The sequence below is a fragment of the Lolium rigidum genome, chromosome 6 (assembly GCF_022539505.1).
Source record: "Lolium rigidum isolate FL_2022 chromosome 6, APGP_CSIRO_Lrig_0.1, whole genome shotgun sequence".
Classification (NCBI taxonomy): Eukaryota; Viridiplantae; Streptophyta; class Magnoliopsida; order Poales; family Poaceae; genus Lolium; species Lolium rigidum.
The window spans coordinates 340,102,871-340,174,959 of NC_061513.1; the positions used below are offsets into that span (position 1 = coordinate 340,102,871).

General features: G+C 41.8%; 1 protein-coding gene across 1 annotated transcript; it reads right to left on the minus strand.

Moving 5' to 3' along the window:
* Positions 1-33,840: 33,840 nt before the first annotated feature.
* LOC124659864 (protein PHOSPHATE STARVATION RESPONSE 2-like) lies at positions 33,841-41,418 on the minus strand. The gene is made up of 9 exons (XM_047197686.1): positions 41,196-41,418; positions 40,319-40,969; positions 39,704-39,905; positions 39,547-39,623; positions 39,425-39,464; positions 39,282-39,339; positions 38,337-38,406; positions 34,362-34,566; positions 33,841-34,277 (listed from the first exon to the last, which is right to left on the minus strand). Exons 2-9 carry the CDS (start codon positions 40,907-40,909, stop codon positions 34,258-34,260), a joined length of 1,263 nt encoding a protein of 420 aa, XP_047053642.1. The 5' UTR covers positions 40,910-40,969; positions 41,196-41,418; the 3' UTR covers positions 33,841-34,257.
* Positions 41,419-72,089: the final 30,671 nt, after the last annotated feature.

A 72,089-nucleotide genomic window follows, 5' to 3' on the forward strand; every position in this document is an offset into this window, starting at 1 on the left:
AAATTTGTACTAAAAAAGTCAAATTACACTACAAGTGGGATAAAAGTGGGATCCCACTTGACACCCTTATGCAAGAGCAAATTGAGCATTTTGAGGCTATTCAAATTGGTTCAATAAGTCTCAAGTTTTCTCCTTCAGGTAGTTCTTCCTTTGACCCAAATATGAGCAATTTTCCTGCACCATTTATTTCTAATAGTAACTTTGAAAATCTGATAGAAAATGCCAAGTTTTGCACTGATTTTAATGCAGATTGTATGCATGGAGGATCTGCCTCGGGATTGGCCCCAGTCAGACCTCGGGATCAGTGTGCTACTGCCACTGTGCAGGGCAGCATCTCTGCACATGTTCTCTCGTCGGAGCAGCAGAGGCAGTGCGGTGGCAGCCAGTCGCGGCGCGACACATCGGGGTCGCCAGCTGGGCGTTGCACAGAGATGCGGGACCTGCTGACGCTTGGCCAACCGTCATCTTCCGCGTGGCCGTCTGCTGCTGGCGGGAGTGCCCCAAGTGGGCTGCCGCTCCCGACGCCATGTGCCCTGGTCGGCCATGCACACATGGAGGACGGATCTTCTATGCCAAGTAAAGCCACGCCGGGTATGACTGCTGTTGTTCTATCGCCGCAGAAGATCCGCCAGGAGGTTTTGGAGGGGCCCGGTCAGCAAGTTCAGATGCCAGATGCTCATGAACCAATTATTGCCAAGGTTTTGCAATCATTGGAGATTCCAGGGGGATCTTCTGTGGCTGCTGATGCTGTAGCTTTTGGTATGGAGTTGCCCTTACCAAATTTTACACCTCATTATATTGTTTGTCCTGAAATTTCTAATTCAGATTCTGAGTTTTCTGAAGTATCTAATGATGCATATGTATGTGATTTAGGTTTGCCTAAGACTAGTAATGAAGGTAATATGGATATTGCGATGGTGAATGCAACGAATGAACAGGGTGTAGGTATTCATGGATCGATGGGGATTGCCTCATCTTCGCAACCTAATGGTGAGTCATCTACATCTCTACCTCCTTCATGCTCACTGTCTTTGATTGAAGATGACACTGAGACACACTATATTTCTACAGAGGAGGTTATTGCTTTTGGGGGTATTCCAAAGCCTTCGGCTGGGTTGAGGTTAAGTAATAGGTTGGGTGGCCAACCTAATGCGGATATGCCTCTAATGGAGAAGGCCATGAAGAATGCGCAGCTTTATGAAGATTCTTTTAACTCAGGTAAATTAGCAACCTCCAAGTACTCCATTGTTAATTTTGCGGATGTAGACATAGTTAAGAGAGCTGAGAAGGTAGGTGTGTCATTAGGAGCTTCTCAAGCAGAAATTGATCAATCCATTAGAGGGATTAAAATGGTGGAAGAGGAGAGAATTTTAACTATTTTAAAGAAGAATGAGAATGATAGAGAGAATAGAGAGGAAGGGTTGGAGACTCTTGTATTGTCAAAAGTATCCACCTTATGTGAGGATGATGACATCCCCCTGGATTGTGATGATCAATTGGAACATCTCAAACCAGTGGTCAAGGCAAAGAAAAATAGACAGACAAAAGTCTATGATACAAGCAATATTCGTAAAAGTACTAGGAAAAGATTTAAGAAACAATTTTCATGATGCAAAATATAAAAGGAATTAATTGGAATTCAGGGGGTTTTGGTGATACTGCTAAACATTTGTTTGTGAAAGAGGCGATTAGGGAACATAAATTAGACTTCATAGCCTTATTAGAGACTGGAAGATCTAATTTCTCTATTCCTTTTTTTGAACCAAATAGCTGCGGGTTATATTTTCTCCTGGTTTTGCTTACCACCACATGGTCATTCGGGGGTATTCTAGTGGGAATAAATTCTGATACTCTTCAAGTGTTGAAAGTAAGCACATGCGATTTTTGTGTTAAGATGCATATTAAATGTAAGAGAGATGGTTTCGAATGGATTCTGGTGCCGGTTTATGGGGCTGCCCAAGACGTGCACAAAGCAGAATTTTTGTCGGAATTAGTGCGCACCTGTGAATCTGAAACATTACCTATGTTGGTAGGGGGTGATTTCAACATTATTCGCAACAGAGAAGAAAAAAATAATGCTAATTTCAAAGCGCGTTGGCCTTTTGTTTTTAATGCAATTATTGAGCATTTGAACTTAAGGGAAATTGCTCTAACAGGAAGACAATATACTTGGGCAAGTAGGAGAGATATACTGATACGTCTCCAACGTATCCATAATTTCTGATGTTCCATGCTTGTTTTATGACAATACTTACATGTTTTGCTTGCACTTTATAATGTTTTTATGCGTTTTCCGGAACTAACCTATTAACAAGATGCCACGGTGCCGGTTCCGTTTTCTGTTGTTTTTGGTTCCGGAAAGGTCTGTTCGGGCAATATTCTGGGAATTGGACGAAATCAACGCCAAAGATCTTATTTTTCCCGGGAGGCTCCAGAACACCGAAGGGGAGTCGGAGGAGAGCCAGGGGGCCACCACACAGGTGGGCCACGCGGGCCACACCCTGGCCGCACCGGCCTGGTGTGGGGCCACCCTGTCGCCCCTCCTGCGCCGCCTCTTCGCCTATTTAAGCCCTTTCGACCTAAAAACGCAGTACCAATGGACGAAACTCCAGAAAGACTCCAGGGGCGCCGCCACCATCGCGAAACTCCAATTCGGGGGACAGAAGTCTCTGTTCCGGCACTCCGCCGGGACGGGGAAGTGCCCCGGAAGCCATCTCCATCAACGCCATCGCCTCCATCATGCTCCGTGAGTAGTTCCCCCATGGACTACGGGTTCTAGCAGTAGCTAGTTGGTATCATCTCTCCCATGTACTTCAATACAATGATCTCATGAGCTGCCTTACATGATTGAGATTCATCTGATGTAATCGGTGTTGTGTTTGTCGGGATCCGATGGATTGTTACGTTATGATTGTCTATCTACAAAGTTTATGAAGTTATTGTTGCTTGCAATCTTGTTGTGTTTAATGCTTGTCACTAGGGCCCGAGTGGCATGATCTTAGATTTAAGCTCTATACTTATTGCTTAGATTGTATCTACAAGTTGTATGCACATGTCTATGTCCGGAACCAAAGGCCCCAAAGTGACAGAAATTGGGACAAGCTGGAGGGAAAGGCTTAGATATGAGGATCACATGTTTTCACGGAGTGTTAATGCTTTGCTCCGGTGCTCTATTAAAAGGAGTACCTTAATTTCCGAGTAGATTCCCTAGAGGCCCGGCTGCCACCGAGCTGGTAGGACAAAAGATGTTGTACAAGTTTCTCATTGCGAGCACGTATGACTATATATGGAAAACATGCCTACATGATTAATGATCTTGATGTTCTGTCTTAATGCTATTTCAATCCTATCAATTGCCCGACTGTAATTTGTTCACTTAACACTTGTTATTGGAGAGTTACCACTAGTGTAGATAGCTGGGAACCCCGGTCCATCTTTCATCATCATATACTCGTTCTACATGTCATTGGAAGTAGTATCAACTATTTTCACGGTGCCATTGCTCTCATATTACTATTACTCGCTGTCGTGTTACTCGTTACTATTGCTCTCATATCACTGCTACTTTCACATCACCCCCGTTGCTAGTGCTTTTCCAGTGTGCAACTGAATTGACAACTCGGTTGTTAAGGCTTATAAGTATTCTTTACCTCCCCTTGTGTCGAATCAATAAATTTGGGTTTTACTTCCCTCGAAGACTGTCGCGATCCCCTATACTTGTGGGTTATCAAGACTTTTTTGGCGCCGTTGCCGGGGAGGCATAGCTCTACTCATAAGTTCACCTGGGGAGTACACTCTACCTCTCTCTCTTTTTTTATTTTATTTTATTTTGTTTTGCTTAGTTTACTTTTGTCTAGTTTGTTTGTGCTTAGTTTATTTCTGTCTAGTATTATTTTGCTTAGTTTACTTTTGTCTAGTTTCTTTTTGTCTTGTTTTACTTTTCTCATATACCCAAAAATCCATAAAAATTTGAAAAACCTAAAAATTAAAAACTGCTATTATGGGAGAACCCATAACCTACTTGGAGCTTATAGAATATTATAATAATTATAGAGAATCAAGAGCGGGAAAAGTGATGAGTGCTATGATAGAAAAATTGAATACAATTGCTAAAATCTTGCTTAAACGCCATGATATAAACTGTTGCTCTCAACGGGACACTAAACATCTTAAATTTCAATGTGGCTTTAGTGAGGAATTTTTAATTAAGAACTATAATCGGAATAGCTATATTCATTTTGGGTTTGAAGAGGTAGAACAATTTGTCATATTTATGGGAGCCTCTGAGATAGAATCCTTCATGGTTAAAAATTATGAAACTTGTGTTGTTTGTAAGGACCTTAAAGATTATGTCTCTTCTATCCTTAATTTTTGCAATGAAAGTTACACTGATAATCCTTATATCATTGATTATAAAGAGAGACTCATTAATGCACAAGAATGCACTCACAATTTGCAGGGACCTGTGGAAGAAGAAATTGATGAACCTGAAAGCTCATTGGATGAAAAAGAAGAGGAGAGTGATGAACAAAAGGAGGAAGAATGAATTAGCTACCCATGCCAACCTTCTAATGAGAGTAACTCTTTATCTCTTACACTATTTGATTGTCCTCCATGCTTACCGAAAGAGGTTGAATGTTATGTTCCTGTGGATTCTCTTGAAATATTCCCTATGAGTAAAACTTGTGAGAATAATTATGCTACTGTTATTTATGATAATCCATGCTACTTTGATAAATCTTATGATAATGCTTTGTTTGTGCCCGATGTCGAAATGCATGGTACTAAAGAATTTTGCGTAGCAAATGTTTATGATAAAGCTCTTGATGATGGTCCTATGTTACTTGATAATATTAATTGTACTACTAATGAAAATGGGATTGGAGAGATCTTGACATTATCTATGAGTCCCATATCTCTTGAGATTGATCAACCATCTTGTTATATTATTGATAAAAGTGTGTTTGAAAGTTTTAATCGCACCATTTTTGAGCTTGATAAAAATTATGTGTTTGGGAATCATGAAAAGCATGCTGTATGTGATAGTTATATTATTGAGTTTGTTCATGAAGCTACTGAAAATTATTATGAGAGAGGAAAATATGGTTGTAGAAATTTGCATGATACTAAAACACCTCTCTATGTGCTGAAATTTTTGAAGCTACACTTGTTCTATCTTCCTACGCTTGTTACTTTGCTCTTCATGAACTTGTTTATTTACAAGATTCCTTTTCATAGGAAGCATGTTAGACTTAAATGTGTTTTGAATTTGCTTTTTGATGCTCTCTTTTGCTTCAACTCTTGCGAGTGCATTATTAAAACTGCTGAGCCCATCTTAATGGCTATAAAGAAAGAACTTCTTGGGAGATAACCCATGTGTTTATTTTCCTACAGTACTTTTATTTTGTATTTGAGTTTTGGAAGTTGTTACTACTGTAGCAACCTCTCCTTATCTTAGTTTTGTTGCATTGTTGTGCCAAGTAAAGTCTTTGATAGTAAGGTTCATACTAGATTTGGATTATCGCGTGAAACAGATTTCTTGCTGTCACGAATCTGGGCCTAATTCTCTGTAGGTAACTCAGAAAATTATGCCAATTTACGTGAGTGATCCTCATATATGTATGCAACTTTCATTAAATTTTATAATTTTCATTTGAGCAAGTCTGGTGCCTCAATAAAATTCGTCTTTACGGACTGTTCTGTTTTGACAGATTCTGCCTTTTATTTCACATTGCCTCTTTCGCTGTGCTGGATGGATTTCTTTGTTCCATTACCTTCCAGTAGCTTTGGGCAATGTCCAGAAGTGTTAAGAATGATTGTGTCACCTCTGAACATGTGAATTTTTGATTATGCACTAACCCTCTAATGAGTTTGTTTTGAGTTTGGTGTGGAGGAAGTTTTCAAGGGTCAAGAGAGGAGGATGATATATGACCAAGAAGAGTGAAAAGTCTAAGCTTGGGGATGCCCCCGTGGTTCATCCCTGCATATTTCAAGAAGACTCAAGCGTCTAAGCTTGGGGATGCCCAAGGCATCCCCTTCTTCATCAACTTATCAGGTTTCTTCTATTGAAACTATATTTTTATTCGGTCACATCTTATGTGCTTTACTTGGAGCGTCTGTGTGTTTATTTTTGTTTATGTTTGAATAAATTCGGATGCTAGCAATCCTTGTTTGGGAGAGATACACGCTCCGCTTTTTCATATGAACACTTGTGTTCTTCGTTCTACTTTTAATGTTCAATGATAAAAGTTGGAAGCTACATCAATTATGGTTATTTGGTTGGAAACAGAAAATGCCTCATATTGTCGTGAATAATTTGACACTTGGCAATTGTTTTGAGCTCTCAAGTAGATCATGATTAAGTTTTTTCATGTAGTTTAAACCTATTAGTGGAGAACTACTGTAGAGCTTGTCGAAATTGGTTTGCATGATTGGTCTCTCTTAAGGTCTAGATATTTTCTGGTAAAAGTGTTTGAGCAACAAGGAAGACAGTGTAGAGTATTATAATGCTTGCAATATGTTCTTATGTAAGTTTTGTTGTACCGGTTCATACTTGTGTTTGCTTCAAATAACCTTGCTAGCCCAAAGCCTTGTACTGAGAGGAAATGCTTCTCGTGCATCCAAAACCTTGAGCCAACCACTATGCCATTTGTGTCCACCATACCTACCTACTACATGGTATTTCCTGCCATTCCAAGTAAATACTTCATGTGCTACCTTTAAACGTTCAAAATGCTTCTCAATTTGTGTTAATGTTTTATAGCTCATGAGGAAGTATGTGGTGTTTTATCTTTCAACCTTGTCATTTACTCTTGACAGACTTTCATATGGACTAGTGGCACATCCGCTTATCCAATAATTTTGCAAAAAGAGCTGGCAACGGGGTTCCCAGCCCCAATTAATTAACTTTCATTAATAATTCTCTTCACATGTTTTGCTCTGATTCATCAGTAAGCAACTTAATTTTGGAAATAGACACTCCTTCATGGTATGTGAATGTTGGAAGGCACCCGAGGATTCGGTTAGCCATGGCTTGTGTAAGCAAAAGGTTGGGAGGAGTGTCAACCATAAAACTAAAACTAAAGTACATGTGTAAACAAAAGAGAAGAGGGATGATCTACCTTGTTCGGTAGAGATAACGTCCTTCATGGGAGCCGCTCTTTGAAAGTCTGTTTGGCAAGGGGGTTAGAGTGCCCACTACCATTCGTTGACAACAACAAACACCTCTCAAAACTTTACTTTTATGCTCTCTATATGATTTTAAAACTTAAAAAGCTCTAGCACATGATTTAATCCCTGCTTCCCTCTGCGAAGGGCCTTTCTTTTACTTTATGTTGAGTCAGTTTACCTACTTCCTTCCATCTTAGAAGCAAACACTTGTGTCAACTGTGCATTGATTCTTACATACTTGCTTATTCGCATTCATTATATTACTTTGTGTTGACAATTATCCATGAGGTATGTATGTTGGAAGTTAAAAGCAACTGCTGAAACTTAAATCTTCCTCTGTGTTGCTTCGATGCCTTTACTTTGAATTTATTGCTTTATGAGTTAACTCTTGTGTGAGACTTTTGATGCTTGTCTTGAAAGTACTATTCATGAAAAGTTTTGCTATATGTTATCTATTTGTTAGCAACTATAAATCATTGCCTTGAGTCACTTCATTCATTTCATATGCTTTGTAATAGTATGATCAAGGTTATGTAAGTAGCATGTCACTACAGAAATTATTCTTTTTATCGTTTACCTACTCGAGGACGAGTAGGAACTAAGCTTGGGGATGCCGATACGTCTCCAACGTATCCATAATTTCCGATGTTCCATGCTTGTTTTATGACAATACTTACATGTTTTGCTTGCACTTTATAATGTTTTTATGCGTTTTCCGGAACTAACCTATTAACAAGATGCCACGGTGCCGGTTCCTGTTTTCTCGTTGTTTTTGGTTCCGTAAAGGCTGTTCGGGCAATATTCTCGGAATTGGACGAAATCAACGCCAAAGATCTTATTTTTCCCGGGAGGCTCCAGAACACCGAAGGGGAGTCGGAGGAGAGCCAGGGGGCCACCACACAGGTGGGCCGCGCGGGCCACACCCTGGCCGCGCCGGCCTGGTGTGGGGTGATGCGTGTAGTTGACACGTCCGTTGGGAACCCCAAGAGGAAGGTGTGATGCGCACAGTAGCAAGTTTCCATCAGTAAGAAACCAAGGTTTAATCGAACCAGTAGGAGTCAAGAAGCACGTTGAAGGTTGATGGCGGCGGGATGTAGTGCGGCGCAACACCGGGATTCCGGCGCCAACGTGGAACCTGCACAACACAACCAAAGTACTTTGCCCCAACGAAACAGTGAGTTTGTCAATCTCACCGGCTTGCTGTAACAAAGGATTAGATGTATAGTGTGGATGATGATTGTTTGCAGAAAATAGTAGAACAAGTATTGCAGTAGATTATATTTCAGATGTAAAGGAATGGACCGGGGTCCACAGTTCACTAGAGGTGTCTCTCCCATAAGATAAATAGCATGTTGGGTGAACAAATAACAGTCGGGCAATTGACAAATAGAGAGGGCATAACAATGCACATACATGATATGATGAATATTGTGAGATTTAATTGGGCATTACGACAAAGTACATAGACCGCTATCCAGCATGCATCTATGCCTAAAAAGTCCACCTTCGAGTTATCATCCGAACCCCTTCCAGTATTAAGTTGCAAACAACGGACAATTGCATTAAGTATGGTGCGTAATGTAATCAATAACTACATCCTCGGACATAGCATCAATGTTTTATCCCTAGTGGCAACAAGCACATCCACAACCTTAGAACTTTCCGTCACTCGTCCCGGATTTAATGGAGGCATGAACCCACTATCGAGCATAAATACTCCCTCTTGGAGTTAAGAGCAAAAACTTGGCCAGAGCCTCTACTAATAACGGAGAGCATGCAAGATCATAAACAACACATAGGTAATAGATTGATAATCAACATAACATAGTATTCTCTATCCATCGGATCCCGACAAACACAACATATAGAATTACACATAGATGATCTTGATCATGTTAGGCAGCTCACAAGATCCGACAATGAAGCACATGAGGAGAAGACAACCATCTAGCTACTGCTATGGACCCATAGTCCAGGGGTGAACTACTCACTCATCACTCCGGAGGCGACCATGGCGGTGAAGAGTCCTCCGGGAGATGAATCCCCTCTCCGGCAGGGTGCCGGAGGTGATCTCCGAATCCCCCGAGATGGGATTGGCGGCGGCGTCTCGGGAAGGTTTTCCGTATCGTGGCTCTCGGTACTCGGGGGTTTCGCGACGAAGGCTTTAAGTAGGCGGAAGGGCAACGCGGGGGCCACACGAGGGCCCCACACGCCGAGGCCGCGCGGCCAAGACCCGGGCCGCGCCGCCTGTTGTGTCGGCGCCTCGTGGCCCCACTTCCTTTCCCCTCGGTCTTCCGGAAGCTTCGTGCAAAAATAGGACCACGGGCGTTGATTTCGTCCAATTCCGAGAATATTTCCTTTGTAGGATTTCGAAACCAAAAACAGTAGAAAACAACAAGCGGCTCTTCGGCATCTCGTTAATAGGTTAGTGCCGGAAAATGCATAAATACGACATATAATGTGTATAAAACATGTAGATATCATCAATAATGTGGCATGGAACATAAGAAATTATCAATACGTCGGAGACGTATCAGCATCCCCAAGCTTAGTCCTGCTCGTCCCGAGCGAGTAAACGATAACAAAGATAATTTACGGAGTGACATGCCATCATAACCTTGATCATACTATTGTAAACATATGTAATGAATGCAGCGATCAAAACAATGGTAATGACATGAGTAAACAAGCTGAATCATAAAGCAAAGACTTTTCATGAATAGTACTTAAAGACAAGCATCAATAAGTCTTGCATAAGAGTTAACTCATAAAGCAATAAATCAAAGTAAAGGTATTGAAGCAACATAAAGGAAGATTAAGTTTCAGCGGTTGCCTTCAACTTATAACATGTATATCTCATGGATAATTGTCAACATAGAGTAATATAACAAGTGCAATATGCAAGTATGTAGGAATCAATGCACAGTTCACACAAGTGTTTGCTTCTTGAGGTGGAGAGAAATAGGTGAACTGACTCAATATTAAAAGTAAAAGAAAGGTCCTTCGCAGAGGAAAGCATCGATTGCTATATTTGTGCTAGATCTTTTATTTTGAAAACAAGAAACAATTTTGTCAACGGTAGTAATAAAGCACATGTATCATGTAAATTATATCTTACAAGTTGCAAGCCTCATGCATAGTATACTAATACTGCCCGCACCTTGTCCTAATTAGCTTGGACTACCGGGATCATCGCAATACACATGTTTTAATCAAGTGTCACAAAGGGGTACCTCCATGCCGCCTGTACAAAGGTCTAAGGAGAAAGCTCGCATTTTGGATTTCTCGCTTTTGATTATTCTCAACTTAGACATCCATACCGGGACAACATAGACAACAGATAGTGGACTCCTCTTTAATGCATAAGCATGTAGCAACAATTAGTGTTCTCATATGAGATTGAGGATATATGTCCAAAACTGAAACTTCCACCATGATTCATGGCTTTAGTTAGCGGCCCAATGTTCTTCTCTAACAATATGCATGCTCTAACCATTAAAGTGGTAGATCTCTCTTACTTCAGACAAGACGGACATGCATAGCAACTCACATGATATTCAACAAAGAGTAGTTGATGGCGTCCCCAGAAACATGGTTATCGCACAACAAGCAACTTAATAAGAGATAAAGTGCATAAGTACATATTCAATACCACAATAGTTTTTAAGCTATTTGTCCCATGAGCTATATATTGCAAAGGTAAAGAATGGAAATTTTAAAGGTAGCACTCAAGCAATTTACTTTGGAATGGCGGAGAAATACCATGTAGTAGGTAGGTATGGTGGACACAAATGGCATAGTGGTTGGCTCAAGGATTTTGGATGCATGAGAAGTATTCCCTCTCGATACAAGGTTTAGGCTAGCAAGGTTATTTGAAACAAACACAAGGATGAACCGGTGCGGAAAAACTCACATAAAAGACATATTGTAAACATTATAAGACTCTACACCGTCTTCCTTGTTGTTCAAACTCTTTACTAGAAATTATCTAGACTTTAGAGAGACCAAATATGCAAACCAAATTTAGCAAGCTCTAGGTGTTTCTTCATTAATGGGTGCAAAGTATATGATGCAAGAGCTTAAACATGAGCACAACAATTGCCAAGTATCAAATTATTCAAGACATTGTAGAATTACTACATGTAGCATTTCCCAATTCCAACCATATAACAATTTAACGAAGAAGATTCAACCTTCGCCATGAATACTATGAGTAAAGCCTAAGGACATATTTGTCCATATGCAACGAGAGGAGCGTGTCTCTCTCCCACACAATGAATGCTAGGATCCATTTTATTCAAACAAAACAAAAACAAAAACAAACCGACGCTCCAAGCAAAGCACATAAGATGTGATGGAATAAAAATATAGTTTCGGGGGAGGAACTCGATAATGTTGTCGATGAAGAAGGGGATGCCTTGGGCATCCCCAAGCTTAGACGCTTGAGTCTTCTTAAAATATGCAGGGGTGAACCACCGGGGCATCCCCAAGCTTAGAGCTTTCACTCTCCTTGATCATATTGTATGATCCTCCTCTCTTGATCCTTGAAAACTTCCTCCACACCAAACTCGAAACAACTCATTAGAGGGTTAGTGACAAGGGATTAACTTGTCAATGCCTATGGATTATAGGCTAGGGTTTAGTTAGAAGTAGAGGGCAAGTAGATCTCGAAGGTTTCAGCCGAAAAGTACTCGACGAATATGAAAACTAGGGTTTGCGAGACAATGATTCGATGATCCTCTCGTCCCTCGACCCCCCTTTATATAGGTGGAGCCGAGGGATTCGTGCTATACAAGGATTACATAGTCCGGGACGGTTTCTAACTCATCCCGCCGGATTACAAATAACACTTCCTATTACAACTCTATCTTTTCCTTAAATACATCTTGGGCTCTCGAGTCTTCTTATTCTTCGGGTAGTGGGCCTTCAATAAACCCCGGGTACTATATTAGGCAGGCCCATTTGGGATGCCTATGTCAGTAGCCCCCGAGATTTTGCTTGAATCATAGAGTCAGGGAAAATCTCTACTGTTTATTTTTACTCGAAAGCTCTAACTTTCATACTTTTTCTCACAAAATTCTATATTGTACGGGGATATTGGTAGTTGGGGCTAGTTCATCCGACGGATCGGGTACTAGTTAACCTGCTCTAGTGGCAATCCGCAAAAACCTACTTCAAAATCACGTCCCCGGACATGATTTCGGGATACTGGTGTAAACTTCGACGAGCGCCGCTTAAGGTCTTACCATTCTGTCGAGTCCCGGTTAAATTTATCGAGTACCTAACGCGTCCGTCGGGATTTTTCTTCGTATCCGTTGATACGGATAAAAGTAGCGGAGCGCAGTCTTCGGCGATGCCACGCCCGCGAGAATAGGTCCGGGGTCTTACCTTCGCAATTTTGCGGCATTCGAAATTGATCGCAACTTCGGCGTTACGAGAATATATTGTCGAGTGCTTTTCCGGCTGTTGGAATGGCACATTTTATTGAGTCAAATATGACTTATATTGCTTTCCCGATGGGAGTATATGGAGAGTTAATGATAACTCGAAATATATTCTCTTGCTTGTTCTATTTTTCCTTTGTCAATTTCATCGGGCACGCGAACAGGCGTTCCCGATGGGAGTAGCTCCCGAGGCTACGACCAAGAACTTGTGCTTGGTTGTAGGCTCAACATTTTAGTCCACCCTGTCACTATATTGCCATTATCTCTTGATATTCTTTCCTCCTTCTTCTCTCTTTCTTTTTTGTTTTTCCTTTTTTTATCGGATGCGCGAACAGCGCTCCTGATGGGAGTAGCCCCCGAGGCTACAGCCAAGAACTTGTGCTTGACTGTAGACTCAACATTTTCTATTTTTGCCATTGTCGAAATTTTTCTTTTTTCAAAGTAGCCCCCGAGCATTTGGGCAAAAACTTGTTTCTGACCAAAAGCTCCCGATGCATTCAAATAACTTATCCTGTCGCCATTCTCCTTTAACTTGTCGACATACTTTCCCTTGTCAAATTTTCTTCAACTCTATCACCGGTCGATATTTTCCTCGCTTTGTGGGTCCGTCGTTCCCACCATGTTGACACGTCGTGCAAGTGGGGGACACACGTCCTCCGCTTTTCCGGTGCTCGTGCGGTAACGCTTGTCCCGATAAAAATACTTTTTTGCCTTTGTAACCGTAAGATCAATTCTCACCACACGATTTCCTCATCCAACGGTACACTCGCTTCACCCAATTCTTATATAAACCTCGTCTTCAACCTCCGTTCATCCCTCGCTTGCGCCGCTCACCTGTTCCTCTTTGCAAATCTTCCTCTCGCGCCCAATCTTCGCCGATTTCCCGCTCTCGCATACATTGCTCAACCCGCTTCCGTGGATGCCGCCGCGTGCGCGTTTGACCCGCCACAGAGACTCCGCAGTCCGCGATGGCCGCCGAAGATTTTGAGTGGGAGAGATCCAAGATCTCCAACCAAGACTCCAACTCTGATGAAAAGGCTTGGCCCGATGAAGAAGGAAGGCGCCATCCGCTTTCCCGGTGAAGAAAGCTATCCCAAGCCTCCAATGGAGTATCGGGTTAGTTTCGTTGATCATCTTATCCGCGGCCTCTCTACCCCAATCCATGATTTCCTCCGCGGTCTTCTCTTTGTCTATGGGATTCAACTGCATCATCTCGACCCCCAATTCCATCCTTCACATTTCTATTTTTATCACCCTTTGCGAATGCTTTCTTGGAGTTGCTCCTAATTGGGCTCTTTGGAAACGCATCTTCTGCCTCCGCCGCAATGGCTCCCACAACGTCACTTATAACATAGGTGGCGTTGTTATCCGTATTCGTACTGATGTCGATTATTTCGACGTCAAGTTTCCTGATTCCGTCCAAGGATGGCGCAAGAAGTGGCTTTACATTCACGAAGAAAGCGCCAACTCCGTTGAGCACAACATAATTCCCTTCGACGGGAGTGCCAAAATTCAGCGCCGTTGCTCCTGGGATGCCGAAGCTTCTGAGGAAGAGAAAAAGGCGACAGAGGCGCTCATGTCTCGCATTCGCCAGCTTCAAAATACTCGAGGCGAGGAGCTATCTGGTGTTCAAATCACTGCTTACTTCCTTAGGATTAGAGTGCAGCCTCTTCAGGCTCGCAAAAATCCCCTGTGGACGTACTCTGGTGAAAATGACGCCAACCGAATCTCCGGTGACCTTTCCACCAAGGACTTGGAGAAGTTGGTTCGAAGGCTTTCTCGCCCGGGCAAAGATCCAGCTTCCTTCTTCTTGTCGTGTGGAACCATACAGCTCCACCAATCCACTCCCCAAGGTATTTTGTCTTTCCGCGTTTTTATCTTGTTGCACCTTTTTTCTTGCATCTCATTGTACTCGTCATGTCTTTACTTTTTCTTTGGTTTCTATTTTTTCAGGATCATCCTAGTATAACTTCCCTTCCTCCTCTTCCTGAGGGTGGAGAGGTCGAAGAAATGACCATCGTTGCCGACGATACTCAAGCTTCTTCTGTTCCTGAAAGTGAAGTTGCGGGTTCTCACAAATCTGCGGCTTCTCATGAGAGAGAGGCTGAGTCTGAGGCCAGTGAGTCGACTGAATCCCTTCCTCCTGCTGTTTCTCCGAAGAACAAAAGGAAAAGGACTGAAGTCGAGGATTTCTTCTTCCTCTTGCTCTTCTTCTTCTTCCTCTTGCTTCTCCTTGATAGCCCCCGAGGGTTTCTTCTCCTTCTTTTTTGATTTTGTCGTCTCAGTGGATCTCTCTGTTATCTCCTCCCAAAATACACCTGGTGGGACTGCAAGGCACCGCGACCCGATGTTTGCAAGAACGTCGGCTTCGTCGTTGCTCAATCCGCTAATATGTTTTACTTCGCATCCATCGAACAATTTCTCGAGCTCATTGTACACCTCCTTGTATGCCATCATGCTATCATTGATCGCGTCACATTGGTTCATAACTTGCTGAGCTACCAACCGTGAGTCGCCAAAGATTTTTAGTCGAAGTTGCTCCGCAGTGCTTTCGCCATCTTCATCCCGTGTATGAGAGCCTCATATTCCGCTTCATTGTTAGATGCGTTAGGGAACGTCATCCGAAGGATGTACTTCAACTTGTCGCCTTCAGGTGATATGAGTACTACTCCCGCGCCAGCCCCTCAAGCCTCTTGGACCCATCGAAGTTCATAGTCCAGGTTCTCGATAAATCCGGGGGTCCCGTACTTTGTAACTCCATCCACTCGCGATGAAGTCTCGGTAGTATTTGCGACTTTATTGCTTTTCTTTTTTCATACGTGATGTCCCGAGGGGAAAGTTCTATTCCCCAAAGGGAGACACGACCCGTAGCTTCCGGGTTGTTCAAGTATATTTGACAAAGGAGCTTCATTGACCACTATGATCGGGTGTGCCGAAAAATAGTGGCGCAATTTTCGTGCCGTCGTGAACACTCCATATGCTAGCTTTTGGTACCGAGGGTACCTTTGTTTTGAGGGAGACAAGACTTCGCTCACGAAGTATACCGGTCGCCGTACTCCATGGATTTTCCCTTCTTCTTCTCTTTCGACAACTAACACCGAGCTAACCACTTGGGGTGTGGCTGCAATATACAGCAGGAGAGGTTCCTTTTCCTTTGGAGCCACCAGGATTGGTGGTGTCGATATTTTTCGCTTCAAATCCTCGAAAGCTCTATCGGCTTCTTCGTTCCATTGGAATTTATCTCCTTGTTTGATCAGCGCATAAAATGGTAACGCTTTTTCTCCTAACCTCGGCGACGAATCTGCTCAAAGCCGCGACTCGCCCGGCTAGTTGCTCGTATTTCTTTCAACTTTGTTGGCTTCCTCATTGTTACTATGGCTTGTATTTTGTCGGGATTTGCTTCAATCCCTCTTGCTGAAACTAGAAACCCCGTAGTTCTCCCGCTGGGACGCCAAAAGAACACTTCGTCGGGTTCAGCTTAAGGCAGAATTTGTCGAGGTTGTCAAAAGTTTCTTTGAGATCCTCGATCAGCGTTGTCCCCTTTTTTGATGTGATGACGACATCATCGATGTATACTTGCACGTTTTTCCCGATCTGTGTTGCTAAACATTTCTGCATCATCCTCTCGATATGTTGCTCCCGCGTTTTTTAGACCGAAGGGCATTGTCTTGTAGCAAAACACGCCGTACGGTGTAATAAACGCTGTCTTGGCTTCATCATCTTCTTTTAATCTGATCTGGTTATAACCAGAGTATGCATCCAAAAAGGAAAGACGTTCACAGCCTGCCGTGGAGTCGATGATTTGATCGATCCTTGGGAGGGGAAAGTGATCCTTAGGGCAATGCTTGTTTAGACACGTGAAGTCGACGCACATGCGAAGGACCTGTCGTGTTTTTCTTCGGCACCATCACCGGGTTAGCTACCCATGTGGCTTCGTAGATATCTCTCTCGATAAAACCAGCTTCCTCTAGTCGATTTATTTCTGATAGCATGGATTTGCGGTTTGGTTCCGAAAAACGCCGCAAAGGTTGTCTGATTGGTTTCGCTGTTGGATCCAAATTTAGGTGGTGCTCGGCAAGTTCCCCGGGTACTCCCGGCATGTCAGCTGGACACCATGCGAAGATTTTCCAGCTTCTCACGGAGGAACTCGACGAGCGCGCTTTCCTATGCGATATCCATGTTGTTTGCAATGGATGTCGTCTTTTTGGATCCGTCGGGTGAATCCGCACCTCCTTGGAATTTTTCTCTCGTGTTGAAAGTTGATTCCTTGTTTGGCCTTCCGACGTCCGGCGTACGTCGTAATCAGTCATGCTCTTCGACGCCAAGTATTCCGCTTGCATCCCGAAGGTTTCGACAATCGATGGAAATCCTTGTCGCACTTATCGCCTAAAGCGAAACTCCCTTTGACCGTGATTGGTCCCTTGGGTCCAGTGCAATCTCCATAACAGGTATGTATAGTGTGGTACTGCCATAAATCTAGCGTATGCTGGTCGTCCCAACAAAGCGTGGTACCGTGATGGGAAATCCACGACTTCAAACTCCAGCCTTCTCGATTCTATAATTTTCTCGGGTTCCAAACCGAACGTCGAGGTTGATCTTCCCCAATGGGTAACTTGGTTTTTCCGGTGTGATGCCGTGGAACCTTGTGTCTCGTTGGCTTCAGGTTTGCTAAGGATATGTTCATCTTCCTCAATGTATCTCGCGTACATGAGGTTTAGGCTGCTGCCGCCATCTATGAATACTCGAGAAACGTCAAATCCTCGCGATAACCGCCGGCGTAATGAGTGCCGACCGCCCCGGTCGAGGAACCCGCCGCGGGTGGTCCGCTATGGTGAAGCCGATGTCTTGTCCCGACCAATTGAGGTACTCAACTCGTTGGTGGAGGCATTTTCTCCGCCATGAACACCTGTCGCGATATTACTTTTTGAGCTCTATTGGATGGCCTTCCCTTCGAATCATCGACACCGCTCCGTTGGAGTTAGGATCAACATAGGGTGGTGGTGCTGGTGCTGCCGCTATTCCGAGCCGGTGTTGATTGCCTTCCGTAATCGCGGGAGGTGGCGGTAGATGAATTTCGCTCCTAGGCTCCCGAGGGTTTCTCTCGTGCTGCTCGTGCGTGAGCGTTTTCGCACATCCGAACATTGCTTGGAAATTTCGACAATCTTTCCGCAGGTGTCCCGACTGTCTTTTCCCATTGCTATCGAGGAAAAAATGCATCCGGCACGGTCCGTTCAAGCATTTCTTCGGGAGACATAAAAGGTCGTGGAAACCTTGGCCCACTATTTTGCCTCGTTACGGGAGTCGTCCCTATTATCGCCTCGCTGCTCATTGCTTCTCCGATAATCATCTCTGTTGCTTGCTCCCGTATTTGACCGAAATCCTGCCGAAATTTGCCCCGGGGCGTCGTAATTCCGATATCGTCGAGGAAATCGTCGCCTCGTCCGATAATTTCGACTACGGTCCTCCTCTCGGCGACCTGTGTCGCTTATTGTGGGCAGCGTCTTCTCCGTCTGCCCATCTATTTGCTATCTCCATCAACGCGGATACTGTTTTTGGATTGGTCCTTCCCAAGTCCTCGACAAAATCTCCGCGCCTCGATTCCTCGCGACAAACGCATCTATTGCTCTCTCGTCGATATATTTTCTCGCCGAGTTTTTTATGATGTTCCACCTTTGGATGTATTTTCTCATTGACTCATCTGGCTTTTGTCGACACGCCCTCAACTCTTCCAACGATGCAGGCTTCTTGCATGTGGATCTAAAGTTCTTGACGAAAACGTCCTCGAAACTTTCCCAGCTGTCGATAGATCCAGGCGGAAGTTTTTTGATCCAAGATCGAGCGGCTCCACTTAAGTGCACCTGAATACTTTGCATCGCCGTTGCTCTAGTTCCTCCAGCTAGCTTCACCGTCTCGAGGTAATCAATTAACCGGTCCTCCGGGTCTTGCAAGCCGTCGAACTTTTTGAAGTGATCGGGTAACTTGAATCCCGAGGGGACTCGAGTTTTTCGGACTCTTCTCGTGAAGCACGGTAGACCACACATATCCTCGTCATTAAGCTCCGGGACCGCCGATGATCTCTTCTGCTTTGCCTTGCTCTATCGACCCTCGCTTGTGCTCCTATGTCTCTTGCTCCACTTGGTCCTTCCGGAGCTGCCGCCGTTGCCGCCGCAGGTCGTGGACTATTTTGCCTTGCTCGCTCCTTCGGGAGGCGTTGCTACGAACGCCGTCCCCATAGCTCCAACTCCCGCTAATGCCATATTGTATAGTGTTTCCCTTGGATCTCCCGGGGGCGGCTTGGATGCGAGGATGTAAGCTTGTGTCGCCATATATCCAGCTTCTGGTGTCTTAGGGATAATATTTCCTCTTGTATCTATCGTCATAAAGGACATGTCGAGGTTTTGAACCAAGTACTCTCTTTCTCGCTTCGGGTATGTGTTGTAGCCTTGATCTTCCTCTCGTTCCGAGCCTCCCCGTGGCTATCACCCGAAATTCTAGATTGTCCACTTAGATCTGCCCTTCTCCCGCCGGATGCGTAGCTGCCTCCTTTCTCCCGTTTAGCTCAGCTGTCTCGTTTTTCTATTTCTCGGGCAGTTCGTGCGAGCATATATTGATAAGCTTGCAGCTTCTTGAGCTGTAGCTGTTGTCGTCATTGGTTCCGAACCATCTATGGCTTTTGCCGCTCTATCCCAGTGCTGCCCGTGGAAGTTGAACTCGACGCGTGGTGTGGGCCCGACGTATTTAGTGCCCATACCTCTCCTTAGATCTGAGGGATCGACAAAAGGATTTCCCAATTGATCGAAAGCCTCCGATGTTTCCTCTTGATCTTCGATAGCATAAATCTGATGATATTTTGTATTCAGATCTATGTTGGGTTCGGTGACATCATTGTTGAGATTGATGAAGACCTTGCCCACCGTGAGAGATTTGTCGATGAAGTTGTAACTCGTCGACATCGCTTGAGCCATCGCTTATATATGAGTCCGCGGATGACCCAGACGATGCGTTGCTGAAGATTTTGGCGAGTTTCTCTCTCGCTCTGGTGCTGACGTAGCGTGTTGCCGAAGTTTCTTCTTCTGACTCAGTTGATGATGCATAGCTTGAAAATTCAGAATCGACCGCCGACGATCCCGACGAAATCGGAATTTCGACACGATACGATCCTTCTTTCTTGACGCGAAAGTGGAACCTTCCGAACGTCATCTCCAAGGGCTCCGCCAGATACGCATATGCATCCAAACGGGAGGGTGGGTGAGGAACAAAATCAACGGGACCCGTAGCGATCCGTTTACCTCGATCCATAGTGTTGCTCCCGGTTGACGATGTCGAAGATCTTGAACGTGCCATCGAGATCAGATCCTTACGCCTCTAATCCCCACAGACGGCGCCAATTGACAAGGGATTAACTTGTCAATGCCTATGGATTATAGGCTAGGGTTTAGTTAGAAGTAGAGGGCAAGTAGATCTCGAAGGTTTCAGCCGAAAAGTACTCGACGAATATGAAAACTAGGGTTTGCAGACAATGATTCGATGATCCTCTCGTCCCTCGACCCCCCCTTTATATAGGTGGAGCCGAGGGATTCGTGCTATACAAGGATTACATAGTCCGGGACGGTTTCTAACTCATCCCGCCAGATTACAAATAACACTTCCTATTACAACTCTATCTTTTCCTTAAATACATCTTGGGCTCTCGAGTCTTCTTATTCTTCGGGTAGTGGGCCTTCAATAAACCCCGGGTACTATATTAGGCAGGCCCATTTGGGATGCCTATGTCAGTTAGTGTACAATAAAAATTAACATGTTCAGAGGTGACACAATCATTCTTAACACTTCTGGACATTGCATAAAGCTACTGGACATTAATGGATCAAAGAAATTCATCCGACATAGCAAAAGAGGCAATGCGAAATAAAAAGGCAGAATCTGTCAAAACAGAACAGTCCGTAAAGATGGATTTTATTGAGGCACCAGACTTGCTCAAATGAAAATGCCCAAATTGAATGAAAGTTGCGTACATATCTGAGGATCACGCACGTAAATTGGCATATTTTTCTGAGCTACCTACAGAGGGGCAGGTCGAAATTCGTGACGAGCAAAGAAATCTGTTTCTGCGCAGTAATCCAAATCTAGTATGAACCTTACTATCAACGACTTTACTTGGCACAACAATGCATAAAACTAAGATAAGGAGAGGTTTCTACAGTAGTAAACAACTTCCAAGACTCAAATATAAAACAAAAATACTGTAGTAAAAACATGGGTTGTCTCCCATAAGCGGTTTTCTTTAACGCCTTTCAGCTAGGCGCAGAAAGTGTGTATCAAGTATTATCGAGAGATGAAGCATCAACATCATAATTTGTTCTAATAATAGAATCAAAAGGTAACTTCATTCTCTTTCTAGGGAAGTGTTCCATACCTTTCTTGAGAGGAAATTGATATTTAATATTACCTTCCTTCATATCAATGGTAGCACCAACAGTTCGAAGAAAAGGTCTTCCCAATATAATGGGACAAGATGCATTGCATTCAATATCCAAGACAACAAAATCAACGGGGACAAGGTTATTGTTAACGGTAATGTGAACATTATCAACTCTCCCCAAAGGTTTCTTTATAGCATTATCAACAATATTAACATCCAAATAACAATTCTTCAATGGTGGCAAGTCAAGCATATTATATTATAGATTTTCTTAGGCATAACGGAAATACTTGCACCAAGATCACATAAAGCATTACAATCAAAGTTATTGACCTTCATCTTAATGATGGGCTCCCAACCATCCTCTAGCTTTCTAGGAATAGAAGTTTCAAGTTTTAGTTTCTCTTCTCTAGCTTTTATGAGAGCATTTGTAATATGTTTCGTGAAAGCCAAGTTTATAGCACTAGCATTGGGACTCTTAGCAAGTTTTTGTAAGAACTTTATAACTTCAGAGATGTGGCAATCATCAAAATCCAAACCATTACAATCTAAAGCAATGGGATCATCATCCACAATGTTGGAAAAAATTTCAGCAGTTTTATCACAGGCAGTTTCAGCAGTTTTAGCAGTTTTTGGCAGTTTTGCGGGCTTTGCATTAGAAGTGGAAACATTGCCAACACCAATTATTTTACCATTAATAGTAGGAGGTGCAGCAACATGTGAATCATTAACATTACTAGTGGTGGTAATAGTCCAAACTTTAGCTACATTACTCTCTTTAGCAAGTTTTTCATTTTCTTCTCTTTCCCACCTAGCATGCAATTCGGCCATCAATCTTATATTCTCATTAATTCTAACTTGGATGGCATTTGCTGTAGTAACAATTTTATTTTCAATATCCTTATTAGGCATAACTTTCGATTTCAAAAGATCAACATCAGAGGCAAGACTATCAACCTTAGAAGCGAGAATATCAATTTTATTGAACTTTTCCTCAACAGATTTGTTAAAAGCAGTTTGTGTACTAATAAATTCTTTAAGCATAGCTTCAAGTCCAGGGGGTGTGTTCCTATTATTGTTGTAAGAATTACCATAAGAATTAGCATAACCGTTACCATTATTATAAGGATATGGCTTATAGTTATTACTAGAATTGTTCCGATAAGCATTGTTGTTGAAATTATTATTTTTAATGAAGTTTACATCAACATGTTCTTCTTGGGCAACCAATGAAGCTAACGGAACATTATTAGGATCAACATTAGTCCTATCATTCACAAGAATAGACATAATAGCATCAATCTTATCACTCAAGGAAGGGGTTTCTTCGACAGAATTTACCTTCTTACCTTGTGGAGCTCTTTCCGTGTGCCATTCAGAGTAATTAATCATCATATTATCAAGGAGCTTTGTTGCTTCACCAAGAGTGATGGACATAAAGGTACCTCCAGCAGCTGAATCCAATAGGTTCCGCGAAGAAAAGTTCGATCCTGCATAAAAGGTTTGGATGATCATCCAAGTAGTCGATCCATGGGTTGGGCAATTTTTAACCAAAGATTTCATTCTTTCCCAAGCTTGAGCAACATGTTCATTACCTAATTGTTTAAAATTCATTATGCTACTTCTCAAAGATATAATTTTAGCAGGGGGATAATATCTACCAATAAAAGCATCCTTGCATTTAGTCCATGAATCAATACTATTCTTAGGCAGAGATAGCAACCAATCTTTAGCTCTTCCTCTTAATGAGAAAGGAAACAATTTTAATTTTATAATGTCACCATCTACAACTTTATACTTTTGCATTTCACACAATTCAACAAAGTTATTGAGATGGGCAGCAGCATCATCAGAACTAACACTAGAAAATTGCTCTCGCATAACAAGATTCAGTAAAGCAGGTTTAATTTCAAAGAATTCTGCTTGTAGTAGCAGGTGGAGCAATAGGTGTGCATAAGAAATCATTATTATTTGTGGTTGTGAAGTCACACAACTTAGTATTTTCAGGAGTGGCCATTTTAGCAGTAGTAAATAAAGCAAACTAGATAAAGTAAATGCAAGTAACTAATTTTTTGTGTGTTTTTGATATAGAGTGCAAGACAGTAAATAAAGTAAAGCTAGCAACTAATTTTTTTGTGTTTTGATATAATGCAGCAAACAAAGTAGTAAATAAAATAAAGCAAGACAAAAACAAAGTAAAGAGATTGGATTGTGGAGACTCCCCTTGCGGCGTGTCTTGATCTCCCCGGCAACGGCGCCGGAAATTTGCTTGATGCGTGTAGTTGACACGTCCGTTGGGAACCCCAAGAGGAAGGTGTGATGCGCACAGTAGCAAGTTTCCCTCGATAAGAAACCATGGTTTAATCGAACCGAGTAGGAGTCAAGAAGCACGTTGAAGGTTGATGGCGGCGGGATGTAGTGCGGCGCAACACCGGGGATTCGGCGCCAACGTGGAACCTGCACAACACAACCAAAGTACTTTTGCCCCAACGAAACTGGTGAGGTTGTCAATCTCACCGGCTTGCTGTAACAAAGGATTAGATGTATAGTGTGGATGATGATTGTTTGCAGAAAATAGTAGAACAAGTATTGCGGTAGATTGTATTTCGGATGTAAAGGAATGGACCGGGGTCCACGGTTCACTAGAGGTGTCTCTCCCATAAGATAAATAGCATGTTGGGTGAACAAATTACGGTCGGGCAATTGACAAATAGAGAGGGCATAACAATGCACATACATGATATGATGAATATTGTGAGATTTAATTGGGCATTACGACAAAGTACATAGACCGCTATCCGGCATGCATCTATGCCTAAAAAGTCAACCTTCGAGTTATCATCCGAACCCCTTCCGGTATTAAGTTGCAAACAACGAGACAATTGCATTAAGTATGGTGTGTAATGTAATCAATAACTACATCCTCGGACATAGCATCAATATTTTATCCCTAGTGGCAACAGCACATCCACAACCTTAGAACTTTACATCACTTGTCCCGGATTTAATGGAGGCATGAACCCACTATCGAGCATAAATACTCCCTCTTGGAGTTAAGAGCAAAAACTTGGCCATAGCCTCTACTAATAACGGAGAGCATGCAAGATCATAAACAACACATAGGTAATAGATTGATAATCAACATAACATAGTATTCTCTATCCATCGGATCCCGACAAACACAACATATAGAATTACACATAGATGATCTTGATCATGTTAGGCAGCTCACAAGATCCGACAATGAAGCACATGAGGAGAAGACAACCATCTAGCTACTGCTATGGACCCATAGTCCGGGGGTGAACTACTCACTCATCACTCCGGAGGCGACCATGGCGGTGAAGAGTCCTCCGGGAGATGAATCCCTCTCCGGCGGGGTGCCGGAGGTGATCTCCGAATCCCCGAGATGGGATTGGCGGCGGCGGCGTCTCCGGAAGGTTTTCCGTATCGTGGCTCTCGGTGCTGGGGGTTTCGCGACGAAGGCTTTAAGTAGGCGGAAGGGCAACGCGGGGGCCACACGAGGGCCCCACACGCCGGGCCGCGCGGCCAAGACCCGGGCCGCGCCGCCCTCGTTGTGTCGGCGCCTCGTGGCCCCACTTCCTTTCCCCCTCGGTCTTACGGAAGCTTCGTGCAAAAATAGGACCCCGGGCGTTGATTTCGTCCAATTCCGAGAATATTTCCTTTGTAGGATTTACGAAACCAAAAACGAGTAGAAAACGACAAGCGGCTCTTCGGCATCTCGTTAATAGGTTAGTGCCGGAAAATGCATAAATACGACATATAATGTGTATAAAACATGTAGATATCATCAATAATGTGGCATGGAACATAAGAAATTATCGATACGTCGGAGACGTATCAGCATCCCCAAGCTTAGTTCCTGCTCGTCCCGAGCGAGTAAACGATAACAAAGATAATTTCCGGAGTGACATGCCATCATAACCTTGATCATACTATTGTAAACATATGTAATGAATGCAGCGATCAAAACAATGGTAATGACATGAGTAAACAACTGAATCATAAAGCAAAGACTTTTCATGAATGATGTTTTGGCACATGGGAGCGTATGCTCCCTTTATTTTGAAATACATGTTAGACATATTTTAAAATGTCAAAAAAATTGAAACAAAAATTTCGCACGTACATCTTCATGTGCTACGCGCTCACAAAGTCGTTTCATGAAAAATCGACATGTCATGTGGCGTGTGTAAAAAAGACAAAATTCGGTGCTGAAACAAAGACTTGTCACAAGATAAATTTTCTCTTTTTCGCTTAGACTACAAAAAATATCATTTTTTCGTGAAACTTGACGAATACACATATATTATGAAGATGTACATGTAAATTTTTTTGTTAAAAATTTTTAACACTTGAAAATATGTTTTTATGGTAGAGGGATCATACGCACCCGGGAGCCGAATTGAGTTTCTGTTAAAGACAAGCATCAATAAGTCTTGCATAAGAGTTAACTCATAAAGCAATAAATCAAAGTAAAGGTATTGAAGCAACACAAAGGAAGATTAAGTTTCAGCGGTTGCCTTCAACTTATAACATGTATATCTCATGGATAATTGTCAACATAGAGTAATATAACAAGTGCAATATGCAAGTATGTAGGAATCAATGCACAGTTCACACAAGTGTTTGCTTCTTGAGGTGGAGAGAAATAGGTGAAGCTGACTCAACATTAAAAGTAAAAGAAAGGTCCTTCGCGAGAGGAAAGCATCGATTGCTATATTTGTGCTAGAGCTTTTATTTTGAAAACAAGAAACAATTTTGTCAACGGTAGTAATAAAGCACATGTATCATGTAAATTATATCTTACAAGTTGCAAGCCTCATGCATAGTATACTAATAAAGCAAGAGGGAACTATTGTTGGGGAAGATAATTTGAAGGTGTATATCACTGAATTCTACAAGAAATTGTTTGGTGCACCGGCACCAACCAATATTGCCTTGGTTGCAGAGGAATATCAGGATATTACACAAATCTCACCTATGGAGAATGAGATCTTGACGGCGCCTTTTACTGAAAAGGAGGTCTTCGAGGCAATTTCTCAGATGGAACTGAATAAAGCTCCTGGTCCTGATGGATTTCCAGCTGAGTTTTATCAAAAAATTTGGGATGTTATAAAAAAAGGACTTGATGGCTTTATTTGCTCAGTTTAGTAATGGGGACTTGCCTCTTTACAAACTAAATTTTGGTGTCATCACTTTATTACCCAAGAAGGAGAATGCTGTTCAAATTCAACAATACAGCCCTATATGTTTGTTAAATGTTTGTTTTAAGATATTTACTAAATTTGGCACGAATCGCATCTCGGGGATTGCCCCTAGAGTCATCAAACCAACCCAATCTGCTTTTATGCCAGGAAGGAACATTTTGGAAGGGGTAGTGATTCTTCATGAAACAATTCATGAGTTACATACTAAAAAATGGATGGAGTGCTATTTAAAATCAACTTTGAAAAAGCTTACGATAAGGTGAAATGGCCTTTTTTGCAACAAACTTTGAGGATAAAGGGCTTTGCTCCTGAATGGGGAAGATTAGTACAACAGTTTGTTCAAGGGGGTAGTGTTGGTATAAAGGTGAATGATGATATTGGTCATTATTTTCAGACAAAGAAAGGTCTAAGGCAAGGGGATCCGTTATCTCCAATGCTTTTTAATATTGTAGTGGATATGCTTGCTATCTTAATTGAAAGGGCAAAAGAGGATGGTCAAGTAGGAGGGCTAATTCCGCATTTAATTGAGGGAGGACTCTCTATACTACAATATGCAGATGACACCATACTATTCCTGGAACATGACCTTGATAAAGCGGTTAATATGAAATTAATTCTATGCCTCTTTGAAGAGTTATCGGGTCTTAAGATTAATTTTCATAAGAGCGAGATTTTTTGTTTTGGAAAGGCAAAGGAGGAAGAGGCTCAGTATAAGCACATCTTTGGATGTGATGCTGGACAACTCCCCTTTAGATACTTGGGTATCCCAATTCATTACAAAAAACTCAAGAACTCGGATTGGTATCCGGTAGAAACACGGTTTGAGAGTAAATTATGATGCTGGAAAGGGAAGTTACTATCCTATGGAGATAGGTTGGTTCTTATTAATTCAGTGTTAACTAGCTTACCGATGTTTATGTTGTCTTTCCTACAAATACCTGTTGGGGTTAGGAAACGATTGGATTTCTATAGGTCCAGATTTTTTTGGCAATCAGACGAAAAAAAAATACCGCCTAATAAAATGGAATATTGTGTGCCGTCCCAAAGATCAGGGGGGTTTAGGTATTGAGGTACTTGAAATCAAAAATAGATGCTTACTGAGTAAATGGCTCTTAAACTTCTTAATGAAGATGGGGTCTGGCAAGAATTTCTACATAACAAATATCTTGGACATAAGTCGTTATCGGAGGTTCAAGCCAAGCCTTCTGATTCTCCTTTTTGGAAAGGATAGATGGAGGTGAACCACGAGTTTTTTTCAAGGGGCTCTTTCAAAGTGGGTAATGGTATGACCATCCGCTTCTGGGAAGATACCTAGTTGGGAACTACTACATTGGCTCAGCAATATCCTTCACTTTATAACATTGTCCATCATAAAAATATCACTGTGGCACAGGTGCTTGCTCAACCACCCTTGAATATTACTTTCCGAAGAGTGTTGAATGGTAATAAATGGACTTTATGGCTACAATTATGTCGGAAACTCATGACGGTTACTTTGAAAGACGAGGATGATAGGTTTTGTTGGAATTTGACATCTAACGGGGTTTTTAATGTCAAGTCCATGTATGAAGATCTTATGTGTGATCATACCCCCTTCTTGCGAAAATATCTATGGAAAGTCAAAATACCCCTTAAGATTAAGATTTTCATGTGGTTCATGAGTAATAAGGTTTTGTTAACAAAAGATAACCTAGCTAAACGCCAGTGGAATGGGTGTACAAAATGTGTATTCTGTGGGGAACAGGAGACCATTCAACATCTGTTTATTAATTATCCGTTAGCTAGACTTTTATGGCGTACAGTTAATTTCACTTATGATCTTTCACCTCCTACCAATATTACCAATATGTTTGGCAATTGGCTTAAAGGAGTAGATAGAAAATCTAAGGCGTTTATCCGAATTGGGGTTTCTGCCTTATGTTGGTCTATTTGGAGGGTCAGAAATGATATAATCTTTAATAAAAAAGTCTCTTTTCATTTCTTGCAGGTTATTCACATGGTCTCCCATTGGGTCCAGCTTTGGGCTCTACTATCCCCGGAGGGATTGCAGGATACCATGGCTTCTGGATGCACACGTCTCCTGATGCTCGCTCAGGATATCTTGTGCCAGGCTGGTTGACGGCATACTAGAAGACTATGTTGAGTTGTAGTCGGAGTATGCACTTCTTTCGATGGTTGATTCTTGTATCAATCCTCGAGCATGTGTGATTTGTAAACTATACTTTTAGATCTTTATTTTAATAAATGGCCGTGTGCATCGTCATGATGCAGAAGCCGGGTACATCCTCATTTCGAAAAAAAATGTGTTAGACAACGACTTAGTCCAGCTCTGTTTACTTTCTTAGTCAATACTTATCCGCACACCACTATCACCGTGCGTTTAGCTACGATCTGTAACGACCGCGGCCCTCTTGCTATCTCCTGTACGGGCCTATATATTGTAATCTGAGTGAGATCAATAAAGTTTGTTGCACAGTTAATTCTATTCCATGTTTACATGGTATCAGACTCTCCCTAACCTCTCCGATCCTACTATGACGCGCACCGTCCCAGCCGCCGGCGCGGTCACCTCTGGCGCCACCAGCGCGGGAACCTCTGCCGCCGCCAGCTCTTCCCTCTCCACCACCATTAACCCAACCTTCCGCGCCCCTACCCCTCGCCATTCTTTCTTCACCCTATCCACCATATCCCTCTGTGGCTAGCCTGAAGACGTCTGGGACCTGCAACGCGGTTCCTACGCGCTATGGCGAGACCGCGTGGACATGAAGCTCGCCATCTACCAAGTCCTCGACCACGTCGTCAGCGACGTCGCCAACCCTGTCGATCCGGAGTGGCTCTCCCTCGACTTCATCGCAAGGGATGGATCTACGATCTTATCACGCCGGAGCTCCGCACCGCCGTCTACTCCCCGGGCGCCACCGCCCCCGCCATCTGGGTGGCCATAGAGACCCTCTTCCGCAACAACGGTCTGGCCCGCGCCATGATGCTCTCCGACGAGTTCCGCAACACCAAGCAGCTCGAGAACCCTCTTAGCATCTACATCGGTAAGCTCAAGGCCATCTCCGACGAACTCCGTGATCTACGGTATCCTCTGGAGACCCATGCACTTCTTCTTCTTCAGCTCGTCTGTGGCCTCCACGAACGCCACGAGACCGTCGGAAAGTACATCCAGACCGAGGCCACCACCCTCTCCTTCGCCACCGTGGTGGACAAGCTCCCCATGGATGAGAAGATGCAAGGCAAGGCCCCTGGTGCGGCCTCCTCCTCCACAGCCTTCATCACGTACCCGCGTCCGCCCGCTCGTCTAGTAACCATGGCGGTCATGGCTCCTTCGGTGCGCAGAACTCTCCTTCACCGAATCAAGGCCACCAGAAGCGCAAGAGGTTCTGCAACCACGGCGGCTACCCCAACACCTCCGCCCCCAATTCGGCGCGCCCCTGGACATGCATGGTCCAGGCGCGCTGGAGCGGTGAAGGTGACAGGCTAGGCCTGGACCATGCATATCCAGGGGCGCGCCGAGTTGGGGGCGGAGGTGTTGGGGTAGCCGCTGTTGTTGCTGAACCTCTTCGCTTTTGGTGGCCTTGGTTCGGTGAAGGAGAGTTATGCGCGCCGAAGGAGCCATGGCCGCCATGGTTGCCGGACGGAGCGGGCAGACGCGGGTACGTGATGAAGGCCGTGGAGGAGGAGGCCGCACCAGGGGCCTTGCCCTGCATCTTCTCATCCATGGAGAGCTTGTCCACCATGGCGGCGAAGGAGAGGGTGGCGGCCTTGGTCTAGATGTACTTCCAGACAGTCTTGTGGCGTTCGTGGAGGCCACGGATGAGCTGAAGAAGTGCATGGGTCTCCAAAGGATACCCTAGGTCACGGAGTTCATCGGAGATGGCCTTGAGCTTACCGATGTAGACGCTGAGAGAGTTCTCGAGCTGCTTGGTGTTGCGGAACTCGTCGGAGAGCATCATGGTGCGGGCCAGACCGTTGTTGTGGAAGAGGGTCTCTATGGCCACCCAGATGGTGCGGGCGGTGGCGCCTGGGGAGGAGACGGAGGTGCGGAGCTCCGACGTGATGAGGTCGTAGATCCATCCCTTGATGATGAAGTCGAGGTAGAGCCACTCCGGATCGGCAGGGTTGGCGACGTCGCTGACGACCTGGTCGAGGACTTGGTAGTTGGCGAGCTTCATCTCCACGCGGTCTCGCCATAGCGCATAGGAACCGCACTGCAGGTACAGGACGTCTTCAGGCTGGCCGCGGAGGGATATGGTGGATAGGGTGAAGGAAGAGTGGCGAGGGGTGGGGGCGCGGAAGGTTGGGTTAATGGTGGTGGAGAGGGAAAGCTGATGGCGGCGGAGGTTCCCGCGCTGGTGGCGCCAGAGGTGGCCACGCCGGCGGCTGGGAAGAGGTTAGGGAGAATCTGATACCATGTAAACAAGGAATAGAATTAACTGTGCAACACACTTTATTGATCTCATTCAAATTACAATATATAGGCCCGTACAGGAGGAGATAGCGAGAGGGCCGTGGTGGTTACAGGGTCGTGGTGTGGTTGTCTAAACGCACGGTGATAGTGGTGACTGAGAAAGTAAACACCACGGATCTATAACCACCACGGCCCCCTCGCTATATCCTGTGCGGGTCTATATATTGTAATCTGATTGAGATCAATAAAGTGTGTTACACAGTTAATTCTATTTCCTGTTTACAATATGTTCCGAGCTTATCAACGTTTTGTGCCCTACGTTGATTGTGCGGGAGGATCAATATAAATCTAGCCAACATCCTGATTCGAGGATCAGTATAAACCCTATCAACGTTTTATGCCTTACGTTTGTCATATTTAAACAAGAAATTTGTGTATTCGAGAACCACCTGATTCGAGAGCACGATAATAAGAGAAGAAATTATCTTAGACAACCACACCATATATTGTACAATAGATTCACCGGAATTAAAAACCATCTACACTACAATGGAGCAATTCTGGGCGAGCAACCATGTTCACAGGAAAAGAAAAGGATACCGCTAATGTCGGCCGGTGGCAAGAGATGTCACCTGATGGGCAGGATCTGATCGGCCTTCAGGTGGCGAGGCGTCGCCAGCAAAATTGTTCTGCGAGAGAGAGGATCGGAGTCGGAGGAGAGGGGGCAAAAGGGAGAACGATGAAGAAGGCTCCACGCTCTGGTGGGCTGGGCCGGTCTAGGCTATGAAAACAACATACCGGCTCAGTCTTTCGAGGATGCTCATAAGGATAAGATGTGCGTGTGTGCGTTCATAGGGATAAATGTATGCGCGTGTATGTGAGCATCTGCGTTAGTACTGTGTTTCTCAACAACAACAAAATACCGCTATATAGTTATATGTAGTAGCGAATAGTACTACATGGTAAAGATATGTAAGATGTCTCGAATGATTATTGTTGTGCGCCTTGTGCACGACGAGATTGAGGAGCGGCCCTTTGCCTTCATCGATGACCCACGAGACTGTTTGGGAGTTTTTGTTGGGGTTTCCTTCCTAGATCCTGGCTTCATCCTCTTTCTTTCTCTGGTCTCTTTTGATATATCCTCATGTAAATAACTTGCTTTTCAGTTTAAATGAATGGCAGAGTATCTGCCTTTAACCCTAAAAGAACTTATATGAAGCAGTGGCGGAGCTTGCCAAGGATAGCTACGGGGATAAAAACATATGAGTTCGAACATGACAAGGAAGTGAAAGCAGTATTCCAATTACTAGTCAAATAAATGATCCATTGCACTCATATTTTGGACATTCTATTACACTTTCCGATTCCTGATTTTATAGGTAACTATGTACCCGCCTGAAAGAGCATGCTCTATCTCGACGGTTTTGTGTGTTTGTTAACAACGCGCGAATGAAATTTTACCATATAATATATGCTGAAGTGTGTCGATGTTGACTATTATCTATGACACTACTATCTATCAATGTGTATTTGCAGTTTCTCTTTTCGCTATTTTTCAGGAAGTTGAATTGAGAAAGAATGATCAAGATATGTGGGAGTTTGCTTAATTTTGAGGTAAACCTCCATACTCTTGTATCATGATGAAATGGATTTTTTCCTATGTAAATTGATATACTCTGCATTTTTTGGGGAAAATATGAATGTATGCATGCTCAATTTAATGCCCAAAATCTTCAAAACTTGCAAAACTGCTCACTGTCTAGATAGTACATGTACTACCACCTCTCTGTTATATTTTTCTATTTTTTCTGCTCCTAGGCTCGCGAGCCGGCTCAAGCTAGACTCGAGCCGAGCCTCTTTTACCAGCTCGTGACAAAAATGAGGTAGCCCGAGCCGAGCCCGTTTGGAACGAGCCAAAGTGTGCCTCGCACCGAGCCCAACTCGAGCTGGCTCGTGTCCAGCCTTATCAACAACGATGTACTGGGCCACCAAAGCAAAGTCATGGCGGCGCGCCGCTTCGTCGTGAGCACCAAGGAGAAGCACCTTGTGTGAAACTGTGACGGATGCCGGCATGGAGAGGAAAAGAGGATAGTCATGGAGGTCGCCATGGGAAGCAAGCTCAAGAAATTCATGGAGGTCATGTATTTTCTCGTCAATCATGTCCTCGCCGGTTAAGAGTGTTAATTAGAAGGGCGGAGAGACATGCTTGGTTGAAAATAACGTTCTATATATAGCAATATACTTCTATAATACTATACTATAACTGTTGTTAATTAAGTTGTTTAATTTCCCTTGGTTACTGACAAACACGTACGAGGTTGTTTTTCTTTGGCATTGGAAACAAGATGCTTTCATGTTTTCATATGCTCCTTCAGTACTACCCTGGTATACAGGTTTATACGTTCTCGTTATTCATTAACATTTTAAGAACGAATAATTATGCCAAAACACAAAATAATGTTTTGACAATGCACCACCATACAAAACTCCTGTTAAATTTTAAACTATGATGACAATGCACCATCATCAATGAATAAAAATGTTTTTACAAGGCAACTGTATCCTGACATTGCAGCACACTCGCACCGGAGAAATATAGCCCACTAATGCATGTAAGCTCCCAAGAATTTTTCTTTGTTTTGTTGAGGAGAGTTTATCAAAGCATCAAGATCATAACGAGGAATACTGAGCCTCTATCCAGGATACAAGTTTCCTAAAATACATTAAGATGCAACAACTACTGTAGAAGTTTGATTCTTCGCTTTAGACAAGCTTAGCTAACAAAGTTTTATCTCTTGGCAAATCGAATATTTGCCGGAATCCATTTTCGACTCAACGCACTTGTGGCCTATGACACGTCAAGTTTCAAGTCTGACAAAAATGTGAACATGGCTCAGTAGACGACTTGGCACCTTCGTAGTAGGCCAAAGGAGCACCGTGCCATAAGCTGAAGCTGGACACCTCGCACGCAGTCACTTCGTCTGGTCTACACTTGTCTCTTAGGTGTTCACCACTAGGTTACCACGACCTTCATGACCAACATCTGTATCAGGTTAGCTTCCCTTTTTTGTAGAAAAAATATCACCGTTTAGCATAGATCATAGATGATATGTGCCCACAGGTGTAGAAACTGGGAGAGTTTTTATTCCACTGTAAAAAGAAGAAACAAAGGTAAATAATATATTCCTAGCCGTATTTGGTACCATAAAGCATGTTCCAAACACACGAGGTGGCAGAGAATATAACAGACACTTGAACTAGTTCATGACCAAATGCCTAAGAAGCTATTGACTTCCTAACGACGAAGAAAGCAATAAGTCAACCCGCTCACAGCAGTAAATCAGTGCGAATTTGCTCGCGCAGCCTTCTGGAGACCTAGATCATCCACATAGCACGGAATCATCGCTGCCGTGTCTGTGGGTACTGTACAGCTAAACCTAGTTCATAGAAATGCTAAACTTTTTCCTCCACAAGAACAAAGACGACTTGATTTTAGTCCGACAGCAGCCAGTCGAATTGTCAAGCCAACTTCATGGCCAATGGGGTTCACACCTTGAGGAGAGCCTGGTTAGATCTTCATTCGTTATCACCTGGTTCTGCAACGAGAAACGTCAAACATCAAATAATCTACAATGACTCATCATAATAAACATACAAAAGCCTTTCGTCGATGATTGCACCTGCTTGCGCCGCTGTTCCATTTTGACTGTTGTTTGGAACATCCTTCCCCGTAGAAGATTCTTTGGGGTCAGAAGATAACTGTGATCCTTCTGCTGAGGTTGAAGCATCCAGCACCTTGTCTGCACCTGGTTTGCATTGCTGCTCGATCATAATCTGAAGGCACTTCCCTTGCTCCTCAATTCTCAGCTGCAAATTTCTTTGGACCTGCAGTTGGTGTAAGGATGGAACCAGAGTAAGGTCAAGGCGCACTTTTCCGTGGCCTAAATTTAACTCACAAGTTGTAATCAGCAGGCTTACCTTACACATTAACTCTCAACTTAGTTGGGCACTTATAAAAAATATTTATGAAAAACTAAATATCAAATAGAAATCTGGGAAGTTTCGCAAATTCCAGTTCCATATAAATTATGTGACATATGAAGAATCAGTCTGTTCTCACAGGAGTTCGATCTCATGTTCAGAGCTGAATGCTACTCTATGCAATCATGGGAGTGGGCTGGTCAGAATCTCAATAAAATTGGCACAGCTAAAGAAGACAGGTTCCAAACGAGTTACATAAATACAGCATAACCTTTATACCAAGACACACCAGAATAACAGGTCCGAGCATACAAACAAGAACAGTATGCTCTGATCTGTCCATGTGGGTGGCAAGGTTCTAGAGCTTCTACAAGTCCCCCCGTCTGAAAATGCGCTCCCACCGGCGCACCCAAGTTACTGCCGGCAGCTAACCCACCACAAAACTTTGTCCGGCAGTCCCAACTCACTCCAGGCTCTCGAGGAGGCTATTGGGGGCGCCAACATGCATGCCACGTTGGATTCTCTCCCATTTGGCCCACATGTTAGTCAAATATCCAACAGCCCCACTACTTCACTCTCCTCCCCCCCTCTCCTTTTTTCTCTCTCACATGCCTCTCTATTGGAGACACCAGTGTGGGCACTACACCAATATTTGTCACCCATGTGCTGCCAGCGCTCCCAAAAACTAGTCTGCCTGCGATGTTGCAAGACAGATTTTTGGGAGGACCGGTGGAGATGCTCTAAAAAACTTGGAACATAAATTTAGCTCAGCATTTTGTTATTTTATGTGTACATGCACCAAAACTGACAACCTATCTATGGCTTTTATTCAGTTCCCTGCATTCACAAGTGTGCAGACGAAGAGACTATCGAAAAGCTAACATTTGTAGTAAGGTTTAGCAAAAGGGAGTTGAAGCAAAATGTGATGAGGGAAGCTCACTGATAAAATTTGAAAACAAGAGAGCCCTATGAAAATTTAGAAAAAGATGGAAATCCATGAAAAAACTGATAAATAGGCATAGAAAGCATGTATAACATCAATAAGGAACTGTGATATAAACTAGCCAACACCATCGAGCCATTAACTATTCTTGCTGATATAAATGACTTACCGAAAGTCATTTTGGTAACACTAACACATTTTTCTCCAGTTAAACAGCTCTTCATTCCACTTAGTGCTTACACCATTTCCCGTGGATATGGACTTCCAATTTAGCTACTTTATTAGAATTAAAAATTGACGAACTGCTAGAGTTTCAATTTAGCTACTACCTCCGTTTCAAAGAATAAGGCGCACGCGTATTCCAAGACGAACTTTGACCATAAAAATTGAGCAACAAAATCTTGATTACGTTATATGCAATTAGTATCGAAGGATTCGTATTGAAAATCAGTTTCTAGTGATGCTAACTTTATATAAACAACCTTTATATATTTAATATAAATCTTGGTCAAACAAAAAGCACGAAAAACGAGGCCGCCTTATTCTTTGAAATGGAGGGAGTACTTTATTAGAACTAAAAACTGACGAACTGCTAGCACTTAATGCTTGCGCCATCTCCTGTGGTTAGCCCCTCGGAGTTCACCATCTTTTTGCGGGACCCAGCCAATATATAAAAGTAAAGAAATATCTCTCACATGACTCGCCACTGTTCTGTCTAGTCCTTGCAGCACCTCCCCTCACAAAAAAAAACCCATCCCTACACCTTACCACCACTGCCGCTTCATTTGCCAACGGTGAAAGCGGTAGGTTCCTTCAAGCGGCGCATTGGTAAGAAAGTGGTAGAGGTAACAATATCAAAGGGGATGAAAACTTCAACAACTCCCATCAATGCCTGGGAGAGCATCTGGAGTTATTGGTGCAGATGTGCATGGCAGCCACAGGAGGAGGGTGGGGGAGAAAAGATCACAGCAGCATAGGTTCAGGAACAAAGTTGCCACACCAGCAGTGAGCGGCTCCAACGTTGCGCCACGTTGATGCTAACAGTGCAGTTGGTAGAGGGGCTGGACAGGCGTACATTACTCCAAGCAGCAAGGCTGAGCTGAAAGGAGAGCCCTATATAATGCCTTATCGCAAGGTTCAAAAAAGCGTTAAGCGTAATCGGTGCGGGGTGGCCTTCCGCTCAGCGCTTACGCGATTTATGCGTGCTTAAGCGGACTTAGTCAACGGAGTGACCAGAAACCAGGAGTTGTAGGCCAAAGAACTAGCAGTACCTAGAAAAAATCCCAGCAGATTGATCCCAAATCAGGAGTTGTATGGTGGCGGAACTAGCCAAGCGCTCTGCTTCAGTCCCGCACGCGCCGCCAGAAGCTTTAGCAGAGGAGGGGATGGGAGATGTGTTGGACTGGTCCCATATCAAGCTCTACCTCATAGCTTAAGCCTGCTACCAGGCCCAATTTCCCTCCCGTGCGCCCCATTTTACCGCGTGCAGTTCTTTGGCACTTGCACGCAAGCTCCCGCAGGAATTATTTCGGTCCACTTCGGCAGCGATTTTCTCCGTTGCAGCGCGCATAGTTGTGCTTAATTAATTAAGCGTTCCGCATAACCGCGCCTAGCGCATAGCTAACCGCTTAGGCCCTAAGCGATGCGGAGGGCCTACAGTTCGCGCATAAGCGTGCTTAAGCGTCCGCTTTCTTGAACCTTGCCTTACCGTGCTGGACTCGATTCCTAGACATGATCTAACAAAAAACAACATGAAAGCCTTTTTCCCAAACAAGTTGGCGTAGGCTAGATATGAAACCCAGCAGAAAAAAAAAGGAAGCAAAAACAAGAACGAGATGGAAAAAGAGAGCCCCTTATAATGCCTTATTGTGCTGGACTCGATTCCTAGACATGATCTAGAGCTAGAAATTCTTGTTGGCATTTTCCCTCCACTAGATAGGAGATACTCAAACTCCAAGGTTTCATCACCCGATGAGTTAACAAACTTAATAAAATACTTACTGCAATTTGCCCAGGAAAAACTCATCTACTCCCTACGGTTCAAAATAATTGCCTAAAAATGGATGTATCTAGGCATGTTTTAGTGTGTAGATACATCCATTTATGGGCAATTATTTTGAACCGAAGGGAGTACTTATAATTAAGTCAGACATTATTTGTTGCCATTACAGTATGCTGGCACATATATGCATATGTACTCAAAAGAATCTGATAAGTTGCAGTTTATGAGATTAAACTGTAGCTAATATGGTAGTTATCCTTTTTCTGAAAGCATTACTTTTGTTCTTATCAAAGAATATTGAATTGAGCAGCATGCAAGAGAGTAGTTTCGCACCACACAAATAACAAATCTCAAATTGGACACATCCAAATTTAGACAAGATCATGTTGCAGAGCGAAATGTAATGATGGGGAAACACAATAACTGTGTTACTACCACCTCTAAGTTATACCAACACATGTACATAAAGTTGTTTAAAAAAAACATTTGTACTGTACAAAATGCCTAAATATTAACTCATTGCAACTCCATGCACATAAAGATCAAAGGACAAAAAATTCAGACAGAGTTAGTACTATACTATATGGTTGCTTCCTTATTTTATGCCAAAGTGGAGCTAACTACAAGAATGTCAAATATGGAAGTCCTAGAAATGCATATGCAATAAGATTGTAAAGCCTCTCCCAGGCAGAAAATACACAAATTATAAAGGAGCAATTTGGTACTTACCTCAAGCTGTTCATGGAGCCTCTTTTGAAGTTCTAACTGGAGACGTAATGCTTCAGTGAGATCAAAACTCCTGCAGGGATACAAGAACTAATGCTCAGGATCCAACAGAAACAACTACTCCCTCCGATCCATAATAAGTGTTGGGGCTTTTAGTTCAATTTTTTATCCATAATAAGTGTCGGGGCTTTTAGTTCAAATTTGGACAAAATTGAACGAAAGCCCCGACCCTTATTATGGATTGGAGGGAGTACATAATTTGCAGGTGGCTATCCGATTAGCTAAAACAGTAAGCCGTTCCACATTTGCAATCAGAATTAAGCTAGGTATAGAGTTAATGAGGCAATTGGAACACATGAGGTTCGAAGGCCAAATCCATGGCATGGGAAGAAATTTGGACAAAATTGAACGAAAGCCCCGACACTTATTATGGATAGGAGGGAGCACATAATTTGCAGGTGGCTATCCGTAGCTAAAACAGTAAGCCGTTCCACATTTGCAATCAGAATTAAGCTAGGTATAGAGTTAATGAGGCAATTGGAACACATGAGGTTCGAAGGCCAAATCCATGTCACGGGAAGAAATGATGGATATGAAACACTCGTCCAAGAAAAAAAAAAGAGAGCATGAACACCCGTTAATGAATCACCTATAAGATGCTTTCCGCACAGAATATAATGTTGTAAACTGGTGATGAACAGTGATGACCTAACAGGACTACTGCTCAACAAAATGTCATCCATGTTAGTACAAATTGTTTGCTCCTTTTCCTTGCAACCAACACCTTTTTCATTAGAGTCAGTTACGATGATAATATGATGGTATACCGTTCTCAATTCAGACATTTATGTATTAGAAAAGGCAGGAAACCATTCAGTTTTCTCATGGCACGTTACACCAGTATTGTCAAAATAAGTTAATTGGGTTTCACATAGGTTGCAAACTTACCCTTTAAGGTCTATAGATGGCAAGTCCTCTTTTGAGGAATCTAACCTTTCTGATGAACCTGAAAATCTCAAATCGATGAACATGGTACAATATTTAAAGAAACCGCTTTCAAGAAATCTACAGGGAAATGGAAAACGACATACCTTCAGATAATTCTGGTCTATATCTGGCAGTTCTGTATTTCTGCAAAACAAGTCAACTCAAAATCAAATAGATAATTCTGGCTTGTCTCAATAATACTCAGCAATAGAGCTGACCAACAGACCTGAAGATGACTTTTTACATGATAAATGGTCAAATTATCTGCCTTCATTAGCTTCAGTACTCCCTTCGGAGTAGCTTCTGCAAGAATTATCAAACAGATGTCAAATGCGTACATTTGATAAATGGAGCAAAAAAGATCAACATCAAACAATACATACTTTCACTGCCGCCAAGTATATTGACAGCATCCACAAAGCGTTCATGAAGTTCAGGAGTCCACCTCATGCGTGTCTTGGAGGTATTGGAGCTGGCAGAGGGTGAGGGTGCAGCAACTACAGATGGTTCAACAGATTGAGATGGAACTATTTGTAGGCTGGCTGATTTGTGAACTGAAGTTGATGGTTGCACAGGCGGCTCAGCCTGTTTCCAAGCATAAATAAGTCAACACTTAGTCTCATGATTATAATACCAAGTGTAAGAGTGAAGAAAAATGATGAAACTGTATACAGAAAACAAATGAGCTAAGCATGTCCCAAATTTTAACCACCCAAGATATAAGATTAATTTTAAGCTCAGCTAAAATCTGCCTGTAGGAGCTAAGCATGCCCCAGATTTGAACCCGAAACAAAATTCGTGATATTGTACATTATACGAAGAATGGGCTCCAACGGCCAAACCTAGCCAAATTAATTCTTCAGTTCACACAAAACTAGCATGTTTTAAACCAACCCTAAGCTTGACATCTTATTGATTTTAGTGCAGCTGCATAGTTTGTAAGTTAAAGAGGAGCATCTCAAATTAACCTGCCAAAATGGCAGAATCAACCAGCATACCTGCGGTTGAGCTTTAGCACCACCTGTGGTGTCAGCAATGTCCTTCCAATCATCGTTCATTAATTCTGTCCACCATTCAGTTTGCTTGGCAAGCTCATCTGTAGATGCAATAGGACTGATGGCAGTCAAATTGTTTCCAGCAGGGACACCATCAGAGTATTCAAGCATGATGTGGTCAGGGCACCATGCTGGTCCAACATCCATTGGAAGATCAGTATAGGTAGGTTCAAGGCCTTCATGATGCGATCCATAAACCATTGCTGAAGAACTTCCATTACTTGGCGTTTGATGAGAAGTATAAGGATTGGCGCTGGTATATTGCTCAGGGTTCGAAACTGAAGAGAACCTTACAGCCTGGGGCGAACACAGAGGGCCAACAGACCCGGTACTGGGGTGAAGCTGCCCACGCATACGAGCAACACTGCTTTGATGAGGTGGGAGAGGGGTTCTTCTCAGCTCTCTCTCCATCAGAACATTCTGCGCATCCGGAAGCCTCGGGAAGTTCTCATCTAGAGTGGCCGAAGGCAGAGGTGATGGCACAGTTACCGGGATTCCAGAAGTGTAGAACGGATTGGTGGTCATCCTCTCCATCCACAATCAGGCCCAAAGCCTTGGATTCGGAAATTCTCTCCTTTTCTAGGGCTGACGCACCTGCAGTAAGAAAACAAAATTGACCATCGATATGAAAAAGGCAAATTTGAGCACGAAACAGATGGATAATCATTTCAAGGTATCATGTGAACCGAAGTCTCAATCGAATCCTCCTAGCGAAGAAAAATTGCAGCTTTTTCACAACAGCAGTACAACTGTGCAGGTATATTAATCCGTCCCAGGGGCGGATCCAGATGGTGCGCCAAAATTGGCGGAGGGCTCGTACCTCAGAAACCAAAGGCCGAAATTGCAGATGGGGTTGAATACGGCATGGACGCGCTGAGGTTGAACCTGGAACGGCGACGGCGGCGGAGTGGTAGGGCACGGCCGCCGCAGCTGTAGATGCCCGGATTGGGGTAGGTGATGCCTCGGGAAAGGAAGACGAAAGGTACAGGACGGCGGAGGAGGAAACCGTGGAACTGGATTTGGGGATTTTTTTTTTCCCCAGATGGGATTTTGGGGATTTTGACTCTGGATGGAGACGGAGGGCAGATTTTTTGATTAAAATGGAAGTACGTTGTAAAAGGGCAAAAAACACTTGGCGGATAATGCAAAATGAGCCCGCATACCTCGGGGTTTTCTATAAAAAAAGGAAAAAAAAGTGAAGTTCTTAAAAAATCTGATTTTATGTACTACTACTTACTACATGTGTACACTCTACCACCACTTAAAATCCATGTTAGTAAGTCTCTATCTCTACTATCTCTATCTCTACCACCACTTAAAAAGACCGAAGTTCCTCCTTTTTCTCCAATCGCAGATTTCGTCAAGTATATTTTTAATAAGATTATTTTGCCCTCCCACCTAATTACATGCTCTCTCTGTTTCTTAAATTAGGACGTAAAAATCTCATGCATGCATGCGAGTTAAAGCCTTTCATTTACTTCTCTTTTAGTACAATGCTAATTCTCCTTATTTATCACTAGCGTTGTTTTGGGCTGCCGCTCTCTCTTCCAATCTAAGGATTTCCTCCCGTATGCGTGTGCCTTCAATGGAGATGCCGATCCTTGGCAAAATTTTGTGCCCAATTGAAGAGGAACAAGATGATCATCCATTGGGGAGCTATGTCTACCCTGGATCAGCCCAAAATTGCAAGGTGGATATCAAGATCAGAGGATGAGATGGCGACAATAGAGTTTGAAAGCCTAAAATTCAAGCTCCTATAAGACCTTGATGCCATGGACACCCAGTTATGCGTCGTCTTCCTCTTGTTCTCCCTCTTGTTCTTCCTACAATCATGGTAGACTTCGAGGTGGAGAGTGACGAAGGTAAACCAGTTTTACTGATTCGATACTAAATTTATCTGTTGGGTGATTCAGTTCTTATGGTTTTTGTTATTTTAGCGGAGGGGGATAGCGACGATTACCACCCACGTCATATGATGAACTTGAATTCGTCTGTGGAGGATGGTGAGGGGAACGACCGAGTACGAGGTACTCTAGGCCTCACTGCTCTCCGATCAGCCTAAAGGTGGAATGGAGAGGTGTAATATCCCAGGTAATGGGGTTACAAATATAGAGGAAACAGATGTGTGCATTGCATTCATGCATAGAAAATCTGGGAAATTTTCGCGCTTTAAAGTAAAACAATCCACGATGAATCGAAGTTTCACTTGACCTTGGTGGAATTGAAGTAGCTCATCAAGTCAAGCGCTATAAACCTCAATGTGACCTTTGCTAAAACCTTGTTTTGGGTAGAGATGACTTGATCTAAGGGGTTAGATCAAATGGAATTAAAACTAACACAACAACACTTTACTCAATGATCAATTACTTGATCCTATTAAATATCATAATATGATATTCCTTGCCATAACATATGAACATCCATTTAATTGGAAACCAAGTAATAATAATTGGAGAAACTATTCTTCACTTATCTTTTCCATGTCTTAAACAAATCCAAGATCCTACCATGAAACCTCATGGTATTCATTCCACTTCAACATTGGAATCATAACAAGGAGATCCACTGAAGAAGTATATATTCTTCTCTATTCCAAAATTATTAAGCATCAAACCTAGAGAGGTGAGAGTTCTATTAATTATTAGAGAAGCAATAACAAACCTTGAGTTAAACCCTGGATCTACATCCATGTAAACAAAACCTCATCTTAATAACATAACCTTAGGATACTAATCAAGACCATCCCTAGAAAGAGAACCTTTTAATGTTAAACATAGATATTGATGATCACATCATTATCTATGGAACAAAATCTTAAGATGGTATTAAAAGTCCTTTCCTGGATGAGAGAGATACCACTCATACCAATCTTAGCTTTACCTATTTAAGAATAAAGGACAACCTTTGAATTAAAGTATTAGGTTGAAAACCATTTCCCTTGGAGTGGTGAGATACCCTAATATCACATGGAATAATACTATACCCTGAAATTGATAAGGTGAGGAAGAGACTAAACCAATTAAGCTAGACAAATGAAACCTTAGCATAGATACCTAAGGAGATATTAGGAGTACACATAAACCCTAGAATAACCATTCTTAAATGAGAAAACTCAACCTATGGTGTTATACTCAAGATAATTGAGACAACTATAACCATGCCCATTCAAGAAACCATAAAGGAAAGTCTATATTTAATTGATCAAGACAATGCTTGATCATGGAAGTGAGAACCCATTCCATTAGAAATAATGTAGGAAGCCAAACCTTGATCATTATAAATTGAGTGATGATCATAAACCCTAAGAACTTGAGGTAGAGAGATTAAGAACAAGTTGATCATGTCGAATTCATGATCAAACCTTGGAGATATATAACTACCAACTAAACCTTAGTGGGTTAAGCAGATATAATCCAGTACAGGAAATCATAGGGGAACTACTAGAAAACCTAAACCATTTCACAAAGGTTAATTATAGAGACAACTGTATATTAGCAACCTTTGTATAGTTTAGCCCTATATCCATCTAAATGATCTGGGAATTTATTCATCTTATAAGTGGTGAGAAAGAGCAACACTAGCCAGAGTTATATGGTGTTAAGTCATATATAGAACTTATGCTCATATCTCAAACTTACTTGTGAATTATTTGATGATCACAAGTAAAACCCTAACCTATATCCCAACATTAGTTGTGCATCACTTGGGTGATCACAACTAAAAACCTAAGCAACAATTAAATTCCAAACCATGTGCCATTAGGTGAATATGATTATAACCCTAGAATTGCTCACTAGTTAAAGATTATGCCTAAACATTGAACTTAAGAATAACCAAGTGCTAAACCATATGATTAAACCATGGTGGTGATCAAAAACCTATCTTTATAACCAAGACCAAACCATGATGGGAGTAGTATCTACTCCAGGTATTTTAAGTTAACAATAAATTACAATATTAATACTAAACTTGGGAGGAGATCAAGCAGAGTTTCCAATTCATCAGCACATAGTTATGCACATAATATAATAGTCAAGTGACAACATTCTTCATAGCAGGTCAAGCCCTTAGAGATATTTTAACACATGAAATCATATCATTAAATCCTTTCCTTAGTTGAAATTTATAAAATAAGTCTTACCTTGAGACTATTTATTGCAAAGTAATACCAAACACAAATCTATATATCGGTAAGTAAGAAAGCTACCATTTTGAAAACAATTTGGATATTTTCAAAGATAATATTCAAATTCATGTCCATATGGGTATCTGAATTCAAATTCCAACAATAATAATAAAACCAATGTTATAATATCACATTAAATTTGCAAATACACCACTTAAGACTTTGTAGTACCTGGACTAATCTTTGTCTGAATTAAAATGAGCAAGACCTGAAAAATTAGCAAATAGTTCAAATCTGAATTTAAAACAGAAATTAAAAACAGAAAAAGGAAAAACAGAAAAGGAGAAATAAAATGGACTTACCTGGCCTACCAGACCGAACCAGGCCAACACAGCCCAAACGAGCCCAGCAGCGCAGCCTACAGAGCAGCCCAACAGCAGCCCAGTCCACCGCCAAAACCCAACCCACGTACCTGTTCGGAATAAAAACAGAAGCCAACCAGCTTCGTCTTCCTCCCCGAGTTCGACACCGCGGCGAAGTCGATCGCCACGTCCTCGTCGTCGAGGAGATCGACCACGGACGCCAACAACTATCCCAGAAGCACGTACAAGGTTTCCCGCGTCCGAGTATATCCTAAAACGTCCAGATTCGTGCACAGAAACTTGCCGACGTCGCCGGCGTATCTGAGCCCTCGCCGGTGATGAAATGGACGATTCCGTCCCTGCCAAGCCATACAAAAACGCCAGGATCTCCGCCCAGAAACCCTAGAACCTATAGGATTATCCATTCTTCCTCAATCCCTCTCCAGCTCTCACCATCGTCAAATACTGGTCGCCGGAGCCGAGGAAGAAGTCGAAGATTGGAGCCTCCCCTGACTCCGGCGAGTGGCCTCGGTGATGCGCCTTGTCAAATGGAGCATCTAGGCGGAGGGAATCATCCAGGGGAGCGTTTGGTGAAGCCAATTTGAAGTTTCCTTTTCGTCCGGGTTCGCCGAGCAAACTTCAAATCGTCGTCGTCTCCGGTCACCACTGTCTTCGGCGAGCCTTCTACAAGATCCACGGTGAGCTTGCGCGTCGATGGAACCCTCCTATCATTTCCGGCATGCAGTAGATCTCGAGTTTGGAACCTCGCCGGAGATCACTGTCGCGGAACATGTTCGCCGGCGTGATTCCGGCGACCAATAGACTATGGCACCACCACCATTAGATTCCCTATCGACTTCTGGTTCGAACGGAACCGAAATCGCGCCCTCCCGTGCCTTAAATCGGCGGCGCCGTCTCCTTCTGCCCGCCGGCGTTGAGCCGCCGGCAAGGCCAACGTGGCAGTGGGGCCATCGCATGCTCTTTGACTGGTTGTTGCCTGCGTGGCCACGGACCTGGTCAAAGACCCCACCAGTCAGCCTCTGGGGGTAGAATAGCCCGGGTAGCTTTAGCTTTTAGTTTTTAAATTTAAATCCACAAAAGATCTGAAACTTTGCAAATATTTAGGAAATTCATTTTAACTCAGAAAAATACAAATGAGATATAAAAATGATCCTAAAAATAAGATCTATCCAATAAAAATATAATATGAAATTTTTATTTTTAATAAAAAATTAATTATTTAATACTTAATAATTAAGCCTTTTCTTTTATTCTTTATTGAATTACAATTCAATAATTAGGAAAATTCTCCAAAAATTAAATAAAGCCAGTAAATAAATAAAGAAAACATTAAAACTAATTTTCTTCATTTTATTAAATCCTTATTAGAAGGATTTAAACCCTAATTAATAATTATCTTAATTATTAATTCATGAAAAAATAATAAAATACCAAATTCAATATTATTTTTATTTCAAAGTTATTAATAACTTCAAATTTTAAATGAAGTTATTAATCGTAGAACTATTGGGTAATTAGGAAACCCTAGTTCTTTTATAAACCAAGAGATAACCTCATAATTTTATGTGGAATCCTAAAACCCTAAATCAATTATGCACAAACCCTAGCTCATATCCTTAGAATCATCATCCTTAAGTAACTTTAATTAGCATCACACCATTGTGATGAACCTCGGGAACAACTATGCCAAATCTTGAGCAGTACCTAACCATATTCCACTAAACCCTACTAGTGTTGGATACTTATCAAACATCCTATTTAGGAATCAATTATTCCTTACTTAATAAAAACCAACAGTAAACCTAGACCACCTCAACCCTAATTGATATACTTCTTATTAAGTAAGAAGTATGTTCTTCAAAAGTTATTCTTTTGAAGAAAATAAGGAATCATCACCAACCCTGCTTATAAAGACCTATAAACCCTAGCTAGCTATCACCAGCAAGATGAACCCACCATGATAGCAACCATGTATAATTAATTGCTTAAGTTGCTTATGCTTAAGTAAAACCAATCAAGACTAGTTGCTGATGAATCCAACTATGTTGTGATCCATCTTGTACTTACTCCAGAAACTACCTGGAACCAGAATAAATTATAGCAACCCACAAACATAATTACCATACTTGTTCTTTATCAAATTATATGTTCTTCAAAAGTTATTCTTTTAAAGTATAGGATAACTAATCATTAACCATGCCATGTAGCGCTAAAACCAACCACTATTCATTACATGTTAGAAACACACCAAATCTTATTGTTATGTGCTATTAATGCTATTGTTATGATATATTGCAGCACATGTTTATGATTCCAAGTAACCACACCTGAATAAGAACCTTGTTTGTGAATCACTCTAAAAAGTGCAACATACCCTAAACCAATCATTACCACTCACAAAATCCTAAGTCATCGGGGTTAGGTCACGCTTAGAGCGATTGCATCTCATTCTTATGCATTATTGCATCCTTGCCAATCTTTTAAACATCGTCCTTACTGGACGATGATGCTATTTCAGAATTTGGAGTTATCGCGTATCGAAGACCTTGCCTGCATAATCTTGCAGTCAAGAAAGGCAAGTTCATCACTTGCTCATGTCATTTGAGTATTTCTATCAAATTACTTGCAAAATATTATGGTTATCACTATTGCATAAAAATCAAAACCACTACTTTCATAACTATGAATATGACTATGTGGTGGGCAATGGAACCATGGATTGTGTTGATATGGTGGAGGTTCCATTGCAAGGGTTTATATCCATCTAGGATTAAATAACAAATGTCGCCGATGATTCTTGTGCCGTAATACCCGTGTTAACCATAAGATCCGGAGTGGGACGGAGTAGTCAAAAGTGTTTCCACCTCTCGTTCATCAACGGATGCTCATTACCGGGTGCTCATGATCTTGCGAGACTTGATGCGAGGGTGGGAACCCGTAGAAGTCCCAACGGTAATGAGGTCTATGATGGGTTGCATCTGCCGGCGTAGGAATGTATGGTAGAGCCCCGCATTGACGTCGTGGTCGGAGTCCACCCCGAAATATATGGGAGCAATGGGGCCGGCGTGGACCCGTGGTCGGAGTATGCAACAAAGGGTGGGTGTTCGAGGTAGCGGAGGAACATGATTGGCTAGACCTTATACCGGGCCTCACACCATAGGAAGTGTGGACGGGTTGCGCGCTCGGTTGGCACCAAGGTTAAGATCTCTTATGGGTAAAGCAACACACCTCCGCAGAGTGTAAAGAACCGTGACTCGTCACTCCTCGTTCCGGGATATGGAACTGCGAACGCGGCCGGAAAGGAGCTCCATGAAGTTCTAGTAAACCGGTGAAGGCCGACGGACATAGTTCTTCCGAATAAAAGCAACCTTTTGAAGAAATGATTATGAAAACCTGCATTGGTATTAGACTTTACGGTCTAATGCCGTAGCTAGTGCATTAAACACCTCTTTCCTATAATGAACTTGTTGAGTACGCTCGTACTCATCCCACTCTTAAATCCCCTGCTTAGATATGGAGGCATCGAAGGAGGATCTACAGTGCAACTCAAAGACCGAGAAGTCAACAACTACTTCAAGAGACGAGGACCTCGTCAGAGGAGTCAAATACCACATCCAGCAAGGAGAAACCCTAGTTTAGCCATAGAAGGGAACTAGTTTCCTAAACCTAGCTCCTACTTAGCTAGAATCTATTCTTAGCCTCTTTAGCTAGTTAAATACTCTACAAATAGAGTTCGTGTTAGGAGTAGCGTTCTTCTGGAGTTTATTTGCAGTTTTACCTCATTGTAAAGTAGGAGGTCGTGTGGATCTTTTGTAAAGAGTCCGTGTTGTAATTCTATAGACATGCCTTGGACCCGCATATGTTTCTGTTGTACCACTCTGAGCGATATAATACGAGTGAAACGGTGTTTCATTGGTGTTATATCAGACTTGCATACTACACCATGCAGTGGTATGTGATACGTCCAAAACGTATCTACTTTCCCGAACACTTTTGCTATTGTTTGACCTCTAATTTGTGTATTTTGGATGCAACTAACACGGACTAACGTTGTTTTCAGCAGAACTGCTCTGGTGTCTCGTTTTTGTGCAGAAATCCAACTTTCGGGAAAAACCTCGGAATTTATGCGTAAGGCCCTATTTTCCCGAGAAACTAACGGAGCCGAAGGGCACTTGAAGTGGAGGCCCGAGGGCCCCACACCACCGGCGGCGCGGCCCGGGGGGCCCGCGCGGCCAGGTGGTGTGGCCCCTCGGCCGGCCTCCGACGCCCTCCTTCGGACTACTTATTCGTTTCGACCTAAAAACACACGGAGAGAAGTCGAAGCCGCCAGAAACCCTCCAGAACGCCGCCACATCGCGAAACTCCGTCGCGGGAGCCAGAAGTCTCCGTTCTGGCACTCCGCCGGGACGGGGAATTGGAGGAGATCATCACCGCCAACGCCTCTACATCAACCAGCCATGTTTCCCCCATCCATGTGTGAGTAATTCCCCCGCTGTAGGCGAAGGGGATGGTAGGGATTGGATGAGATTGGTCATGTAATAGCATAAGATTGTTAGGGCATAGTGCCTAGTGTCCGTAGATGGTACTTTTATGATATTGTTGCAACTTGTTATGCTTAATGCTTGTCACTAGGGCCCGAGTGCCATGATCTCAGATCTGAACATGTTATTATTTCATCATGATATTCATTGTTTATGGTCTTACCCGCAAGTTGTATACACATGTTGCTGTCCGGAACCAATGGCCCCGAAGTGACGAAATCGGGACAACCGGAGGGAATGGTAGTAACGTGAGGATCACATGTGTTCACGGAGTGTTAATGCTTTGCTCCGTACTCTATTAAAAGGAGTACCTTAATATCCAGTAGTTTCCCTTGAGGCCCGGCTGCCACCGGCTGGTAGGACAAAAGATGTTGTGCAAGTTTCTCATTGCGAGCACGTACGACTATAATTGGAACACATGCCTATTGATTGATTAGTACTTAGACACCGTTTTATTATTATCTGGCAAATGCCCTCGCTATGATTGTTACATGAGTTTCTCTCATCCATGCAACGCCCGTCATCCGTCCCCGTGCCTATAGTATTTTAATCCTCGCTGTTTACTATAATCACTACCGCTGTCTTTGTTACTCGCTATCGTTATTTCACTACTGCTATCGCTATAAAACCGTTACTACCGATAAACTCTTGCGAGCAAGTCTCGTTTCCAGTGCAACTCGAATTGACAACTCCGTTGTTAAGGCTTCCAAGTATTCTTTGTCTCCCCTTGTGTCGAATCAATAAATTGGGTAATACTTCCCTCGAAGACTGTTGCGATCCCCTATACTTGTGGGTCATCAAGACTATTTTCTGGCGCCGTTGCCGGGGAGCATAGCTTTATTTGGAAGTTCACTTGGATTGATATTGTCCGCTGCAAATTCTCCATCATGGGTAAACCTCGCGATACTAAGATCGCCATATTACCATCCACTACAAGAAAAGGTACAATTTCGAGTACCTCCGCTACACTTGATTCACCATCTCGTGATTGATAAACTTGTTTCACCGCCACATGCTTCGCATGCGGGTACATCCGCTGAATCTGAACACTCTCATAATATTGATAATGTTTCTGCTGTGCTTGATGATAGTGGTTCATTGGGATCTTTTCTAGATGCTACAATTGCTAAATCTAGACAAATTGAAAATACCGAAACTCCTAATGCTACTACACCTCGTTAGTTCACCCGAACTTGAATACTCTAGTGATGATTTTGATGAAGATTATGTGGAGCTTGATGATGATTTTATTGAAAAATGCCATGCTACTACCGATGGAAGAAAAATTAAAAAGTTGCTTGCGGAACATACTGTTAGATATAAACTATCTCCCGATCCTAAATTTGCCACATCTCCTATAAACATTAGGGATAAAGATTATGATTTTTCTATTGATCTATCTCATATAGCTATTGTTGAGAAAACACCTTTTTGTGGTACTGAAAAAGAAAGTGCTCGTTGAACACATGACCGAGTTATCTACTTTGAGTAGCTTGTTTTCTCGATGATGTTAAGAAGCGTACTTACTTTGTTGCTAAAATATTTCCATTCTCATTGAAGGATGACGCTAAAACTTGGTATAATAATTTGCCACCTAATTCTATTAAAAGTCCGAAAGAATTGCTTGAGGTTTTCTTCCGCAAATACTTTCCTCGCTAGTGCTCAACATGCTCGCTTTGCGAGAGAGTTTATAATTTTGATCAGGGAGATGAGGAGAAATTGCCTGAGGCTTGGACGAGATTTTGCTCTCTTATTAGAGCTTTGCCTGACCATGATTTTGAAAAGCATGATTTACTTGATATATTTTATAGTGGACTAACCATTGAGTCTAGGGCATACCTGGATAGTTGTGCTGGTTGTGTTTTCATGAAAAGAACTCCAGACGTACGCTGAAGAATTATTGGCTAAAATAGGCCGAATTATGATGATTGGAATACGCCTCGAACCAACTCCAACACCAATAGTGAAGAAGAGGGGTTTAATTAAATTGAATGATGAAGATATGAGGGAAGCCAAGAAGTCTCTCAAGGAGAAAGGTATTAAATCTGAAGATGTGAAGAATCTACCTCCTATAGAAGATATATGTGAGATAATTCCCCCTTCATCCATGATTGAGGTAAACTCCCTTCAACGCTTTACTAGGGAAGATATTCCGTATTCAAAACCTCCTGCGCAATGCTTAGATGAGTTTGATAATTATATTGTTAAGCAAGAAAATTTTAATATGAGAGTAGATAATCATCTAATGGAAAATTCTCAAGCTATTAGTCAATTGCATGATATTGTGGAGAGAACCTCCAATGATGTTAAGATGCTTGTCAAACATTTTCAAATGATTCAAACTCAAATTGATCAACTCACTAAAGTGCAAAATGACTTGCTAGGAAATAATTCTAAAAAGAAACATGCTTATGAAGTAACAACTAGAGGTGGTGTCTCTACCCAGGATCCTCTATATCCTGAAGGGCATCCCAAAAGAATTGAACAAGATTCTCAACACATTGAACCTAGAGCTCATTCTAGGAAAAAGAAAAAGAAACATAAAAATGTTGTAGAATCCTCTGAACCTGTTAATGATCCTAATAGTACTTCTATTTCGATGCTGAAACCGAAAGTGGTAATGAACATGATAATAGTGAAGATAATGATAAGAATGATACTCCCGATAAAGAAGAGGTTGAAGAAGAACCCGAAAAGCATGCTAAAAATAAAAAGTATACTAAAGAAGATTTTATTGCTCGAGAAACATGGTAATGAAAGAGAACCTTGGGTGCAAAAGCCAATGCCTTTTCCTGCTAAGAAACTAAAATCAAAGGAAGAAGAACACTATAATAAATTCTGTGATTGGATGAAACCTTTATTCTTGCAAATCCCTTTAACTGATGCTATTAAATTGCCTCCTTATTCAAAGTATATGAAAGATATTGTTACTAACAAAAGGAAAATCCCCAATGAGGAAATTTCTACTATGCTTGCTAATTACTCTTTCAATGGCAAAATTCCAAAGAAGTTGAGCGACCCGGTATACCTACTATTCCTTGTTCTATTAAGAATAATTATGTCAAAACTGCTCTATGTGACTTGGGAGCCGGTGTTAGTGTTATGCCTTTTTCTCTTTATAAGAGACTTTACTTAGATAAGTTGATACCTACCGATATATCTTTGCAAATGGCTGATAAATCTACCGCTATTCCCGTTGGTATATGTGAGAATGTCCCTGTTCAAGTTACTACTAACCGCTTGATATTAACCGATTTTGTTGTGTTGGAAATGCCTGAAGATGATAATATGTCTATTATTCTTGGGAGACCTTTTCTTAACACCGCAGGGGCTGTTATTGATTGCAATAAAGGGAAGGTTACTTTCAATGTTGATGATAGGGAACATACCGTTTATTTCCCCAAGAGGATTGAGAAAGCGTGTGGAGTTAATACTATTTCTCATGTGAGAACTATCAAAGTGGGATCCATCGATTGTCCTATATATGAGCCTAAAGAAGAATATCAAACTCTTGTGATTGGATCCATATCAATACAATTCAAGGTAACATGATTGATTTGAGGTTTATTTCTTCATATGCTATGTAAAATTTATTTGGTGGCAAGACTTGATCAACCTTGTTAACAAATACCTTTTATATGCATAGAGGAGGTAAACAACATTTCTTTCTTTCTCCACTTGTTTTAGTTGCTGTAGCACTTTTAATTTGCAAAGTTTCTTAGTTGATTTGAGATTTCAAAAATTTTCCCGGCCAGTAATAATAAACCTAATACCCGTAAAATGTGCATTTTTCAAAGTTTTCAAAAATTCGCGAAAATTATACCGTTGGTCCTATTTTTCGACGAGGCACCTGGGAGCACCAGAGGATGACCTGTGGGGCACCAGAGGGCGCCACACCACTGGCCGGCGCGGCCAAGGAGTTGGCCGCGCCACCATGTGGTGTGGGCCCCTCTTTGCCCCACCTTGCCATCTCTTCCTCCCAGCACCTTCTCTCTCCCGAAAAACTCGTACCAAGTTCATCTCTCTTGCGTTTTTGCTCCGGAGCTCCAGATTTCTCGATCTCTTTGCTCAGCCCAGATTTCTGTCTGAAATTTGGCACATTTGCTCTTCGGTATGTGACTCCTCCACCCATCCAAGTAGAATTTTGTTTGGTTGAGTATATCTTGAATATTTTGCTGCTGTAGGTAACATGTTTAGTGAGCTTGCATGCTTGTTCTAAGTGGTAGAAACTAGTTTTGATGCATGATTAGCACTCTAGCAAGTTCCTATAGTAGTTTCCCTCAATTTTATGTCACCAAATCAAGTTTTATATTGTTTGTTGGAAATTTCAGAAAATGAAGAAGTTCAAATTTGGAGAGTTGTTCAAGAAGGGGACAACCAGCACCGGGAGGCCTTCTAGGGCCGCCACCCGGATTAGGCAATCATACAATGAAGACATCCTCGCGCCTAGCTTCGCGCCCGAAGAGGACAACGGGCCTCCTAATGCTTCTACTTTTCCATGCTATGATTTTCTAAGGAATGCAGGAATATTGGAGGATTTCTTCACCCTTGTCAACAGGGCGGGCTTAGCCACTTACGTTGGAGACGAAAGGGAGCAGTATTATATGCTCACAAAAATTTTCGTCGAGAGTTTCCAGTTTGACAATAAACAATATGAGCCAACGGTTGCATTCAGGATTTATGGTAATCCCGTTACTATGCAATTGAAGGATTTTTGTCTTGCTTTGGATATTGACCCTGCAGGTACAGCAAGTAGGATTGATGACAACCCTCGGGACTTGTTGGAGCTCTACCGAGGGATCACCAATGACGACTGTCGCACCATTCAGCGGGGCAAGATAAGGAACATTCAACTCCCCGCCATTAAATATTTTGCATACTACATTGCTACTAGCATTCTTGGTAGGGAGAACACTAGTAATATTTCTAGCTACCATCTTGCTTTCTTGAACATTGCACTTACCGGTCAAACATCCTATCACCTTGGTGCTCTTATTGCTCGCCGCCTGTCTACCAGGGGACCTATTTTTGGAGGAACTATTGCACTCGCGTGTTTTAACATATCTAGATCTTCCTATTGATCCTAATGATGTGCCATTGGCCCCTAGGAGACTTGATATTGCTGCCATGAAGAGTCATCATTTTGTTACCACTGAGTCTACTTTGGATAATATGGCCTATAGAATGTTGTTTGCCGACGGGGATGAGAAAGAAATCCCTCTTCCTCGACCAGAGCTTGTTTGATATTGACAGGCAACCATGGTCGCGCACTAAGGAGGAGGTGGAAGAACATATGAAGATACAAGAGTTCCACCAGCAACATGACTCCGAGGACGTCGGGACCTCCTACGACCACACCGTCACATATCCGGGTGCTTCTTCTAGCACATACCCGGAATATGATCCATCTTCGTCGTACTACGGGGATACTACTTCATGGCCTCGATGGGATTGAACTCCACTTAGGCCAAAAGCCTAAGCTTGGGGGGAGGTATACCGGCATCACTCATTCTTTGCATATTATGATTGCTGGATACTTGTATATACTTGTTTAGTCTCTTTGAGTGGTTTTCTAATGAGAGGAAGATGATATTTGGGGAAATGCTGCCTGAAAACAGATTCTTGGCTGTTACCGTAAAAATTCGTGTGCACAGCCAGAATGTTATTTTGAGTTGAAAATTTTTGTGCAGGTTCCCCAGGTTGTTATCTAACTTTCATTAGTTGAACACTTTTTGGACTGAGCAACGTAAGATTTTTGTAAAAATCGATTTCTGTACTGCTGTCAAGTTTTGGCAGATTTCTGCCATCTTGCTTTTCTGTGTTTCTTTTAGTTTGCTATTTCTTGTTTCCACTTTGTTTCTTTCCCAAAACACAAAAAGACCAAAAATATTTCTGTTGTTTCTCTTCACCATTTGTTTGCTTTGGTTTCTTGCATTTGTTTCGCTTTATTTGCTATTGCTAGTTTGCTATAAGAAAACCCAAAAAGATTTTGCTTTGTTTGCTTGTTTCCTCTTGTTCTTATTTGCAATTTGAAAACACCAAAAATATTTGCTGTTCTTCTTTGGTTTGTAAAGTTCATCATGAGTTCAATGGTCTTCGGTGGCTGGAGCGTGGTTTTCATTTCATATTATCCAAGCTACACAAGTGAAAAGGCAATAATGACGATCTACGACAATCCGATTGTGGTGAGAGGCTGGTATGAACTCTATTTGTTTTCATTTTTGTACATATACTCATCCATGTGAGCATGCTTAGTTGGTTCATGTGAGGTATATGTTATTTGAGAAAGTCTAGTAGTTTATGATCTCTCATGTTTTGCTCCAATCTATTAATATGAGTAGCATGTCATGGATGTTTGCTTGCATTGTTTTATTCATAAGTAAGTATGGCATTGTGGTATCCTCCTCTGAATAATTCATTTATATTGACTTGGCACATGCTCACGCATGCATATGACTGAACAAGAGTCAATTAAGCCTCAATGATTTACATTGCTTCGTAGTTCTTGTATCACTTTTATGCCTCGCTTAATTTATTTTGCCGCAAGCATGATTATGACAAGCATCGCTCTCTTGATTTGTCGCTCCCTAGTCTTTTGCTAGCCTTCACTTGTACTGAGCGGGAACGCTGCTCGTGCCTCCCAACACATGAAAACCAAGTTATTCCAGAGTGTCCACCATAAATACCCATGCATGGCATTTCAAACCATTCCAAGTAAATTCTCATGCGCTACCTTTAAAACCTTCAAAATGCTTCTTAATTTGTGTTAATGTTTCATAGCTCATGAGGAAGTATGTGGTGTTTAGCTTTCAACCTTGTCATTTACTTTTGACTGGACTCTCATATGGAATAGTGGCACATCCGCTTATCCAATAATTTTGCAAAAAGAGCCGGCAATGGGATTCCCGATCCCAAATTAATTAAACTTAAATAGACACTCCTCCATGGTTTGTGATTGTTGGACTGGCACCCGAAGGATTCGGTTAGCCATGGCTTGTGTAAGCAAAGGTTGGGGGGAGTGTCATCATCATAATAAAACTAAAATAAAAAGGCACTCCTTCATGGTATGAGATTGTTAGCAGTGCACCCGAGGATTCGGTTAGCCATGGTTTGTGCAAGAAAGGTTGGAAGGAGTGCCAAATAAATATGCAATAATTCATGGGAGCCGCTCTTGAAAGTCCGGTTGGCGAGGTAGTTAGTGTACCCATTACCATTCGTTGACAACAACAAACACCTCTCAAAATAATTTTACTCCTGATTTATAAAAATGAAAAGCTCTAGCGCATGTTAATCCCTCGCTTCCCTCTGCGAAGGGTCAATCTTTTACTTTTATGTTGTGTCTCCATTATTTCTTTGAGCACTTTCTTGAGAGCACAACTCGTCATTCTTAGTATAATATGCTTGTCTCAAAATATGATTGATTGTGGTATAACTTTGATGCTTTTATCTTTGACAATCACTACTTCTAGTCTTTCTATGAACTCCGCAGGTGCCCGGGCATTTATGTTTTGCCAATCAAATACAGGCAAGCGAGATACCACTTTATCATACTCTCTTATGAACATTGCAATCTTGCTTATATACACGATTCATGATGCTTATTATTAATTGTTGGTACTTCTTCATGATTGATATAGCTATTAGATGATCTTATTTGCATGTACCTTGTTATGAACTGCTCAAGTATTAGCCATGTCATGAGAATATATACATCATATGAGCAAATGTGTTCGTGAAAGTTCTTTTATCGCTCGCTTGTTAATCGAATTGCTTGAGGACAAGCAATAAGCTAAGCTTGGGGGAGTTGATACGTCCAAAACGTATCTACTTTCCCGAACACTTTTGCTATTGTTTGACCTCTAATTTGTGTATTTTGGATGCAACTAACACGGACTAACGTTGTTTTCAGCAGAATCGCTTCGGTGTCTCGTTTTTGTGCGTAAATCCAACTTTCGGGAAAAACCTCGGAATTTATGCGTAAGGCCCTATTTTCCCAGGAAACTAACGGAGCCGAAGGGCACTTGAAGTGGAGGCCCGAGGGCCCCACACCACCGTGCGGCGCGGCCCGGGGGGCCCGCGCGGCCGGTGGTGTGGCCCCCTCGGCCGGCCTCCGACGCCCTCCTTCGGACTACTTATTCGTTTCGACCTAAAAACACACGGAGAGAAGTCGAAGCCGCCGTAAACCCTCCGTAACGCCGCCACATCGCGAAACTCCGTCGCGGGAGCCGAAGTCTCCGTTCGGCACTCCGCCGGACGGGGAATTGGAGGAGATCATCACCGCATCACCGCCAACGCCTCTACATCAACCAGCCATGTTTCCCCCATCCATGTGTGAGTAATTCCCCCGCCGTAGGCGAAGGGGATGGTAGGGATTGGATGAGATTGGTCATGTAATAGCATAAGATTGTTAGGGCATAGTGCCTAGTGTCCGTAGATGGTACTTTTATGATATTGTTGAAACTTGTTATGCTTAATGCTTGTCACTAGGGCCCGAGTGCCATGATCTCAGATCTGAACATGTTATTATTTCATCATGATATTCATTGTTTATGGTCTTACCTGCAAGTTGTATACACATGTTGCCGTCCGGAACCAATGGCCCCGAAGTGACGTAAATCGGGACAACCGGAGGGAATGGTAGTAACGTGAGGATCACATGTGTTCACAGAGTGTTAATGCTTTGCTCCGGTACTCTATTAAAAGGAGTACCTTAATATCCAGGAGTTTCCCTTGAGGCCCGGCTGCCACCGGCTGGTAGGACAAAAGATGTTGTGCAAGTTTCTCATTGCGAGCACGTACGACTATAATTGGAACACATGCCTATTGATTGATTAGTACTTAGACACCGTTTTATTATTATTTGCAAATGCCCTGCTATGATTGTTACATGAGTTTCTCTCATCCATGCAACGCCCGTCATCCGTCCCCGTGCCTACGTATTTTAATCCTCGCCGTTTACTATAATCACTACCGCTGTCTTTGTTACTCGCTACCGTTATTTCACTACTGCTATCGCTATAAAACCGTTACTACTCGATAAACTCTTGCGAGCAAGTCTCGTTTCCAGTGCAATCGAATTGACAACTCCGTTGTTAAGGCTTCCAAGTATTCTTTGTCTCCCCTTGTGTCGAATCAATAAATTGGGTAATACTTCCTCGAAGACTCGTTGCGATCCCCTATACTTGTGGGTCATCGTATGCCGGGTCACCACAGCTTGGTATCGTAGCAAATGCTTTGACCCTAGGATTAAAACCCTTTAAAGGAGACCTATAGGATTGGTAGTGTCTATAGGAAGTTGTCCTAGGTAAACCAAATATTTTTATGACTTGAGATGGATATTCACTTGAGAATAATCCTGACACACTTGAGTCAACATTTCCTACCTATCCTTCCTAAGTGAAGTTAGTTAGCTAATCCAAAACATGTAGCACATCAATAAGTCATTAAAACAATAGATGAGTAGATCATAGTTGGTATACAATACATGGTAGTCCAAAGAGAGGATACAACCATAAGGAATATATCCTATTGGAAGATGTGTACCAACACTTGTTAAATAAGAATTATTCAGACCTAGAATAGGAGTGATATCAGGTTATAAAGATAAGTTTATAAATAAGATATCCTACTATAAGGGGTATACCAAGACAAGTAATAGGGTAAGTAAAATTTATCTAAACTTGTGAAACAAGTGATAGTAAGTGATACAAACAAGTGATATGAGGTAGTATAGACCATGATGAGTCAATCATGGGAAATAAGGAAGAGTGATAGGAATAATATATGTCTACTTACATGGTAGAATTATTAATCATATATGATTCACCTGGGAATCATTATGTGATAGACTAGAATATCATAAATAATTAAGAGGAGTACCATAAGAAGTCAGGTCTTCAACAACAGTGCAAGATTGGTGTTCCAAAACCATGGGAAGTGTGCCAAGCACATCATGACCATAGTCTCATGGTAGAAACACTTGGAAGTATAGGAGCTATGATCTAATAGTTGTATGTTTAGAATAACCATGTTAGAAACCAGGGATATCATGTGAGGTAGACCTCAACAAAATGGAAGTTAAGTAGTACTTCCAGAGAAAATTAGGTTAACCTTAACTATCCTAGACCACTTTGTTTCAATTTTATCTCATTACAAATGTGCAATGAAGGTAAAGGTTGAGACAAATAGTAGAATCCCATATATTCGTGCTAAGTATCACGATATAAACCTATATTATGTGGTGTTATATACTACACATCAGAGCCTGATGTTTAGAGATATCTTACTCAACAATCATATTCAGGCTTATGATGGTGTGTATTATATGCACAAAGCTGAATCTTCTTGGATTTTATTGGATCTTCATTGTTTGACTAGATCCATACATGAAGTTAGACTTTGATATGCAAATGCATGTTGCAATATCAAGTCCTTACTTGATGCCATAGATCTAGAGGGTAATGGTATTCGTGTGAGGAAGTGACGAATTCTGTATATTTTGAAGACAAGATGAAGGTTCATCAGGTAAAGGAAACAAAGTTGTGGGAAGCAACCACAATACTCAGAAGGAAGTGCCAATCAATATTCATGCTTTACCTCAATAGAGGAGTACTTTAGTACAAAAGAAGCATGAAGGTGAGAAATATGATGATTATGGTGAAGTCGAGCAGCATCCATAGTCAACATAGAAGAGGGAATGCATGGAAAATCACTTTGGATACTATAATCATAGTGTCAGCTAGTGGTTTTCTTGCAAAATAAACCCTGAATGAAGGAAGATGATATCTGGAACCATAGCAGATATAAGAAGACCATAGTTGATATCAGAAGACCACAATTGGTATAATATCAATATTGCGAGATAAAGTAGAAGATGTCTCGTCTAGTTGATCAGAACATATAATAGAATCCATTTTTAGATATCAAATAGCCACAGTTGGTATAATAACCACAAATTGGTATCGCTTGATATTACAAATAGTCCACGATTTAATTAGTTGTAACAAAAGTTTGTGAACAAATAAAAATCTTGTCAGCCAAATAGCTAGATCTATAAACATTTAGTCAAAGGATTCACATTGGATGTCCACAATTGAGTGGATACACCACAAAGTTTCTTCGCAAAACCTTAGAGGAATATAAATCATAAACAAGACCTAGATCAATATTCTAATCATAAGACCAATAGTTGGAAGAAAAGGAAGTGAAGACCATAAGAAAACTCAAAGGGGTAGAGTAAAGACTGAGTTGGATGTACAATGACTCAATACTTTGAGCAAAATAGAAGAAGAAGGTCTGATCTGAGAGGAAGTCTATCTTATTTTCATAAGATTTTTGGACATTACTTTCAGAAGGATGTCAGACCAGAAGCCGAGGTTCATACCTCGAGGAAGTAAGAAGTAGACTATAACTTGAGAAAGTGAGTAATATTTATTCAGAAGTACGAAAGCTCAAGTAAATCAAGCATAAAGTAGTTGGACGAAGAAAAGACCATGGACCAAATACAGTTCAAGAAGGCCAAAGACTGTAGTAGATTGACCATATCAAAACTAAAGTCTATTTGAAAGATTCCTTTCATGGAACCTAAATAATCCAAAATAGTTTAGGTATCAACTATAAACCCTGAATTGGATGGACTAAATGAGCCTAATCCATTCTTAGAGGAATAAACCATCACGACCAATTCCATAGTTAGGACCCATTAAGTACCATTACTGCAATTTTGGTAGTAAGGGGAAAACAAAGACCTATTTTATCAAATAGGAGAATGTTATCCAATTAGTCCTCAATAAAGACTGTCAGGACAAGAAGAAGTCTCAATCATTGAATGTTCAATGAGAAAGGAAACAAGCTTATAATTGGAGGAAATCATGGAAGTAAAGGAAGTAATAGTTGTTTGATGTCAAACCATAATGGATTCCAGGAAGAATCTGGACAAGGGATATATTCAATTATATCCAATGAGATCACCACGGAGTTCGAGAAAAGAAGTAGTCTGCACAAGTCAGATCCACACTTCGGAAACGTGAGAGAGATCAAACTTCGAGGACGAAGTTTAGTTTAAGGGGTAGAGACTGTAATATCCCAGGTAATGGGGTTACAAATATAGAGGAAACAGATGTGTGCATTGCATTCATGCATAGAAAATCTGGGAAATTTTCGCGCTTTAAAGTAAAACAGATCACAATGAATCGAAGTTTCACTTGACCTTGGTGGAATTGAAGTAGCTCATCAAGTCAAGCGCTATAAACCTCAATGTGACCTTTGCTAAAACCTTGTTTTGGGTAGAGATGACTTGATCTAAGGGGTTAGATCAAATGGAATTAAAACTAACACAACAACACTTTACTCAATGATCAATTACTTGATCCTATTAAATATCATAATATGATATTCCTTGCCATAACATATGAACATCCATTTAATTGGAAACCAAGTAATAATAATTGGAGAAACTATTCTTCACTTATCTTTTCCATGTCTTAAACAAATCCAAGATCCTACCATGAAACCTCATGGTATTCATTCCACTTCAACATTGGAATCATAACAAGGAGATCCACTAAAGAAGTATATATTCTTCTCTATTCCAAAATTATTAAGCATCAAACCTAGAGAGGTGAGAGTTCTATTAATTATTAGAGAAGCAATAACAAACCTTGAGTTAAACCCTGGATCTACATCCATGTAAACAAAACCTCATCTTAATAACATAACCTTAGGATACTAATCAAGACCATCCCTAGAAAGAAAACCTTTTAATGTTAAACATAGATATTGATGATCACATCATTATCTATGGAACAAAATCTTAAGATGGTATTAAAAGTCCTTTCCTGGATGAGAGAGATACCACTCATACCAATCTTAGCTTTACCTATTTAAGAATAAAGGACAACCTTTGAATTAAAGTATTAGGTTGAAAACCATTTCCCTTGGAGTGGTGAGATACCCTAATATCACATGGAATAATACTACACCCTGAAATTGATAAGGTGAGGAAGAGACTAAACCAATTAAGCTAGACAAATGAAACCTTAGCATAGATACCTAAGGAGATATTAGGAGTACACATAAACCCTAGAATAACCATTCTTAAATGAGAAAACTCAACCTATGGTGTTATACTCAAGATAATTGAGACAACTATAACCATGCCCATTCAAGAAACCATAAAGGAAAGTCTATATTTAATTGATCAAGACAATGCTTGATCATGGAAGTGAGAACCCATTCCATTAGAAATAATGTAGGAAGCCAAACCTTGATCATTATAAATTGAGTGATGATCATAAACCCTAAGAACTTGAGGTAGAGAGATTAAGAACAAGTTGATCATGTCGATTTCATGATTAAACCTTGGAGATATATAACTACCAACTAAACCTTAGTGGGTTAAGCAGATATAATCCAGTACAGGAAATCATAGGGGAACTACTAGAAAACCTAAACCATTTCACAAAGGTTAATTATAGAGACAACTGTATATTAGCAACCTTTGTATAGTTTAGCCCTATATCCATCCAAATGATCTGGGAATTTATTCATCTTATAAGTGGTGAGAAAGAGCAACACTAGCCAGAGTTATATGGTGTTAAGTCATATATAGAACTTATGCTCATATCTCAAACTTACTTGTGAATTATTTGATGATCACAAGTAAAACCCTAACCTATATCCCAACATTAGTTGTGCATCACTTGGGTGATCACAACTAAAAACCTAAGCAACAATTAAATTCCAAACCATGTGCCATTAGGTGAATATGATTATAACCCTAGAATTGCTCACTAGTTAAAGATTATGCCTAAACATTGAACTTAAGAATAACCAAGCGCTAAACCATATGATTAAACCATGGTGGTGATCAAAAACCTATCTTTATAACCAAGACCAAACCATGATGGGAGTAGTATCTACTCCAGGTATTTTAAGTTAACAATAAATTACAATATTAATACTAAACTTGGGAGGAGATCAAGCAGAGTTTCCAATTCATCAGCACATAGTTATGCACATAATATAATAGTCAAGTGACAACATTCTTCATAGCAGGTCAAGCCCTTAGAGATATTTTAACACATGAAATCATATCATTAAATCCTTTCCTTAGTTGAAATTTATAAAATAAGTCTTACCTTGAGACTATTTATTGCAAAGTAATACCAAACACAAATCTATATATCAGTAAGTAAGAAAGCTACCATTTTGAAAACAATTTGGATATTTTCAAAGATAATATTCAAATTCATGTCCATATGGGTATCTGAATTCAAATTCCAACAATAATAATAAAACCAATGTTATAATATCACATTAAATTTGCAAATACACCACTTAAGACTTTGTAGTACCTGGACTAATCTTTGTCTGAATTAAAATGAGCAAGACCTGAAAAATTAGAAAATAGTTCAAATCTGAATTTAAAACAGAAAAAGGAAAAACAGAAAAGGAGAAATAAAATGGACTTACCTGGCCTACCAGACCGAACCAGGCCAACACAGCCCAAACGAGCCCAGCAGCGCAGCCTACAGAGCAGCCCAACAGCAGCCCAGTCCCACCGCCAAAACCCAACCCACGTACCTGTTCGGAATAAAAACGAAGCCAACCAGCCTTCGTCTTCCTCCCCGAGTTCGACACCGCGGCGAAGTCGATCGCCACGTCCTCGTCGTCGAGGAGATCGACCACGGACGCCAACAACTATCCCAGAAGTACGTACAAGGTTTCCCGCGTCCGAGTATATCCTAAAACATCCAGATTCGTGCACAGAAACTTGCCGACGTCGCCGGCGTATCTGAGCCCTCGCCGGTGATGAAATGGACGATTCCGTCCCTGCCAAGCCATACAAAAACGCCAGGATCTCCGCCCAGAAACCCTAGAACCTATAGGATTATCCATTCTTCCTCAATCCCTCTCCAGCTCTCACCATCGTCAACATCGGTCGCCGGAGCCGAGGAAGAAGTCGAAGATTGGAGCCTCCCCTGACTCCGGCGAGTGGCCTCGGTGATGCGCCTTGTCAAATGGAGCATCTAGGCGGAGGGAATCATCCAGGGGAGCGTTTGGTGAAGCCAATTTGAAGTTTCCTTTTCGTCCGGGTTCGCCGGCAAACTTCAAATCGTCGTCGTCTCCGGTCACCACTGTCTTCGGCGAGCCTTCTACAAGATCCACGGTGAGCTTGCGCGTCGATGGAACCCTCCTATCATTTCCAGCATGCAGTAGATCTCGAGTTTGGAACCTCGCCGGAGATCACTGTCGCGGAACATGTTCGCCGGCGTGATTCCGGCGACCAATAGACTATGGCACCACCACCATTAGATTCCCTATCGACTTCTGGTTCGAACGGAACCGAAATCGCGCCCTCCCGTGCCTTAAATCGGCGGCGCCGTCTCCTTCTACCCGCCGGCGTTGAGCCGCCGGCAAGGCCAACGTGGCAGTGGGGCCATCGCATGCTCTTTGACCGGTCGTTGCCTGCGTGGCCACGGACCTGGTCAAAGACCCCACCAGTCAGCCTCTGGGGGTAGAATAGCCCGGGTAGCTTTAGCTTTTAGTTTTTAAATTTAAATCCACAAAAGATCTGAAACTTTGCAAATATTTAGGAAATTCATTTTAACTCAGAAAAATACAAATGAGATATAAAAATGATCCTAAAAATAAGATCTATCCAATAAAAATATAATATGAAATTTTTATTTTTAATAAAAAATTAATTATTTAATACTTAATAATTAAGCCTTTTCTTTTATTCTTTATTGAATTACAATTCAATAATTAGGAAAATTCTCCAAAAATTAAATAAAGCCAGTAAATAAATAAAGAAAACATTAAAACTAATTTTCTTCATTTTATTAAATCCTTATTAGAAGGATTTAAACCCTAATTAATAATTATCTTAATTATTAATTCATTAAAAAATAATAAAATACCAAATTCAATATTATTTTTATTTCAAAGTTATTAATAACTTCAAATTTTAAATGAAGTTATTAATCATAGAACTATTGGGTAATTAGGAAACCCTAGTTCTTTTATAAACCAAGAGATAACCTCATAATTTTATGTGGAATCCTAAAACCCTAAATCAATTATGCACAAACCCTAGCTCATATCCTTAGAATCATCATCCTTAAGTAACTTTAATTAGCATCACACCATTGTGATGAACCTCAGGAACAACTATGCCAAATCTTGAGCAGTACCTAACCATATTCCACTAAACCCTACTAGTGTTGGATACTTATCAAACATCCTATTTAGGAATCAATTATTCCTTACTTAATAAAAACCAACAGTAAACCTAGACCACCTCAACCCTAATTGATATACTTCTTATTAAGTAAGAAGTATGTTCTTCAAAAGTTATTCTTTTGAAGAAAATAAGGAATCATCACCAACCCTGCTTATAAAGACCTATAAACCCTAGCTAGCTATCACCAGCAAGATGAACCCACCATGATAGCAACCATGTATAATTAATTGCTTAAGTTGCTTATGCTTAAGTAAAACCAATCAAGACTAGTTGCTGATGAATCCAACTATGTTGTGATCCATCTTGTACTTACTCCAGAAACTACCTGGAACTAGAATAAATTATAGCAACCCACAAACGTAATTACCATACTTGTTCTTTATCAAATTATATGTTCTTCAAAAGTTATTCTTTTAAAGTATAGGATAACTAATCATTAACCATGCCATGTAGCGCTAAAACCAACCACTATTCATTACATGTTAGAAACACACCAAATCTTATTGTTATGTGCTATTAATGCTATTGTTATGATATATTGCAGCACATGTTTATGATTCCAAGTAACCACACCTGAATAAGAACCTTGTTTGTGAATCACTCTAAAAAGTGCAACATACCCTAAACCAATCATTACCACTCACAAAATCCTAAGTCATCGGGGTTAGGTCACGCTTAGAGCGATTGCATCTCATTCTTATGCATTATTGCATCCTTGCCAATCTTTTAAACATCGTCCTTACTGGACGATGATGCTATTTCAGAATTTGAAGTTATCGCGTATCGAAGACCTTGCCTGCATAATCTTGCAGTCAAGAAAGGCAAGTTCATCACTTGCTCATGTCATTTGAGTATTTCTATCAAATTACTTGCAAAATATTATGGTTATCACTATTGCATAAAAATCAAAACCACTACTTTCATAACTATGAATATGACTATGTGGTGGGCAATGGAACCATGGATTGTGTTGATATGGTGGAGGTTCCATTGCAAGGGTTTATATCCATCTAGGATTAAATAACAAATGTCGCCGATGATTCTTGTGCCGTAATACCCGTGTTAACCATAAGATCCGGAGTGGGACGGAGTAGTCAAAAGTGTTTCCACCTCTCGTTCATCAACGGATGCTCATTACCAGGTGCTCATGATCTTGCGAGACTTGATGCAGGGTGGGAACCCGTAGAAGTCCCAACGGTAATGAGGTCTATGATGGGTTGCATCTGCCGGCGTAGGAATGTATGGTAGAGCCCTGCATTGACGTCGTGGTCGGAGTCCACCCTGAAATATATGGGAGCAATGGGGCCGGCGTGGACCCAGGGTCGGAGTATGCAACAAAGGGTGGGTGTTCGAGGTAGCGGAGGAACATGATTGGCTAGACCTTATACCGGGCCTCACACCATAGGAAGTGTGGACGGGTTGCGCGCCCGGTTGGCACCAAGGTTAAGATCTCTTATGGGTAAAGCAACACACCTCTGCAGAGTGTAAAGAACCGTGACCTGTCACTCCTCGTTCCGGGATATGGAACTGCGAACGCGGCCGGAAAGGAGCTCCATGAAGTTCTAGTAAACCGGTGAAGGCCGACGGACATAGTTCTTCCGAATAAAAGCAACCTTTTGAAGAAATGATTATGAAAACCTGCATTGGTATTAGACTTTCTGGTCTAATGCCGTAGCTAGTGCATTAAACACCTCTTTCCTATAATGAACTTGTTGAGTACGCTCGTACTCATCCCACTCTTAAATCCCCGCTTAGATATGGAGGCATCGAAGGAGGATCTACAAGGTGCAACTCAAAGACCGAGAAGTCAACAACTACTTCAAGAGACAGGACCTCGTCAGAGGAGTCAAATACCACATCCAGCAAGGAGAAAACCTAGTTTAGCCATAGAAGGGAACTAGTTTCCTAAACCTAGCTCCTACTTAGCTAGAATCTATTCTTAGCCTCTTTAGCTAGTTAAATACTCTACAAATAGAGTTCGTGTTAGGATTAGACTACGAGTCGTTCTTCTGGAGTTTATTTGCAGTTTTACCTCATTGTAAAGTAGGAGGCTGTGTGGATCTTTTGTAAAGAGTCTGTGTTGTAATTCTATAGACATGCCTTGGACCCGCATATGTTTCTGTTGTACCACTCTGAGCGATATAATACGAGTGAAACGGTGTTTCATTGGTGTTATATCAGACTTGCATACTACACCATGCAGTGGTATGCCGGGTCACCACAAGAGGGCATGTACCATGGTGACACGAGCAGCGGTGGACGCAGGCGTGGCCCTTCGTCCGTGCGCGAGTCAAGGAGTGTTGGGCGTGGCTGATGGCTGTGAAATACGCCACTTTTTCTCGCATTTAAATCCTTAGCTAAGTCAAGAAATTGACTAAGTTTACCTCATAACTTGCCACTAATGACAAATTAATGCAAAAATGTGCAATATCTTCTATTTTTGGATGTTGTGAACGAAATCACGTCATAATGACAAATGAATCTGCAATTACTGAAGAAAATCATGTCAGGAGTATGGCAAAGTTGACTACGCTCGAAGAGACGGTTATAGGGGCTTTAACGGGCATCAGTACGCCATGCATGCGAACATACTATGTGCCGCTGCATTCTCGAGGTCAAACCCTATACATTTCGTGAAGGGACCGACGCTGAAGAGAGGGCCATTCATCGCAAAATAGAGCCGCCATCCACCACATTCATCTGCACCACACCGAAGGAGATCCACCACCATAGTTCATCCATCGCATCTCCCATCTCCTCCATAGCCATAGCCATCACCATTGACATCTCCCATGAGAATTAACGACCATTGTAAGAATATTGTGATTTTAATCTAAGTATTTTGCACAATAATTTCTATCTTTGTATTTGATCTTGATATTATGTGTGAGTAGTCCTCACGGGCTGCGAGTTAGGGTGAATCCTCGCAGCGTTCATGTGCATCTAATCTTATTATACTAGATGATACCCCGCGCGTTGCGGCGGGTTGTTCGCTTAAAAGGTATTACCGAAGAGATGTTTATAAGGAGGAAATGTAAAAAATGAATGTCACTCTAAATCATTGTGTGAACCTGTATTTGATGCAATGACAATATATTCCTAAAAGTCATTTCTTGGATTAAGTGATAACTGTGATCAACATAAATTTTACTACTCTGCCTTGAAAAATGATGTCTCAGATTTGTCTAGAGACACATATATTTAACGGATTTTATTGTATCTAGAGAAAATCTGTGACATCTTTGTCTGAATGGAGGGAGTATGTAATATGATTATACCAGTAAGTATTTAATCTGCAAAAAAAATCCTGAATAAGCTGCATATTATTGTTTCATCATTTGAGTCTCTTAGACGTACACAAGAAGTGAAACAATCTTTGCAATGAGCAGCTACACAATTGAAATTATCTCCCTTGAGATTTGAAATAGCATTTCCGACCTCAAGGAGCATGCAGTTCCCATGGATTTCATCGTTATCTAACATGAACTGCTTTTCCGTGTGACTAAGAAGAACACCAATGATGTAGACATTGATGCTAGAATTGGTGGACTGCCAAAAGCATAGTTGGGTATGGTCGCTGCCGAAGCATATGTAAGAGTCCTCTTTTCTATTCCACTCGATGCTGTCTGCATTTTACCGGTAGTCTGTACAAAACAACAACTCAGAAAACAGAAAAGCCAATGCTCATTTATGTGATATAAAACTCGCCTGGTTCTGTGGGCACTGATAGCTGAAGCAAATATGTCTTACTCCTATTTGCTTACAATTTTTTGTTGATATACTAATGTGTAAGAATTCATAATTTGATAGACCTTGCATATTTAAAGACCTGAACATGCATAGTTACATGAGAATGTTGCAATATGGAAGCAAGTGAAAATGAATTGCCCGCTGTCCTGCAATGTTTCCTCAAATGAAAATGAACCTGCAATAAGTTTTCTTTTCAAACTAAACCATAAGAAATAGACATATATAGCAAAGAGCATGCAAGGAAACAGGAACAAACAAAATGAGCGCTGGATTTGAAAATGCTCCAGTATATCAATATCAGTGACGGGAATTGGAAAAGGCAAAAGCCAACTTAAAGAAGCAAAGAAAGACATGGCATCGACGGAGACAGGATAATCCACAAGAATGACTGAAATAAAATCTGTGGGTGTGTTAGGAAAAATTGGAAGGTAATAGAGGGGATTAAAACGGTTGAGAGGATGCTTAGCAGAGAGTGTGGATGTCTGCCATACCTTACGACAGTACTGACTGTAAGGCCATCGAGATTTTAAGAGGAAGGTCCTTGTAGGCTGGCAATATCAGCGCGAACTTCTCGTATGCCCCCAATAATTTCCTATGCAATTATTTCGTGCGGAGATCATGGGGAAGGCGTCACCGCGGAGATGTAGAAGAGGAAGCGGTGGCTGCACAGGTCACCATAGAAGAAGAACGGTGAGAACGGTAAGGGCTTTTATTGAACGCTAGAGTAATGGGCTGTATGTAGGCGGGAATTGCGAGTGGGGGCGAACAAAGAGGCCGAACGGAGGCGGAGTCATGCGAGCGGTGGCGATGGACGAAGACGAACGGAGGCAGAACGTGGTGGGGGAGAGATCGATGGGGAGAGACGGAGCGTACGCGAGGAAGAGGAAGAGAGTCTGCCCGGTCATGGGCCGGTGTCGGCCCATCTGGTCACGCGCGTCGTTCTGGCGGCATAGATCGATGGGGAGAGGGCCATGGGGAGCGGCTTGTGGAGCGTGTCGGTCTAGCCACACTTTTAATCTAGTGATGTGGCTCGCTGTGAGACCAGCAAAATTGGGCTATCTATTAAGAAAAAGAAGATGTGTAAAGATTGAGTAGGAGTTTTGCAATCTTGTATCATTGTCTCTTTGCCTCGTCTCGGTGATATGCAGATACCCATATCATTCGATTTGATCAAGGGAAGATGTGGGATGAGTGAAGAACGGTGTGCTACCGTCAAACCTTAGTGACAGAAAGGAGAAACTAACAATACATGTTTAGTGATTCATTCGGGATTATGGTACAATCATCTAGCTTAAGGCTTTGGTCTGTATTCATTTACTTAATAACTATTGTTGCTTGCGGCTGTAAGGACATTGGTTGGACCATTAGGCTCTTACCACTTCTGTCTTTCGGGGCACGAGTATTTACGGATGTGCTACTCACAAATCTCTTATCTCTATTTTATTTAGTACACACATGTGCTTCAATTATATGTATGTATGCATAGCTGCAGGTGAATCCTTAACCCTGACCTATTTCCATCATTGAATACAACCCCCTTAATAGTAAACTAGATAGGTCTGGTCAACTTAAGATAGAATACACAAGCAAGTCTTGTAGACGTTTCCTTTACACCATTTTAGCAGTGCATCCCAAGGTACGATTAAACCTAGGTCTTCTAGGGGAAAAACTTATCATACTACAATCCGTAATCCGGATTGAAGGTATCAAACCTTTTTCTGGCACCATTGCCGGGGAAGCAATTTCGCTATTCCGTTAAGGTTACTAGAGACCTTGTTAGTCACTTTATTTTTAGTTTCAAGTTTTTATTTACTGTTATTAGTTTACTATTTTAGTCTTTACTTGAAAATCCAAAAAAAGTTGTTACTTGTTCTTTTACAATCATAGAATAAAATACCAAAAAGATAATCATTATGGCAGAAAAGAAGCTAGGGAAATATGTTATCCCCAATAATAATTTTATCCGTGCACCCATAACTCTGCCCGCTGTTGGATCAGAGAACTATGAAATTAAGACTTTTTAAGTTTGATTCAACAGAACCAATTTGAAGGCTCAACCGCTGAGGATTCGGGTATGTACTTAAATACATTCAATGAAATATGTGATATGATGCACATTAAAGATGTCGACCCCAATGCGGTAAAATTACGCTTGTTTCCTGATATGTCTCAAACGTATCTATAATTTTTGATGCTCTATGCTTGTTTTACACCAATTTATATATGTTTTGATCATGCTTCGTTGCACTTTCGTACATTTTCGGCACTAACCTATTAACAAGATGCCACAGTGTCAGTTCCCTATTTTCTGTTGTTTTGTATTCCAGAAAAGTTGTACAGGAAATATTCTCGGAATTGGACGAAACAAAAGCCAAAGTCAATATTTTTCCGTAACGAAGACAGAGTCTAGAGAGGAGCCGAAGAAAGGCAGCAGGGTGGCCAGACCAGCCCTAGGCGCGGCCTGGCCCTGGCTCGCGTATAGCGGTGGTGTGGCCCCCCTGGTCTCCACCGACATCGCACCTCCGCCTATTTAATCATGAACTCGGGAAAACCCTGAACACCCGAGCCTCCATCCACGAAAAGTTCTGTCGCAGCCGCCATCGCAGAGCCTAGCTGGGAAGGGTTCTGAAGCTCTTCTCGGCACCCTGCCGGAGGGGGAAATCATCGC

Bases quoted from the DNA above. Each gene is read 5' to 3' on its own strand.
- LOC124659864 (XM_047197686.1), bottom strand. From the start codon at position 40,909: ATGGAGAGGATGACCACCAATCCGTTCTACACTTCTGGAATCCCGGTA. The intron at 39,906-40,318 runs GTATGCTGGTTG...GCTTGGAAACAG, and splicing joins GTGCTAAAGCTCAACCGCAG to GCTGAGCCGCCTGTGCAACC. The intron at 39,465-39,546 runs GTCTGTTGGTCA...CTTGTTTTGCAG, and splicing joins ATGTAAAAAGTCATCTTCAG to AAATACAGAACTGCCAGATA.